Genomic DNA, 72,089 nt, shown 5'->3' on the forward strand with positions numbered 1-72,089 from the left:
AAGCTCCGTGGAAAAATAATACCCTGAGCGTTGATTTCGTCCAATTCCGAGAATATTTCCTTTGTAGGATTTATGAAACCAAAAACAGCAGAAAACAAGAACTGGCGCTTCGGCATCTTGTCAATAGGTTAGTGTCGTAAAATGCGTAATAATGATGTAAAGTGTATATAAAACATGTGAGTATTGTCATAAAACTAGCATGGAACATAAGAAATTATAGATACGTTTGAGACGTATCAGTGAACTATCCGGAACCTCCTACAACTCTTCCGATACGAGATCGGAATTTTTTAAAACTTTTTGAGAAACCCTAAAAGGACTTCCCCTTGATCTCTAGAACATTTCAAAACTCCTCATGATGTCATGTATCCCATTCAAGACTGACAATCTTTGAACTCACCATAAAAATATCTCATTTCTATCCTAGCGATGTTGAGCATTAAGTGTGTGACCCTACGGGTTCAGGAATATGTGGACATGATCAAGAGCACTTCTCCAATCAATAATCAATAGCGGGATTTAGATGGCCATGATGATTCCCACACATTTCACGAAGATCTTTATCGGTTGAACCACAATGTCAAGGATTCAAACAATCTCATATTCCATTCTCCTTGTCTCATAATAGTTTACTTGCTCAAGATTCGATTGTCGGTATCACCACACCTAATTTAGTGTCGTTCGTAGCAATTACTCTTTCCTCTTACCGTAATACAACATTCTCTTATGGTTAACTCATTATTCACGTGCTTCCAAGCAATATAGAATGTGTATTACCTGAGTTGGCTCTGATTATATCTATCCTTCAAATAGGTGAACAAATCTCACTCTTGATACATACTATCCAACAAGTAGGGCTGTCAAAAATATTCGGACTCGACAAACTGTTTGAGCTTGATTTGCTAAGAGCTCGATTCGAGTTCGACTCGAAATGTTAACAAGCTGAACTCAAGCTTCCGTCAAAGCTCGCGAGCTTGAAAGCTCGAGCTTGAAAAAGTTTGTCAAAGCTCGTTAAGTTGATACTCCTGTATATGAGTATATCATTTCATCCCAGTAGCTAGTCACGTGCTTATCCTCTTGGAAGGAAACGAATACAATGCTACAACCACACATGATATCAGCCTTACTAGCAAAAGTGCCCGTGCATTGCACCGGTTGAAGAAAATTAATATGTGCCTATTTGTTTTAAAGAAAAGTATCATTTGTACCGTACAAATACAAATGCTACATCTTTATTCAAATAATCGCACCATTACATGCCAACAAGTTCACAAGGTAACCCGGAATCACCCCAACCAGGTGTTACAACGATTATTCTCGCATCCAGCATGTCCTAAGGAGTGTCTTAATCTCCTCGACCAAAGGCCCATGGATCGACGATCCACCTCTGTACCATGAAGCTTGGCCACTACTCCCATGTAGTCCATTTCTAGCTCCAGCTTTGCCACACTCATCTCTTTTGCCAGGGTCACCGCTCATCGACAAGCTAGGAGCTCGGCCCTCTCCTTGTCACCAAGAGAGGGGAAAAATGACAGGCTCCGGCAATGAAGCCACCATGTTAGTTCCTCAAAACCACCACGCCACCTCCATAGGATCTGTTTAAAAGCATCGCTCCATCCACGTCCGCTTTCTGCCACCTGGTGCAGATGCCATAGCCGCCCATTGTTCAACCAGAAACATCACCCTGGTAGTGCCTGAGCTGCTACTCGACGAACCTATCACAGCTGACGGCCTGGTCACGCTCTTGGACATCATAGCCGACACCGTCCGGGCGCGAGAACAATGACCTCGAGGTGCTTAGCTGAGCTCTACATCAATCGATCACCTAACCATGATTATCATCGAGTAGTTGGGTAATCTTCTGAAGTTGTGAACCGAAAGCATGTATTATGAGCGTGTTTTGATCTTTCCGAAGGAATCGCATCTTGATGGTCACTGAAACTGTTTGCATGATGTTCATTGCTTGGCTATTCTGGATTATTCTTCAGTTATTGGTGCTTGATCGATTTGGTACTGAAGAGTAACCCTTTCTCTTTTCTGAATCCAATAGCAGATTGCATTATTTTCTGCATAAATGAATTTGAAAACGGTTACTTCTGAAATCGATCATCTACACTTGAGGCGTACGTATGTTAAAAACATTGATTAGTACCTGTTGATTTTAGCAATCGGGCAACTGGGCAAGTCCATGTTGATTTCAACAGTAGCTTGGCCAATTCAATGATGTGAACTTGAGCACTCATCGTGGGTTACAATCGCGTCCTCAAGCAGGCCGACATCATCGTCTTCGCCGTTTCACTGGTTGTCCTTTGCCATGGCGAGCCGCCGGCAGCGTGGTCTCCTCGAGCAGGACTGAGGTCATGCCCGTCGTGTGGACTTGTCGAGCAGCCCGTCGCCCTACTCCTTTTCGGATCCAATCCCTATACTCGTCCTCTCGGGCGGCCAAGCAAATCGAGGTTTGTAAACGACATGATATGATGGTTACTTATATATGGGAAAAACATTGATCGTGTCTGAGCCAAACTCTGCTTTTCTCCCAGAAAAAATTAGTACCAATTTCTGCTGGATTTCGCTGCATCATCCACAGGATCCCCGTTGAGAAGCTTGAAGAGGGGCTGGTGTCCGCCAGAGCGTACTATCTCCATGAGGCGCTCGCATCTGTCCTCACGCGCGCGGACCTGTCACACAAACTTACGCGGCCTCGACCAAACGCGGGGAGTACATGCACCTGGAGGAGGGGGCAGGCGAGTAGCACGCGCCGCATAGCGCCAGGTTCAGGCAGACAGAGAGCCTGAGCCGGTGAGAGGTGCGGGGGCAGAGCAGGTGGGATAGAGCCAAATCGGAAGACCTCGGGGAGGACGATGAGGATGGGCATGGGCGACGGACTTCCGTTTCTCTCGCCGGATGAGGGATGCAGGGGCAATCGCGGGAGGGATGGGGCGATGGAATGGAAGTGATAGAAATAACACGAACCGGTATAATGGTATTTGATGTATTATGCGATTTGGTGGGAGGGCAAAACGGTCCAATAAAAAGTTGGACGAAAATTTTGGCAGAAACCTTAGCTCCTTTATTATTAGGTAGGTATATCAGCCTTATTAGGTATCGTTGATTGAGAACACCTACATTTAACAGGCCCATGCATGTGTAGAAAATTACGGCCCATCTTTCCAGCCAGCACAACAGAGAGACACACACCACGGTATAGATTTAGTACCACCTCGCTGATGGAAGAAAATGAAGGCGGAGGACCAGCTATAAAAAGCAAGGCTCGGGCGCACTGTTAAGAGGTACAGAACACAAAGAAAACTTCCGAGCCTTCTCAGCTCGTCGAGCTTTTGCGAGCCGAGCTCAAGCCCAGCTTTGAGCTCGCGAGTCGAACTCGAGCCTATCTTTTGGCTCGTAATGTTAATCGAGCTCGAGCCGAGCCTAGGGGTGTTCGCTCGAGTTCGGCTCGTTTACGCCCCTACCAACAAGTACTTTTTTACATTTATGATCACCCATACAAAGTGACGGTTGATTCCCTCAAAGTATTCTTCCGCTACTAGGGAGTAGCATAATCTTATGGTTGGAGGATTGGTTTATTTGATATTGGAAATTATAGCAATTTAAACATCAATTCAGTATGATTGCTTTGCTTAGTTAGGTCTTATCCATCGTATCATTCATCTAATGACATGATTCCGTTGTTAAATTGACAAAACATGTCTCGTTAGGAGACCTTAACCATCATTAACCAACAGACTACTCTAGTAGAGTCTTTTTAGGGATACAATGTTGTTTATAAAGGACACATGTGTTAAAGTATCCACTTAATAAATTTCTAGCATGGAGAATAAACACTTAGGATAAATAATTAAATATGATAGTAACAATATAATTATTTCCTACAGGGCATATTTTCAACATCCACAATGTCGAACATAGGGTTGCGTAGCATATAAAAAAGAAAAATCTCTTGGTCTAGCGCATGTGGTCCTTAGATCGCATATGTTTGCTCTAGATTATGATAAGGGGTTGCCCGATCTTCTCAGTAAGCGACGGTGGATGTGATGAACACGTGATGAACACAGCGGAGATACACGATGACGAAGTGGATGATAACTTGTATGACGCTGACGAGTCTCTCGATCGATCCCTGTCGCCAATGCAATAGCTCTCAACCCTGCAAGATATTCGCAAATCCACACATTTGCGCACATAGCCGCCGACCACGAAGCGGTAAGTTGCAACCTTCTAATTCCCAATGGAACAACAGATCACGCAAGACTTTCAGTAGCAAACACCAGATCGATGTGAATTGGTGTATAGATTCAGTAGAGTTGCAAAGCAATCAACTATGAACTAGGGTTTATCTTAAACGTGGTCTGAACCTAATTTGGGGGCGTCCTGGGCACTTATATAGGGGTTCAGACGACCAGAAGTCGAGAAAATAAAACCGACCCAGATCGGGATCTGGTCGAGACTGACTCGGACACGGCCGGCCTAGGGGCTGGTCGACCGGGCCAGGGACCGGGCTGGCACCAGGCGGGGGTGCCAGGCTTACTAGATTGTGCCCGGTTGGCACAAGTGTGAGAGGCGGTTTGCGCCGGGCTCATCCGGCGGGGCGTCTGGTTGGACCGGGTGCGGGACCGGGCCGACTAGTGTGGCGGCCGGTTGCGCCGGCCATGGAACGGGCCTGGACTGCTTCTCCTCCTTCGCGCATGCCTCCTGCTCCTCCCTCGCGCGTCCACGGAATGTCTTCATGTCCAGCACCATGTCCAGCTGCTCCTCTCCTCCTCGTGTGATGCTTGCTCCCTCTTCGTACTTGATCATACATAAGTAACAAGACTTAGGCAGTATAAAATTCTCATCAATCAAAGTACCATTTAGGAACAAGTTCACATGTTGTTTTAGTAGCTTCGCACAAGCTCTTGTCATAGGTCCAATCCTAACTTCATTAGACTTGAGCTTCACAGCAGCATCGTCTTCATCTTGTAATGACGGAGGTGGTGGTTTGGTAGGGATGTCCTCATCATCTCCCCCCTTCAAAAGGCGTCGATCTCGACACTCCAAGGCCTTCTCCATTATATGGTGTCAAATCAGCCACATTGAAAGAATTACTGACACCAAACTCATCAGTTGGAAGATCTATAGAGTATGCATTGTCATTGATCTTGGCAAGCACTTTGTAAGGAGCAACACCACGAGGAAGCAACTTGGACCTCCGTAGCTTCGGGAACCTGTCCTTGCGATAATGAACCCAGACCATATCACCAGGCTTGAACAACATCTCCTTGCGCTTCTTGTTCACCCTGGCAGCATTATTCTTGCCTTTATTCTCAATCAGCTCTTGAGTCTTCAGAAGTATCTTCCGTACAAAATCCCCCCTCTTTGATGCCTCCATATTGACTCTCTCATGTATGGGTAGAGGCAACAAGTCAAGTGGAGTAATGGGTTTGAAACCATACACCACCTCAAACGGACACAGCTCTGTGGTAGAATGTACTGCTCTGTTGTAAGCAAACTCCACATGCGGCAAATAATCTTCCCACTCCTTCAAGTTCTTCTTAATCACGGATCTCAACAGTTGCGACAATGTTCTATTCACCACCTCAGTTTGACCATCAGTTTGGGGATGACAAGTAGTGCTGAAAAGTAGCTTTGTCCCCAACTTTCCCCAAAGTGTCTTCCAGAAGTAGCTCATAAACTTCACGTCATGATCAGAAACAATAGTCTTCGGGACTCCATGTAGACGTACAATCTCCCTGAAAAATAGGTTAGCAATATGCGACGCATCGTCGCTCTTGTGGCAGGCAATAAAGTGTGACATCTTAGAGAATCTATCCACTACCAAAAATATAGAATCATGGCCTCGTTTAATACGCAGAAAACCCAACACAAAATCCATACTAATATCTTCCCATGGTGTAGTCGGTGTCGATAAAGGAGTATACAAACCGTGAGGCTTCAGATTGGACTTGAACTTGTTGCAAGTAATGCATCTCTTCACATACTTGTCCACATCCCGCCTCATCTTTGGCCAATAAAAATGATCAGCGAGCATGAGTAGCCTCTTCTCACGCCAAAAGTGACCCATCAAACCTCCAGCATGTGATTCCTGCAATATGAGGAAACGCATAGACGATTCTGGAACACATAGTTTGTTAGCTCTAAACAAGAACCCATCATGTATGTGATTTTTGTCCCATACTTACCAATAGCACACAATCGATATGGTTTAGAAAAATCATGATCAGTGGCATACAAATCACATAGTACTTCTAATCAAGGAATTTTAACATCAAGTTGAGTTAATAGCATATTTTTCCTAGATAGAGCATCAACAACAATATTATCTTTTCCCTTCTTATGCTTAATAATGTATGGAAAAGACTCAATGAACTCAACCCACTTAGCAAGACGCCTATTCAAAGTAGATTGAGCTTTCAGATATTTCAAAGCTTCATGATCAGAATGTATGATAAATTCTTTTGGCCACAAATAATGTTGCCAAACCTCAAGAACTCTAATTAAAGCATACAATTCTTTATCATATATAGGATAGTTCAACTTGGCACCAGAAAATTTCTCAGAAAAATATGCAATTGGGCGACCCTCTTGCATCAACACACCACCAATTCCAATACCACTAGCATCACATTCAATCTCAAATTGCTTACTGAAATCAGGAAGTCCAAGCAACGGTGCAGAAGTTAACAATCTTTTCAATTCATCAAAAGCATGATCTTGGGCGACGCCCCACTTAAATGCAACACCCTTTTTAGTCAATTCATTCAAAAGTGCAGCAATAGTACTGAAATTGGGCACAAAACATCGATAAAACCCAGCTAGACAATGAAAACTTCTCACTTGACTCACATTCATGGGAGTAGGCCAATTTTGAATTGCTTCAATCTTAGATGAATCTACCTCTTCTCCATGCTTAGAGACAACATAACCCAGAAATATGACCTTATCTTTGCAAAATGTGCACTTCTAAAGATTACCATAGAGTTTATTATCACGCAACACTTGCAAAACATGTCGAATATGTATAGTATGATCAGATTCATTGCGGTTGTAGATTAATATGTCATCAAAGTACACAACCACAAACTTGCCAACAAGATCACGCAAAACATGGTTCACCAGTCTCATGAAAGTGCTAGGTGCATTAGTCAAACCAAAAGGCATTACTAACCACTCATATAAACCAAATTTTATTTTAAAGGATGTTTTCCATTCATCCCCCACTTTCATCCTAATTTGATGATAACCACTACGCAAATCAATTTTAGAGAAAATAGCAGCACCACTCAATTCATCTAGCATATCCTCTAAGCGGGGAATAGGATGACGATATAGAATAGTAATGTTGTTTACCACTCTACAATCTACACACATGTGCCAAGTACCATCTTTCTTAGGAACTAAAATAACAGGAACATCACAAGGACTAAGACTTATGCGGATATAACCTTTGTCGAGTAGCGCTTGTACTTGTTTCTGAATTTCCTTCGTCTCTTCGGGGTTCGTCCTATATGGCGCCCTGTTGGGCAGTGAGGCGTTGGGGATCAAGTCAATTTGATGCTCAATACCACGCAATGGTGGTAATCCTGCGGGCTCCTCCTCCGAAAAGACATCACTGAATTCCTGCAAGACATTAGAAACACCAAGAGAAATAGGGGTCATGTCGTTAGAAACCAAAATCTCACCCTTGTACATGAGCAGAAGAGGCCTAGCTGTAGGATCCTTACTAAATTCTCTCATAAATTCACTCTCTCACTTTTCGTTATATCACTCATGCCATTACAATTCTCTCGCCTATCTATGGGTGCATCCTCCAAGTGTACTTCAGTTTTCTGACGAGATTCATTGACAATTTGCTGTGGTGACATATGCTGCAAGTTAATTTTATTGCCCTTGAACTCCAAGTGATACGTATTGGCGCGGCCATTGTGTTGCACAGAACGGTCATAGAGCCATGGCCGACCCAATAGTATATGACACACTGTCATAGGAACCACATCAAAATAAATGGAATCCTTATACGGTCCAATCTCAAAATCAACACGCACCATGTGGTTTACCTTCATCTCACCATTGTCACTTAACCACTGAATATAGTATGGATGCGGGTGTGGTAGATACTTCAATTTCAGCTTGGCACACAACTTCTTGCTTGCTAGATTGCGACAACTCCCGCCATTAATAATGACGTTGCAAGCTTTATCAGGACCAACTAGTGACTTTGTTTGAAACAAATTGCAGCGTTGAGTAGATGCACTCGGCTGCACATTAAGAGCACGCTATGATACACCAATAGTGCGAGCTTCAGACGGATAAACATCTACACCATCACTGTCATAATCATCATCTTCTGGAGCATATGGATCAGCATCATCTCCAGTCTCATACTCATCATTGTCATTAATGATCATCACTTTACGGTTAGGACAATCTCTCTTGAAGTGACCCTTGCCTCCACATGTATGGCAATTCATATCGCGGTTGCGCACCATAGACATGCTAGAACCACTTGTACTTGCAGCAGGTTCGGGCTCCTTTGTGTTGGACACATTGGAGACCGGCTTGCTAGACGAAGTAGGAAACGTTGCGGGACGCGATGATTGCGCCGGTGCCGTAGAGGGTGGCGCCCTAGATGTAAAACACCCAGCTCCGGTAGCACGGCCTTTGATTTGCGCCTCTTCAGCCAATTATGCTTCGGCTTCTCTTGCATGATGTAGCAGCTAGTGTAACTGTGATGACGAACAATGCCTTTTACATTATACTTCAGACCAAGCCTCTTGTTAAAGTAGCTTGTTGATTAATAGATGATCATGGTTTTCTGATCATCAACATTGGATGTTATTAATAACAATATCATATCATATCATTAGGTGAATGATGTGATGGACATACACCCATAGTAAGTGTAGCATATGATCAAGTCATTAAATTCGTTTTGCTTCAAGCTTTAAGATATATAGTAACCTAATCCTTCGACCATGAGATCATGTTAATCACCTACACCGGATGGATCCTTTGATGACATCAAACACTACATCGTAAATGGATAGTTATAAAGGTGGCATTAAGTATTCGAAAAAGCATAGGCTGAAGCATGTGGATCAATAGTGGGATTTGTCCATCCAAATGATGGATAGATATAATCTGGGCCCTCCCGGTGGAATCTCATCCAATTAGCTTGCAAGCATGTGACTGGCTCACAAGGGATGTCATATCATGGTATGAGAAAAGAGTACTTATCGGTAACGAAGTTGAACTAGATATGGAGATACCGACGATCAAACTTCGGATAAGTAAAATATCGCGAGACAAAGGGAATCGGTATCGTATGTAAATGGTTCTTTCGATCACGAAGTCATTATTGAATATGTGGGAACTATTATGGATCCCCAGGTCCCGCTATTAGTTATTGCTCGGAGAAGCGTCTCGATCATGTCTGCATAGTTCACGAACCGTAGGGTGACACACTTAAGGTTCGATGACGTTTTAAGTAGATATGGAATATGGAATATGGAATGGAGTTCGAATATTGTTCGGAGTCTCGGATGGGATCCAGGACATCACGAGGAGTTCCGGAATGGTCTGGAGAATAATATTCATATATAGGAAGTCACATTCCAAGTTTGGGAACGGTCCGGTGCATTTATGAAAGGTTGTAGGGACTCGACCAGCCCTAGCCAACCCACCAAGTGGGAAGGTGGAGTCCATGGTGGACTCCACCTTGTTGGCCGGCCATAGAACAAGGAAAGGGAGAAATCCCTTTCCATCTAGGTTTCCAATTTTGATAAGTTTGGGAGTGGGACTCCAAAGTGGTTTTTGGGGGAACCCTAGGTTTTCCACCTATATATAGAGGAGGAGAGGGAGGGGCTGAACACACCAAGCCAGCCGCACCACCAAGGGACTCACAGGCCGGCGCCCCAAGTTCCCCCCTCTCCCAAACCTAGATACTCCCTCCTCCTTCTTTCTTCCGCAACGCTTACGGCGAAGCCCTACCGGAGATCTCCACCACCACCGTCATCACGCCGTCGTGCTGGCAGGATTCCGAGAAGGATCTACTACATCCGCTGCCCGCTAGAACGGGGAGAAGGACATTGTCATCAACACCGTACGTGTGACCGAGTACGGAGGTGCTGCCCGGTTGTGGCACCGTCAATATTCTCTTGGTGCTTTTGAAAGCGGCAAGTGATCGACTACATCCACCACGAGATTTATCTTGTTAGCGCTTAGCGATCTTCGAGGGTATGTTTATCTTCACCTCGTTGCTAACATCTACTAGATTAGATCTTGGCTTGTTATTCATTCTTGCGGTAGGAATTTTTTATTTTCTATGCTACGAATCCCTACAATATGGTGATCATGGATACGTGAAGATGCACCGAAGAAGAATCTCTCTCATAGTGGATTATTGGGGAGAAATCCACAAGACTTCATCAAGCAAGCACAATCAAGAAAGGTGTTCCATCTTGTTGCGGTCAAGACTGACATCATCGATCTTAAGTGGAATGCACAAGGTTAAGGTTTTCTCTTGAGATGGTTTCTCTCTTACCGTTCTCGTGATTTAGTTGGGAGACCGGTTTATAGGATAGTGGCCATACTATCGAGAGGGCTCTCGAGTGAGTAACTCGATCGTATCATTCAGAGAGAGCTCAAACCGTTGCATCCTTGCATCATCTTTATTGCTTGTTATTTGTATCTTATCCATGTGGTGTTTTAGAGCTTGTTCTTATTCTCATGACAAGCTCTTGTTCATCGAAAAGGGATTTCGCATGAAATACTTGTTGCGTTTTCGATATTGGAGTTTTTCCCGGTTCTTTGTATTGAGAGGTTTCACCTCTACATTCCTGGAAAAACCTATCTCACTTGTTTTTAATATTTTCACTCTTTTTGGGGTATCTCTTGTCATTATCTTTACAACAAAATTGGTTTCACCAAAATCCGAGTTTCCTAACTCAAGTTGTTGCATTTACATATTGGAGGTATTGTCTCTAATAGATAGGTTAAACCTTTCCCCATTTGTTTCTATCCTTCCTTGTTGTACTATAATGGTTTCCTACGTGATATTGTAGAGCTTGTTCCTAGCTTCAAAATGAGCCCAAGATCATTAAAATCACAGTTCGGGATCTCAAGTTATAGCCGTTTCAGTTTCAATCTTTCTCGAGGTAGGAGTCTCCGGTCCACAGCCAGAGATTCCGGTCTTGGGGGGGGGGGGGGGGGGGGGCTGGAGACTCCGGTAAAGACCCTGGTCTTGCAGTTTCAAAGCGTGCCTTGCATACAGTATGGGGGGCGAAGTCTCCGGCCCTCCAGGACGGAATCTCCAGCCCTCTAAGTCGGAATCTTCGGTCTTAGTGATGCAAAGCAGTCATATTTCATGGGGGAGACCTATAAAAGGCCCCCTTCTTTCCCTTGAGATGGTGCCTTGATTTCTAACCTCTCTCCTCCATTGTTGACCTCCAAAGCTTTCCCTAGTTCTTGATTGTTTCCATGATTCTTGCATATTCTTGAGAGAAAAGAAAGAGGAGATGTAGATCCACATTTTCACCAATGAAATCTCTCTCTTTGTGAGGGGAACCCTCTAGATCTAGATCTTGGAGAATTTGATGTTCTTCTACTTTGTTCTTCCTCCCTTATCCCCCAATAGCTTTTGTTGCTTTGTTGGATTTTGGGAGTGAAGTACTTGCCATTGCATTTGGTGCATCGGTGTGAGTCCTCCGCGGTGATACGTGGATGTGAAAAGTTCGTGAGTATATCCTTCGGGAGCTTGTTCCTCTTGGATCTTTGGACCTCGGACAACTTAGTGGTCTTTGTGGTGTTCTTGGGGACTCCAATTTAGTTGTGGAGATTCTTCAAGGGTAAGGCCTGTGTGAAGATTTATTGGGAGCCTCCAATGAAGTTGTGGAGATAGCCCCAAGCTTTGTGCGGGTTTGATGACCACCCTAAGGTTCCATAGTGGATCGAGGACATCCCTTTTGGTGGAAATCCTCGAGGAGAAAACGGTGAGGTCTTCGTGGCGTTTGGAGTGACTTGTCCTCCACACCGCTCCAATGGAGTGTAGCACTCGCAAGAGTGTGAACTTCGGGATACATCGTTGTCTCAGCGTCACTTCAGTTATTCCTATAGCTGACCTCTTTACTTATGCACTTTACTTTGTGATAGCATTCGTGCTTGAAGTTATATATCTTGCTATAACATAGTTGGTTGTATTGCTTAGTATAAGTTGTTGGTGCACATAGGTGAACCCTAGTTATATAGGTTTTGTGCTTGAAAAATTAAACGCTAGTTTTATTCCTCATTTTTAAGCCACATTCATAAAAGTTTTAAACCGCCTATTCACCCACCCCCTCTAGGCGGCATCCGTGCCCTTTCAACGGTGGCGAGGTCCTACTTCTGCTTGTCTAGAATTATCAGACAACAAGTGCACGATTACAATGAGCTGAGTTGTGCCTCTAGGGATCCCAGTATTTGGCTTATAATGGCTCCAGGTATAGGGTTGCCGGAGCAGAGTCCTAACCGGATACGACTAAGTCCTATGCTACTCTAAGTATTCCTTGTCGTGCACGCCACAGACCCGACCGACATTAACCATGGGCCGGATCCGACAACTTGTCTCCGGGTTGGACTCCTCCACCTTGATTCTCCGACAACTGGGCTGCCCGGTTGGGCCATAGGCCTCACAAACATCTTTGATCCTCTCGGGCTTACCAGAATTATGACCCCGACGTGGTATTCCTAGTTGGCATATCCACAACAAAGACCACAGGGGTCTAGGATTTTCATCTGGATCCCTAATGTGGAGAGGGTGGCTATAACGATTCCCTAAAGAGGGTCACAACACCCGCATGAGTCTCCGTCATTGGCGCTGGAGCGTTGGGATTTTGCCTAGAAAAACCCTTGCCACACATGGTCCCTCAGACTACAAGTCGTCGCCAAGCCAATCTTATGTCGTGTAATATAGGCATTGACCATGTTGAGGCGCCGCCAACACCAAGAGCTCCTGACGCCCACTCCTCGCCACCCTTGTGTCCCCAAGAGATGACCATCTGTTGGAGATATGCCCAAAGAGGCAATAATAAAATGGTTATTATATCATATCTTTGTGTTTATGATAATATTTACATACCATGCTATAATTGTATTAACCGAAACATTGATACATGTGTGTTATGTGAACAACAAGGAGTCCCTAGTAAGCCTCTTGTATAACTAGCTTGTTGATTAATAGATGATCATAGTTTCATGATCATGAACATTGGATGTTATTAATAACAAGGTTATGTCATTATGTGAATGATGTAATGGACACACCCAATTAAGCGTAGCATAAGATCACGTCATTAAGTTCATTTGCTATAAGCTTTCGATACATAGTTACCTAGTCCTTTCGACCATGAGATCATGTAAATCACTTATGCCGGAAGAGTACTTTGATTACATCAAACACCACTGCGTAAATGGGTGGTTATAAAGGTGGGATTAGGTATTCGGAAAGTATGAGTTGAGGCATATGGATCAACAGTGGGATTTGTCCATCCCGATGATGGATAGATATACTCTGGGCCCTCTCGGTGGAATGTCATCTAATTAGCTTGCAAGCATATGAATGGTTCATAAGAGACCACACACCACGGTACGAGTAAAGAGTACTTGTCAGGAGACGAGGTTGAACAAGGTATAGAGATACCGATGATCAAACCTCGGACAAGTAAAATATCACGTGACAAAGGGAATCGGTATCGTATGTAAATGGTTCATTCGATCACTAAGTCATCGTTGAATATGTGGGAGCCATTATGGATCTCCAGATCCCGCTATTGGTTATTGGTCGGAGAGAGGTCTCAACCATGTCTGCATAGTTTACGAACCGTAGGGTGACACACTTAAGGTTTGATGTCGTTTAAGTAGATATGGAATATGGAATGGAGTTCGAAGTTTTGTTCGGAGTCTCGGATGGGATCCAGGATATCACGAGGAGTTCTGGAATGGTCCGGAGAATAAGATTCATATATAGGAAGTCATTTTATAAGTTTGAAAATGATCCGGTGCATTTATGGAAGGTTCTAGAAGGTTCTAGAAAAATCCGGAAGAAATCACTATGGAAGGTGGAGTCCCGGAGGGACTCCACTAGCATGGCCGGTGCTAGCGTGTAGTTGACGTGGGCGTAGTAGCTTCCTTGTGACGGTAAAGCACTCGTCTGTTGGGAACCCCAAGAGGAAGGTATGATGTGTACAGCAGCAAGTTTTTCCTCAGTAAGAAACCAAGGTTTATCGAACCAGTAGGAGCCAAGAAGCACGTTGAAGGTTGATGGCGGTGAGATGTAGTGCAGCGCAACACCAGGGATTCCGGCGCCAACGTGGAACCTGCACAACACAACCAAAGTACTTTGCCCCAACGAAACAGTGAGGTTGTCAATCTCACCGGCTTGCTGTAACAAAGGATTAGATGTATAGTGTGGATGATGATTGTTTGCAGAAAACAGTAAAACAAGTATTGCAGTAGATTGTATTCGATGTAAAAGAATGGACCGGGGTCCACAGTTCACTAGAGGTGTCTCTCCCATAAGATAAATAGCATGTTGGGTGAACAAATTACAGTTGGGCAATTGACAAATAGAGAGGGCATGACAATGCACATACATGATATGATGAGTATTGTGAGATTCAATTGGGCATTACGACAAAGTACATAGACCGCTATCCAGCATGCATCTATGCCTAAAAAGTCCACCTTCAGGTTATCATCCGAACCCCTTCCAGTATTAAGTTGCAAACAACAGACAATTGCATTAAGTATGGTGCGTAATGTAATCAATAACTACATCCTCGGACATAGCATCAATGTTTTATCCCTAGTGGCAACAGCACATCCACAACCTTAGAACTTTCACATCGTCCCAGCATTTAATGGAGGCATGAACCCACTATCGAGCATAAATACTCCCTCTTGGAGTTACTAGCAAAAACTTGGCCAGAGCCTCTACTAACAACGGAGAGCATGCAAGATCATAAACAACACATAGGTAATAGATTGATAATCAACATAACATAGTATTCTCTATCCATCGGATCCCAACAAACACAACATATAGCATTACAGATAGATGATCTTGATCATGTTAGGCAGCTCACAAGATCCGACAATGAAGCACAATGAGGAGAAGACGACCATCTAGCTACTGCTATGGACCCATAGTCCAGGGGTGAACTACTCACTCATCAATCCGGAGGCGACCATGGCGGTGTAGAGTCCTCCGGGAGATGATTCCCCTCTCCGGCAGGGTGCCGGAGGCGATCTCCTGAATCCCCCGAGATGGGATTGGCGGCGGCGGCGTCTCTGGAAGGTTTTCCGTATCGTGGCTCTCGGTACTGGGGGTTTCGCGACGAAGGCTTCAAGTAGGCGGAAGGGCAGGTCAGGGGGCGTCGCGAGGGGCCAAGGAGACAGGTCGGCGCGGCCAAGGGTGGGGCCGCACCGCCTACCCTCCTGGCCACCTCGTGGCCCCACTTCGTTGACTCTTCGGTCTTCTGGAAGCTTCGTGGCAAAATAGGACCCTGGGCGTTGATTTCGTCCAATTCCGAGAATATTTCCTTACTAGGATTTCTGAAACCAAAACAGCAGAAAACAAAGAATCGGCTCTTCGGCATCTCGTTAATAGGTTAGTGCCGGAAAATGCATAATAATGACATATAATGTGTATAAAACATGTGAGTATCATCATAAAAGTAGCATGGAACATAAGAAATTATAGATACGTTTGAGACGTATCAAGCATCCCCAAGCTTAGTTCCTACTCGTCCCGAGTAGGTAAACGATAACAAAGATAATTTCTTAAGTGACAATGCTACCAACATAATCTTGATCAATACTATTGTAAGCACATGTAATGAATGCAGCGATTTGAAACAATGGTAAATGACATGAGTAAACAATTGAATCATAAAGCAAAGACTTTTCATGAATAGTACTTCAAGACAAGCATCAATAAGTCTTGCATAAGAGTTAACTCATAAAGCAATAATTCAAAGTAAAGGTATTGAAGCAACACAAAGGAAGATGAAGTTTCAGCGGTTGCTTTCAACTTGTAACATGTATATCTCATGGATATTGTCAATGTAAAGTAATATAACAAGTGCAATATGCAAGTATGTAGGAATCAATGCACAGTTCACACAAGTGTTTGCTTCTTGAGGTGGAGAGAGATAGGTGAATTGACTCAACAACAAAAAAAAGGTAAAAGAAAGGTCCTTCAAAGAGGAAAGCATCGATTGCTATATTTGTGCTAGAGCTTTGGTTTTGAAAACAAGAAACAATTTTGTCAACGGTAGTAATAAAGCATATGAGTTATGTAAATTATATCCTACAAGTTGCAAGCCTCATGCATAGTATACTAATAGTGCCCGCACCTTGTCCTAATTAGCTTGGATTACCGGGATTTTCATCGCAATACACATGTTTTAACCAAGTGTCACAAAGGGGTACCTCTATGCCGCCTGTACAAAGGTCTAAGGAGAAGGTTCGCATTGGATTTCTCGCTTTTGATTATTCTCAACTTAGACATCCATACCGGGACAACATAGACAACAGATAATGGATTCCTCTTTAATGCATAAGCATGTAGCAACAATTAATGTTCTCATATGAGATTGAGGATATATGTCCAAAACTGAAACTTCCACCATGATTCATGGCTTTAGTTAGCGGCCCAATGTTCTTCTCTAACAGTATGCATGCTCTAACCATTAAATAAGTGGTAAATCGCCCTTACTTCAGACAAGACGGACATGCATAGCAAGTCACATGATATATTCAACAAAAGAGTAGTTGATGGCGTCCCCAGAAACATGGTTATCGCACAACAAACAACTTAATAAGAGATAAAGTGCATAAGTACATATTCAATACCACGATAGTTTTTAAGCTATTTGTCCCATGAGCTATATATTGTAAAGGTAAAGAATGGAAATTTTAAAGGTAGCACTCAAGCAATTTACTTTGGAATGGCGTAGAAATACCATGTAGTAGGTAGGTATGGTGGACACAAATGGCATAGTGGTTGGCTCAAGGATTTTGGATGCATGAGAAGTATTCCCTCTCGATACAAGGCTTAGGCTAGCAAAGTTATTTGAAACAAACACAAGGATGAAGCAGTGGAGCAAAACTCACATAAAAGACATATTGTAAACATTATAAGACTCTACACCGTCTTCCTTGTTGTTCAAACTCAATACTAGAAATTATCTAGACCTTAGAGAAACCAATTATGCAAACCAAATTTTAGCATGCTCTATGTATTTCTTCATTAATAGGTGCAAAGTATATGATGCAAGAGCTTAAACATGAGCACAACAATTGCCAAGTATCACCTTATTCAAGATATTATACCAATTACCACATATATCATTTTCCAATTCCAACCATATAACAATTTAACGAAGAAGAAACTTTCGCCATGAATACTATGAGTAAAGCCTAAGGACATACTTGTCCATATGCAACAGCGGAGCGTGTCTCTCTCCCACACAATGAATGCTAGGATCCATTTTATTCAAACAAAACAAAAACAAAAACAACAGACGCTCCAAGCAAAGTACATAAGATGTGATGGAATAAAAATATAGTTTCAGGGGAGGAACCTGATAATGTTGTCGATGAAGAAGAGGATGCCTTGGGCATCCCCAAGCTTAGACGCTTGAGTCTTCTTGATATATGCAGGGGTGAACCACCGGGGCATCCCCAAGCTTAGAGCTTTCACTCTCCTTGATCATAGTGTATATCATCCTCCTCTCTTGATCCTTGAAAACTTCCTCCACACCAAACTCGAAACAAACTCATTAGAGGGTTAGTGCACAATCAAAATTAACATATTCAGAGGTGACACAATCATTCTTTATACTTCTGGACATTGCACAAAGCTACTGAAAGTCAATGGAATCGAAAAATCCATCAAGCATGACAAAACAGGCAATGCAAAATAAAAGGCAGAATCTGTCAAAACAAGACGTATTTTTAACAGGCACCAGACTTGCTCAGATGAGAAAACTTAAAACTAATGAAAGTTGCGTACATATCTGAGGATCACTCACGTAAATTTGCATAATTTTCTGAGTTACTTACAGAGAATTAGACCCATATTCGTGACAGCAAAGAAAACTGTTTCTGCGCAGTAATCCAAATCTAGTATCATCCTTCTATTAGAGACTTTACTTGGCACAACAATGCAATAAAACTAAGATAAGGAGAGGTTGCTACAGTAGTAAACAACTTCCAAGACTCAAATATAAAACAAAATTACTGTAGTAAAAACATGGGTTGTCTCCCATAAGCGCTTTTCTTTAACGCCTTTCAGCTAGGCGCAGAAAGTGTGTATCAAGTATTATCAAGAGACGAAGCATCGACATCATAATTTGTTCTAATAATAGAATCAAAAGGTAACTTCATTCTCTTTCTAGGGAAGTGTTCCATACCTTTCTTGAGAGGAAATTGATATTTAATATTACCTTCCTTCATATCCATGATAGCACCAACAGTTCGAAGAAAAGGTCTTCCCAATATAATGGGGCAAGATGCATTGCATTCAATATCCAAGACAACAAAATCAACGGGGACAAGGTTATTGTTAACGGTAATGCGAACATTATCAACTCTCCCCAAAGGTTTCTTTGTAGAGTTATCAGCAAGATTAACATCCAAATAACAATTTTTCAATGGTGGCAAGTCAAGCATATTATAGATCTTTCTAGGCATAACGGAAATACTTGCACCAAGATCACATAAAGCATTACAATCGAAGTCATTGACCTTCATCTTAATGATGGGCTCCCAACCATCCTCTAGCTTCCTAGGAATAGAAGTTTCGCGTTCTAGTTTCTCTTCTCTAGCTTTTATGAGAGCATTTGTAATATGTTTCGTGAAAGCCAAATTTATTGCACTAGCATTAGGACTCTTAGCAAGTTTTTGTAAGAACTTTATAACTTCAGAGATGTGGCAATCATCAAAATCCAAACCATTATGATCTAAAGCAATGGGATCATTGTCCCCAATGTTGGAAAAAATTTCAGCAGTTTTATCACGCGATTTCAGCTTTTAGTGATTTCTGTGTAGTTTTTCGCGCTTTGCATTAGAAGTGGAAACATTGCTAACACCAATTCTTTTACCATTATTAGTAGGAGGTGCAGCAACATGTGTAACATTAGCATTGCTAGTGGTAGTAATAGTCCAAACTTTAGCTATATTATTCTCTTTAGCTAGTTTTTCATTTTCTTCTCTTTCCCACCTAGCATGCAATTCAGCCATTAATCTTATATTCTCATTAATTCTAACTTGGATGGCATTTGCTGTAGTAACAATTTTATTTTCATTATCCCTATTAGGCATAACTTTCAATTTCAAAAGATCAACATCAGCAGCAAGACTATCAACTTTAGAAGCAAGTATATCAATTTTCCCAAGCTTTTCTTCAACAGATTTGTTAAAAGCAGTTTGTGTACTAATAAATTCTTTAAGCATAGCTTCAAGTACAGGGGGTGTATTCCTATTATTGTTGTAAGAATTCCCATAAGAATTATCATAACCGTTACCATTATTATAAGGATATGGCCTATAGTTGTTACTAGAATTGTTTCGATAAGCATTGTTGTTGAAATTATTATTTTTAATGTAGTTTACATCAACATGTTCTTCTTGTGCAACTAATGAAGCTAACGGAACATTATTAGGATCAATATTTGTCCTATCATCCACAAGCATAGACATAATAGCATCAATCTTATCACTCAAGGAAGAGGTTTCTTCGACATAATTTACCTTCTTACCTTGTGGAGCTCTTTCCGTGTGCCATTCAGAGTAATTAATCATCATATTATCAAGAAGCTTTGTTGCTTCACCAAGAGTGATGGACATAAAGGTACCTCCAGCAGCTGAATCCAATAGGTTCTGCGAAGAAAAATTCAGTCCTGCATAAAAGGTTTGGATGATCATCCAAGTAGTCAGTCCATGGGTTGGGCAATTTTTAACCAAAGATTTCATTCTTTCCCATGCTTGTGCAACATGCTCAGTATCCAATTGTTTAAAATTCATTATGCTACTCCTCAAAGATATAATTTTAGCAGGGGGATAATATCTACCAATAAAAGCATCCTTGCATTTAGTCCATGAATCAATACTATTCTTAGGCAGAGATAGCAACCAATCTTTAGCTCTTCCTCTTAGTGAGAAAGGGAACAATTTTAATTTTATTATGTCACCATCTACATCTTTATACTTTTGCATTTCACAAAGTTCAACAAAACTATTGAGATGGGCAGCAGCATCATCAGAACTAATACCAGAAAATTGCTCTCGCATAACAAGATTCAGTAAAGCAGGTTTAATTTCAAAGAATTCTGCTGTAGTAGCAGGTGGAGCAATAGGTGTGCATAAGAAATCATTATTATTTGTGGTTGTGAAGTCACACAACTTAGTATTTTCAGGAGTATTCATTTTAGCAATAGTAAATAAAGTAAACTAGATAAAGTAAATGCAAGTAACTAATTTTTTTTTGTGTTTTTGATATAGCAAACAAGATAGTAAATAAAATAAAACTAGCAACTAATTTTTTTGTGTTTTGTTTTAGTGCAGCAAACAAAGTAGTAAATAAAATAAAGCAAGACAAAAACAAAGTAAAGAGATTGGATTGTGAAGACTCCCCTTGCAGCGTGTCTTGATCTCCCCGGCAACGGCGCCGAGAAAAATATCTTTGCTAGCGTGTAGTTGACGTGGGCGTAGTAGCTTCCTTGTGACGGTAAAGCACTCGTCTGTTGGGAACCCCAAGAGGAAGGTATGATGTGTACAGCAGCAAGTTTTCCCTCAGTAAGAAACCAAGGTTTATCGAACCAGTAGGAGCCAAGAAGCACGTTGAAAGTTGATGGCGGTGAGATGTAGTGCGGCGCAACACCAGGGATTCCGGTGCCAACGTGGAACCTGCACAACACAACCAAAGTACTTTGCCCCAACGAAACAGTGAGGTTGTCAATCTGACCGGCTTGCTGTAACAAAGGATTAGATGTATAGTGTGGATGATGATTGTTTGCAGAAAACAGTAAAACAAGTATTGAAGTAGATTGTATTCGATGTAAAAGAATGGACCGGGGTCCACAGTTCACTAGAGGTGTCTCTACCATAAGATAAATAGCATGTTGGGTGAACAAATTACAGTTGGGCAATTGACAAATAGAGAGGGCATGACAATGCACATACATGATATGATGAGTATTGTGAGATTCAATTGGGCATTACGACAAAGTACATAGACCGCTATCCAGCATGCATCTATGCCTAAAAAGTCCACCTTCAGGTTATCATCCGAACCCCTTCCAGTATTAAGTTGCAAACAACAGACAATTGCATTAAGTATGGTGCGTAATGTAATCAATAACTACATGCTCGGACATAGCATCAATGTTTTATCCCTAGTGGCACAAAGACATCCACAACCTTAGAACTTTCTGTCACTTTGTCCTGCATTTAATGGAGGCATGAACCCACTATCGAGCATAAATACTCCCTCTTGGAGTTACTAGCAAAAACTTGGCCAGAGCCTCTACTAACAACGGAGAGCATGCAAGATCATAAACAACACATAGGTAATAGATTGATAATCAACATAACATAGTATTCTCTATCCATCGGATCCCAACAAACACAACATATAACATTACAGATAGATGATCTAGATCATGTTAGGCAGCTCACAAGATCCGACAATGAAGCACAATGAGGAGAAGACGACCATCTAGCTACTGCTATGGACCCATAGTCCAGGGGTGAACTACTCACTCATCAATCCGGAGGCGACCATGGCGGTGTAGAGTCCTCCGGGAGATGATTCCGCTCTCCGGCAGGGTGCCGGAGGCGATCTCCTGAATCCCCCGAGATGGGATTGGCGGCGGCGGCGTCTCTGGAAGGTTTTCCGTATCGTGGCTCTCGGTACTGGGGGTTTCGCGACGAAGGCTTCAAGTAGGCGGAAGGGCAGGTCAGGGGGCGTCGCGAGGGGCCCAGGAGACAGGTCGGCGCGGCCAAGGGTGGGGCCGCGCCGCCTACCCTCCTGGCCACCTCGTGGCCCCACTTCGTTGACTCTTCGGTCTTCTGGAAGCTTCGTGGCAAAATAGGACCCTGGGCGTTGATTTCGTCCAATTCCGAGAATATTTCCTTACTAGGATTTCTGAAACCAAAAACAACAGAAAACAGCAACTGGCTCTTCGGCATCTCGTTAATAGGTTAGTGCCGGAAAATGCATAATAATGACATATAATGTCTATAAAACATGTGAGTATCATCATAAAAGTAGCATGGAACATAAGAAATTATAGATACGTTTGAGACGTATCAGCCGACCAGCCCTAAGGGGGAGGAGTCCCAGGTGGACTCCACCCATGGTGGCCGGTGACAAGGTATCGACTTGTCAATGCCTATGGATTGTAGGCTAGGGTTTAGTTGGAAGTAGAGGGTAAGTAGATCTCGAAGGTTTCAGCCGAAAAGTACTCGACGAATATGAAAACTAGGGTTTGCAGACAATGATTCGATTCCTTCTTCGTCCCTCGACTCCCCCTTTATATAGGAGGTGGAGCCGAGGGATTCGTGCTATACAAGTTTACAGAGTCCGGGACGGTTTCTAACTCATCCCGCCAGATTACAAACAACACTTCCTATTACAACTCTATCTTTCCTTAGTAAATCTTGGGCTCCCGAATCTTCTTATTCTTCGGGTATTGGGCCTCCAGTAAACCCCGGGTACCATCTTCGGCAGGCCCATTTGGGATGCCTATGTCAGTAGCCCCCGAGATTTTGCTTGAATCGTAGAATCAGGGAAAATCTCCACTGTTTATTTTTATTCAGAAGCTTTAACTTTTTTATACTTCTTCACATAAAATTCTATATTGTACAGGGATAATGGTAGTTGGGGCTAGTTCATCTGACGGATCAGGTACTAGTTAACTGCTCTAGTGGCAATCCGCAAAAACCTACTTCAAAATCACGTCCCTGGACATGATCTCGGGATACTGGTGTAAACTTCGACAGGTGCCGCTTAAGGTCTTACCATTCTGTCGAGTCCCAGTCGAATTTATCGGGTACCTAACGCGTCCGTTAGGATTTTTCTTCGTATCTGTTGATACGGATAAAAGTAGCAGAGCGCAGTCTTTGGCGATGCCACGCCCAGCAGAACGGATCTGGGGTCTTACCTTCGCAAATTTGCGGCATTCAGAAATTGATCGCAACTTCGGCGTTCTGAGAATATATTGTCGAGTGCTTTTCCGGCTGTTGGAATGGCACATTTTATCGAATCAAATATGACTTATATTGCTCTCCCGATGGGAGTATATGTAGAGTTAATTATAACTCGAAATATACTCTCTTGCTTTTCTATTTTTCCTTTGTTAATTTCATCGGGCACGCGAACAGCGTTCCCGATGGGAGTAACTTCGAGGCTACAACCAAGAACTTGTGCTTGGTTGTAGGCTCAACATTTTAGTCCACCTTGTCGCTATATTGTCATTATTTCCCAATATGATCTTTTTCTTCTTCTCTCTTTTTTATCTCTCGGGTGCAACAAACACGCTCCCGATGGGAGTAGCCCCCGAGGCTACAGCCAAGAACTTGTGCTTGGTTGTAGGCTCCCGCAATTTCTATATTGCCATAGTCGAAATTTTACTTTTTATCGAAGTAGCCCCCGAGCATTTGGGGAAAAACTTGTTTTTGATCAAAGGCTCCCGAAGTATTGAATAATTCTTCCTGTCGCCAATCTTCTTTAACTTTTCTTGTCGACATGCTTCCCTTAACCAAATTTACTTCATCCTTCTCGAATAGTCGTGATTTTTCTGCCCTGTGGGTCCATTGCTTCCACCATGTTGACACGTCGTGCAAGTGGGGGACACACGTCCTCCGCTTTTTCTGGCGCACGTACAGTAACGCCTATCTCAGTAAAAATACCTTTTTACCCTTGTATCTAGAAGATCTATTCTCACCACACGATTTCTTCATCCAACGACACCTTTGCTTCACCCGATTCTTATATAAACCTTTCTTCAACCTCCGTTCATCCCCTCGCTTGCGCCGCTCACCTGTTCCTCTTCGCAAAACTTCTCCTGCGCCCAATCTTTCTCTGATCTTCCGCACTCACACACATTGCTCTGCCATTGCCGTTGATGCCACCGCGTGCGCGTCTGACTCGCCCATTGGTTTGAGGATGTGCGACTGACGCAAAGTTCAGCTTAATACCCACCTCTTCGCAATAATCTTTGAATTCATGGGATGTGAAGTTACTGCCGTTGTCTGTGACGATGCTGTGGGGCACTCCAAATCTGAAGACGAGGCCTTTTACGAATTTTACTGCGGATGCTCCGTCTGGTGAATTTATCGGCTTCGCTTCTATCCACTTTGTAAACTTATCGACAGCTACCAGCATATACTCCTTTCCTCCTGGCCAGGATTTGTGCAACTTGCCCACCATATCAAGTCCCCATTGAGCAAAGGGCCATGACAATGGTATTGGTGCTAGCTCTGCTGCTGGAGAGTGAGGTTTTGCGGCAAACCTTTGACACGCGTCGCAAGTTCTTACTATGTCCTTGGCGTCCTCAATTGCTGTCAACCAGTAGAATCCTGCCCGAAAAACTTTGGCTGCGATAGCTCGACTACTTGCGTGGTGGCCACATATTCCCTCGTGTACATCCTTCAGAATTATTCTTCCTTCTTCTGGTGTGACGCACCTTTGCAAGACGCCTGAAATACTTCGCTTATACAATTCTCCCTTGACCACCGTGAAAGCTTTGGAGCGTCGAATTACTCGCCTTGCCTCGACTGGATCGTCGGGTATTTCTTTCCTGAGGATGTATGATATGTACGGCTGCATCCATGGTACCTGTATCACCATGACCAGGTCCTGATCTTCTTCTTCTTCCTCTTGCTTTTCCTTGGTAGCCCCCAAGGGTTTCTTTTCCTTCTTTTTTGATTTTGTCGACTTAGTGGATCTTTCTGTTATCTCTTCCCAGAATACCCCTGGCGGGACTGCAAGGCATTGAGACCCGATATTTGCAAGAACGTCGGCTTCGTCGTTGCTCAATCTACTAATATGATTTACTTCGCATCCATCGAACAACTTCTCAAGCTCGTTGTACACCTCCTTGTATGCCATCATGCTATCATTGACTGCGTCACATTGGTTCATAACTTGTTGAGCCACCAACTGTGAGTCGCCAAAGATTTTCAGTCGGGTTGCACCACAGGCTTTCGCCATCTTCATCCCGTGTATGAGGGCCTCATATTCTGCTTCATTGTTAGATGCGTTGGGGAACGTCATCCGAAGGATGTACTTCAACTTGTCGCCTTCAGGTGATATGAGTACTACTCCTGCGCCAGCTCCTTCTAGTCTTTTGGACCCGTCGAAGTTCATTGTCCAAGTTCTCGACAAATCTGGAGGTCCTGTATTTTGCAACTCCATCCACTCTGCGATGAAGTCCGGCAGTATTTGCGATTTTATTGCTTTTCTTTTTTCATACGTGATGTCCCGAGGGGAAAGTTCTATTCCCCAAAGGGAGACACGACCCGTAGCTTCTGGGTTGTTCAGTATATTTGACAAGGGAGCTTCATTGACCACTATGATCGGATGTGCTGAAAAATAGTGGCGCAATTTTCGTGCTGTCGTGAATACTCCATATGCTATCTTTTGGTACTGCGGATATCTTTGTTTTGATGGCGATAAAACTTCGCTGACGAAGTATACTGGCCTCTGCACGCCGTGGAGTTTTCCTTCTTCTTCCCTTTCGACAACTAGCACCGTGCTCACCACTTGGGGTGTGGCTGCGATATATAGCAGGAGGGGTTCCCTTTCTTTTGGTGCCACCAGAATTGGCGGTGTCGAAATTGTGCGCTTCAAATCCTCGAAAGCTCGTCGGCTTCTTCGTTCCACCGGAATTTATCTCCTTGTTTTATCAAAGCGTAGAATGGCGTGCTTTTTCTCCCAGCCTAGCGACAAATCTGCTCAGGCTGCGACTCGCCCCGTTAGCTGTTGTATCTCCTTCAACTTTGTTGGCTTCCTCATTGTTACGATAGCTGTATTTTGTCGGGATTTGCTTCAATCCCTCTTGCCGAGACTAGAAACCCCAAAAGTTCTCTCATTGGGACGCCAAAGGAACACTTCGTCGGGTTCGCCTTTGAGGCGTAACTTATCAAGGTTGTCGAAGGTTTCCTTGAGATCCTCGATCAGCGTTGCCCCTTTTTTGATGTTATGATGACATCATCAATGTATACTTGCACGTTCTTCCCAATCTGTGTCGCCAAACACTTCGCATCATCCTTTGATATGTTGCTCCCGCATTTTTAGACCAAAGGGCATTGTTACGTAGCAAAACACGCCGTAAGGTGTAATAAACGCGGTCTTTACTTCATCTTCTTCTTTCAATCTGATCTGGTTATAACCAGAATATGCATCCAGGAAGGAAAGACGTTCACATCCAGCCGTGGAGTCGATAATTTGATCGATCCTCGGAGGGGAAAGTGATCCTTTGGACAATGTTTATTGACACACGTAAAGTCGACGCACATGCGAAGGACCTTAGTGTTTTTCTTCGGCACCGCACAGGATTTGCTACCCATGTGGCTTCGTGAATATCTCTTTGATAAAACCAGCTTCTTGTAGTCGATTAATTTCTCGACGGCATGGCTTTGCGGTTTGGTTCAAAAACGCCGCAAAGTTTGTTTGATTGGTCTCGCTAGTGGATCCAAGTTTAAGTGGTGCTCGGCAAGTTCCCTGGGTACTCCTGGCATGTCAGCTGGACACCATGCGAAGATTTTCCGGTGCTCACGGAGGAACTCGACGAGCGCTTTCCTATGCGATATCCATGTCGTTTGCGATAGATGTCGTCTTTTTGGGTCTGTTTGGGTGAATCGCACCTCTTTTGAATTTTTCTCGGTACTGAAAGTTGATTCTTTGTTTGGCCTTCCAACGCCTGGCAAGACGTCGTAATCAGTCATGCTTTTTGACGCCAAGTACTCAGCTTGCATCCCGAAGGTTTCGACAACCGGTGGAAATCCTTGTCGCACTTATCGGCTAAGGCAAAGCTTCCTTTAACCGTGATTGGTCCCTTTGGTCCAGGCAACCTCCACAACAAGTATGTATAGTGTGGCACTCGCCATAAATCTAGCATATGCTGGTCGTCCCAACAGAGCGTGATATTGCGACGGAAAATCCACGACTTCAAACTCGAGCCTCTCGATTCTATAATTTTCTCGGGTCCCAAACTGAACGTCGAGATTGATCTTTCCCAATGGATAACTTGGTTTCTCCGGTGTGATGCCGTGGAACCTTGTGTCTGTTGGTTTCAAGTTTGCTAAGGATATGTTCATCTTCCTCAATGTATCTCGCATACATAAGGTTTAAGCTGCTGCCGCCGTCTATGAACACTCGAGAGACATCAAATCCCACGATAATCGCCGGCGTAATAAGTGCTGACTGCCCTGGTCGAGGAACTTGCTGCGGATGATCTGCTATTGTGAAGCCGATATCTTGTCCTGACCAATTAAGGTATTCAACTGTTGGTGGAGGCATTTTCTCTGCCATAAACACCTGTCGTGAGATTACTTTCTGAGCTCTATTGGACGGCCTTCCCTTCTGAATCATCGACACTGCTCCATTGGAATTAGGATCAACATAAGGTGGTGGTGCAGGTGCTGCCGCTATTCTGAGCTGATGCCGATTGTCGTCTGTAATCGCGGGAGGCGGCGGCAAGTGAATCTCGCTTCTGGGTTCTCGAGGATTTCTCTGTGCTGCCCGCGCATTAGCGTTCTCTGCATACCGCAACATTGCTTGAAAATTTCGACAATCCTTCTGCAAGTGCCCTGACTGTCTTTTTCCGTTGCTGTCGAGGAAAAAATGCATCTGGCACGGTCCGTTCATCATCTCTTCAGGGGACACGAAAGGTCTTGGGAACCTAGGCCCGCTATTTTGCCTGTTGCGTGAATCATCCCTGTTATCACCTCGCTGTTCACTGCTTCTCTGGTAATCATCTCTGTTGCTTCCTCCTGTATTTGTCCGAAAACCTGCCGAAATTTGTCCTGGAGCGTCGTAGTTCTGGTACGTCCGAGGAAATCTTCGCCTCGGTTGATAGTTTCGACCGCGGTCCTCCTCTGGCGACCTGTGTCGTTTGTTGTGGACAGCGTCTTCTCCATCTGCCCATTTATTTGCTATCTCCATTAACGCGGATACTGTCTTTGGATTGGTCCTTCCCAAGTCTTCGACGAAATCTCCACGCCTGACTCCTGCGACAAACGCATCTATTGCTCTCTCGTCAGATATATTTTCTGCCGAGTTTTTAATGATATTCCACCTCTGGATGTACTTCCTCATTGGCTCATCTGGCTTTTGTCGACACGCTCTCAACTCCTCTAACGACGCGGGTTTTTTGCACGTGGATCTAAAGTTCTTGACGAACACATCCTCGAAACTTTCCCAGCTGTCGATAGATCCTGGAGCGAGTTTTTTTATCCAAGATCGTGCGGCTCCACTCAAATGCACCTGGATGCTTTGCATGGCTGTTGCCCTAGTTCCTCCTGTGAGCTTCACCGTCTCCAGATAGTCGACTAGCCAATCCTCTGGATCTTGAAGGCCGTCGAACTTCTTGAAATTATCGGGTAACTTGAATCCTGAGGGGACTCGAGTTTTCCGGACTCTCCTCGTAAAGCACGGCAAGCCACACATATCTTCGTCGGTCAGCTCCGGAGATTGCCGATGATCCCTTCTGCTCTGCCGCGCTCTGTCGACTCTTGCTTGTGCTGCTATGTCTCTTGCTCCACTTGGTCCTTCAGGTGCTGCCGCTGTTGCTGCTGCGGGTCGTGGACTATTTTGTCTTGCCGCTCCTTCGGGAGGCGTTGAGACAAACGCTGTCCCCATAGCTCCAACTCCTGCTACCGCCATATTGTATAGTGTTTCCCGTGGATCACCTGGAGGTGGTTTAGATGCAAGGATAAAAGCATGTGTCGCCATATACCCAGCCTCTGGTGTCTTAGGGATGATATTTCCTCTTGTATCTATCGACATAAAGGACATGTCGAGGTTTTGGACCAAGTGCTCTCTTTCTGCTTCGGGTATATGTTGCAGCCTTGATCTTGCTCTGTTCCGCGCCTCCCGGTGGCTATCACCCGTAGTTCTAGATTGTCGACTTAGATCTGCCCTTCTCCTGCTGGATGCAGAAGCTGCCTCCTTCCTCCTGTTCAATTCAGCTGTCTGTTTTTCCAATTCCACAGCAGCTCGTGCGAGCCTATATTGATATGCTTGCAATTCTTCCGGTGTGGCTGTGGTAGCCATTGGTTCTGTGCCGTTCATGGCTCTCGCGGCTCGTCCCACGCTGCTTGTGAAAGTTGAACTCTATCTCGCGGCTCGGCCCGACGTATTTGTTGCCCAGGCCTTGTCGCAGATTGGAGGGATCGACGTATGGATTTCCCGCATCGTCGAAAGCCTCAGATGTTTCCTCTTGATCTTCAATGGCGTAAATCTGATGATACTTTGTACTCAGATCTACGTTGGGTTTGGTGACATCATCATTGAGATTGATGAAGACCTTGCCCACTGTGAGAGATTTGTCGATGAAGTCGTAACTGTCGACATCGCTTGAGCCATCGCTTATATATGAGTCCGCGGATGACTCAAACGACATGTCGTTGAAGATCTTGGCGAGTTTCTCTCTTGTTCTGGTGCTGACGTAACGTGTCGCCGAGGTTTCTTCTTCTCCTGACTCGGTTGACGATGCATAGCTTGAAAAATCTGAATCGATCATCGACGATCCCGACGAAATCGGAATCTCGACACGATACGATCCTTCCTTCTCGACGCGAAAGTGAAACCTTCCGAACGTCATCTCCATGGGCTCCGCCAGATACGCATATGCATCCAAACGGGAGGGTGGGTGAGGAACAAAATCGACAAGACCAGCAGCGATCTATTTACCTCGATCCATTGTGTTGCTTGCGGTTGACGATGTCGAAGATCTTGAGCGTGCCATCGAGATCAGCTCCTTACGCCTCTAGTTCCCACAGACGGCGCCAATTGACAAGGTATCGACTTGTCAATGCCTATGGATTGTAGGCTAGGGTTTAGTTGGAAGTAGAGGGTAAGTAGATCTCGAAGGTTTCAGCCGAAAAGTACTCGACGAATATGAAAACTAGGGTTTGCAGACAATGATTCGATTCCTTCTTCGTCCCTCGACTCCCCCTTTATATAGGAGGTGGAGCCGAGGGATTCGTGCTATACAAGTTTACAGAGTCCGGGACGGTTTCTAACTCATCCCACCAGATTACAAACAACACTTCCTATTACAACTCTATCTTTCCTTAGTAAATCTTGGGCTCCCGAATCTTCTTATTCTTCGGGTATTGGGCCTCCAGTAAACCCCGGGTACCATCTTCGGTAGGCCCATTTGGGATGCCTATGTCAGCCGGCCACCCCCTCAAGGAAGGGGTGGGACTCCCACCTTGGGTAGGTTTCCCACCTTATGCCAAGTTTGTGTGTTGGGGTCTTATTCGAATACTTGGACTACAACTCTTGGGGGTTCCACCTATATAATGAGGAGCAAGGGGAGGGGGCCGGCCACTCTAGCCTCCAACCTTGGCCGCCCCCCTAGTGGCCGGCGCCCAAGCCTCCCTCTCACCAAGCCCTGCCGGAGTTCTCTACCACCACCGCCACCACGCCGTCGTGCTGCCGGGATTCCGAGGAGGATCTAGTACTTCCGCTGCCCGCTGGAACAGGGAGAAGGATGTCGTCTTCATCAACACCGTACGTGTGACCGAGTACGGAGGTTTTTCCCGTTTGTGGCACCATCAAGATCTTCTACGCGCTTTTGAAAGCGGCAAGTGATCATCTTCTGCAACAACGAGATCTAATCTCGTAGGCTTTGGAAATCTTCAAGGGTTAGTCTCGTGATCCCCTCGTTGCTACCGTCTTCTAGATTAGATCTTGGCTTGTGTTTTCGTTCTTGCGGTAGGAAATTTTTTGTTTTCTATGCTACGAATCCCATCAGTGGTATCAGAGCCGTGTCTATACATAGATTGGTTGCACGAGTAGAACACAATTGTTTTGTGGGCGTTGATGCTTTGTTGTCTTTAGTTCGTGTACTTTGCATCTTGCGGCATGGCGGGATGAAGCAGCTCGGGCTAACTTTACATGACCGCGTTCATGAGATTTGCTCCACGCTCGACATGCAACTTGTATTGCATAAGTGGCTTTGCGGGTGTCTGTCTCTCCCACCATAGTGAAGATTCAATTTACTCTTTCTATTGACAACACTAGTATCACCGTTGTGGTTCATGTTCGTAGGTAGATTGGATCTTACTCGAAAACCCTAAACCACGTAAAATATGCAAACCAAATTAGAGACGTCTAACTTGTTTTTGCAGGGTTTGGTGATGTGATATGGCCATGATGTGATGATGAATATGTATGAGATGATCATTATTGTATTGTGGCAACCGGCAGGAGCCTTATGGTTGTCTTTAAATTTCATGTTGAGTAGTATTTCAAAGTAGTTGTAATAGTTGCTACATGAGGTGAACAACTGATACGTCTCCGACGTATCGATAATTTCTTATGTTCCATGCCACATTATTGATGATATCTACATGTTTTATGCATACTTTATGTCATATTTATGCATTTTCTGGAACTAACCTATTGACGAGATGCCGAAGGGCCAGTTGTTGTTTTCTGCTGTTTTTGGTTTCAGAAATCCTAGTAAGGAAATATTCTCGGAATCGGACGAAATCAACGCCCAGCATCCTATTTTCACACGAAGCTTCCAGAACACCCGGGAGCCGCCAGAGGGGAGCCCTGGTGGGCCCACACTTGTGGCCGGCGCGGCCAGGGGGTAGGGCGCGCCGCCTTGGTGTGTGGCCCCACCAGGACTCCACCGACCTTGCCCTCCCGCCTATTTAAAGCCTCCGTCGCGAAAACCCTATGACGATCGACGAAACCCGCAAAAACCTTCCAGAGCCGCCGCCATCGCGAAGCCAAGATCTGGGGGACAGGAGTCTCTGTTCCGGCACGCCGCCGGGATGGGGAAGTGCCCCCGGAAGGCTTCTCCATCGACACCACCGCCATCTTCATCAACGCTGCTGTCTCCCATGAGGAGGGAGTATTTCTCCATCGAGGCTCGGGGCTGTACCGGTAGCTATGTGGTTCATCTCTCTCCTATGTACTTCAATACAATAATCTCATGAGCTGCCTTACATGATTGAGATTCATATGATGATGCTTGTAATCTAGATGTCGTTATGCTAGTCAAGTGAATTTTACTTATGTGATCTCCGGAGACTCCTTGTCCCACGTGTGTAAAGGTGACAGTGTGTGCACCGTGTGGGTCTCTTAGGCTATATTTCACAGAATACTTATTCACTGTTATGAATGGCATAGTGAAGTGCTTATTTATATCTCTTTATGATTGCAATGTGTTTTGTATCACAATTTATCTGCATGCTACTCTAGTGATGTTATTAAAGTAGTTTTATTCCTCCTGCACGGTGTAATGGTGACAGTGTGTGCATCCGTGTTAGTACTTGGCGTAGGCTATGATTATGATCTCTTGTAGATTATGAAGTTAACTATTACTATGATGGTATTAATGTGATCTATTCCTCCTCTCATAGTATGAAGGTGACAGTGTGCATGCTATGTTAGTACTTGGTATAGTTGTGTTGATCTATCATGCACTCTAAGGTTAATTAAACATGAATATCGAATGTTGTGGAGCTTGTTAACTCCGGCATTGAGGTGCTCTTGTAGCCCTACACAAATAGCGGTGTTCATCATCCAACAAGAGAGTGTAGAGTGGTTTTATTATGTGATCGATGTTGAGAGTGTCCACTAGTGAAAGTATAATCCCTAGGCCTTGTTCCTAAATACTGCTATCGCTGCTTGTTTACTGTTTCTTTCGCGTTACTACTGCTGCGTTACTACCGCTTGTTTATCGTCTGGGCAAAGCACTTTTCTGGTGCTGTTGCTACTGCTACTATTTATTCATACCACCTGTATTTCACTATCTCTTCGCCGAACTAGTGCACCTATTAGGTGTGTTGGGGACACAAGAGACTTCTTGCTTTGTGGTTGCAGGGTTGCATGAGAGGGATATCTTTGACCTCTTCCTCCCTGAGTTCGATAAACCTTGGGTGATCCACTTAAGGGAAAACTTGCTGTTGTTCTACAAACCTCTGCTCTTGGAGGCCCAACACTGTCTACAGGAAAAGGAGGGGGCGTAGACATCAAGCATATTTTCTGGCGCCGTTGCCGGGGACCAAAAAGCTACATGATACGTCTCCGACGTATCGATAATTTCTTATGTTCCATGCCACATTATTGATGATATCTACATGTTTTATGCATACTTTATGTCATATTTATGCATTTTCTGGAACTAACCTATTGACGAGATGCCGCAGTGCCAGTTCTTGTTTTCTGCTGTTTTTGGTTTCAGAAATCCTAGTAAGGAAATATTCTCGGAATTGAACGAAATCAACGCCCAGGTCCCTATTTTTCCCGGAACCTTCCAGAACACCCGAGAGCCGCCAGAGGGAAGCCCTGGGGCCCCACACGCCACCCTGGCGCGGCCAGAGGGGGGGCCGCGCCGCCCTATGGTGTGGTGGCCCCAGGCCCCCTCCGAGGCTGCCCTTCCGCCTATTTAAAGCCTCCGTCGCGAAAACCCTACCATGATCGACGAAACCCGCAAAAACCTTCCAGAGCCGCCGCCATCGCGAAGCCAAGATCTGGGGGACAGGAGTCTCTGTTCCGGCACGCTGCCGGGACGGGGAAGTGCCCCCGAAAGGCTTCTCCATCGACACCACCGCCATCTCCATCAACGCTGCTGTCTCCCATGAGGAGGGAGTAGTTCTCCATCGAGGCTCGGGGCTGTACCGGTAGCTATGTGGTTCATCTCTCTCCCTATGTACTTCAATACAATGATCTCATGAGCTGCCTTACATGATTGAGATCCGTATGATGATGATTGTAATCTAGATGTCGTTATGCTAGTCAAGTGAATTTTACTTATGTGATCTCCGGAGACTCCTTGTCCCACGTGTGTAAAGTTGACAGTGTGTGCACCGTGTGGGTCTCTTAGGCTATGTTTCATAGAATACTTATTCACTGTTATGAATGGCATAGTGAAGTGCTTATTTATATCCCTTTATGATTGCAATATGTTTTGTATCACTATTCATCTATGTGCTACTCTAGTGATGTTATTAAAGTACTCTATTCCTCCTTCATGATGTAATGGTGACAGTGTGTGCATCATGTAGTACTTGGCGTAGTTTATGATTATGATCTCTTGTAGATTATGAAGTTAACTATTACTATGATGGTATTAATGTGATCTATTCCTCCTCTCATAGTATGAAGGTGACAGTGTGCATGCTATGTTAGTACTTGGTATAGTTGTGTTGATCTATCATGCACTCTAAGGTTAATTAAACATGAATATCGAATGTTGTGGAGCTTGTTAACTCCGGCATTGAGGTGCTCTTGTAGCCCTACACAAATAGCGGTGTTCATCATCCAACAAGAGAGTGTAGAGTGGTTTTATTATGTGATCGATGTTGAGAGTGTCCACTAGTGAAAGTATAATCCCTAGGCCTTGTTCCTAAATACTGCTATCGCTGCTTGTTTACTGTTTTACTGCGTTACTACTGCTGCGTTACTACTGCTTGTTTACTGTCCTGGGCAAAGCACTTTTCTGGTGCCGTTGCTACTGCTACTATTTATTCATACCACATGTATTTCACTATCTCTTCGCCGAACTAGTGCACCTATTAGGTGTGTTGGGGACACAAGAGACTTCTTGCTTTGTGGTTGCAGGGTTGCATGAGAGGGATATCTTTGACCTCTTCCTCCCTGAGTTCGATAAACCTTGGGTGATCCACTTAAGGGAAAACTTGCTGCTGTTCTACAAACCTCTGCTCTTGGAGGCCCAACACTGTCTACAGGAAAAGGAGGGGGCGTAGACATCAAGCTATTTTCTGGCGCCGTTGCCGGGGAGGAAAGGTAAAAGGCACTCATACTCCGGTTCCAGGTAACAGTACTTTTCTGGCGCCGTTGTGCGTGTGCTCGAAGCTATTTCCTTTAGATCCTGCAATTGCATCTTTTTGTTTCTTGTTTACACTAGTTTGGCATAATGGACAACAATGAGCTTCTTATTCTATTTCCTGATTTAAAACATGGATGGTTTGATCCGAAAATTAAAAAACCCATGGAACATGTTAGCATGAATACTTTGAACACCATTGTTGCTGATATGGAAAATTCTAAGCTTGGGGAAGCTGGTTTTGATGAGCATGATCTTTTTAGTCCCCCAAGCATTGAGGAGAAAATTTACTTTGATGATACTTTGCCTCCTATTTATGATGATTATAATGATAGTAGTCTCTTGGTGCCGCCTGTTATGGAGGATAAATTTGATTATGATTACAATATGCCTCCTATATTTGATGATGAGAATAATAATGATAGCTACTTTGTTGAATTTGCTCCCACTACAACTAATAAAATTGATTATGCTTATGTGGAGAGTAATAATTTTATGCATGAGACTCATGATAAGAATGCTGTATGTGATAGTTATATTGTTGAATTTGCTCATGATGCTACTGGACATTATTATGAGAGAGGAAAATATGGTTGTGGAAGTTTTCATGTTACTAAAACACCTCTCTATGTGCTGAAATTTTTGAAGCTACACTTGTTTTATCTTCCTATGCTTGTTACTTTGCTCTTCATGAACTTGTTTATTTACAAGATTCCTATGCATAGGAAGCATGTTAGACTTAAATGTGTTTTGAATTTGCCTCTTGATGCTCTCTTTTTGCTTCAAATACTATTTCTTGCGAGTGCATCATTAAAATTGCTGAGCCCATCTTAATGGCTATAAAGAAAAGAACTTCTTGGGAGATAACCCATGTGTTTATTTTGCTACAGTACTTTATTTTATATTTGTATCTTGGAAGTTGTTTACTACTGTAGCAACCTCTCCTTATCTTAGTTTTGTGTTTTGTTGTGCCAAGTAAAGTCGTTGATGGTAAGGTTCATACTAGATTTGGATTACTGCGCAGAAACAGATTTCTTTGCTGTCACGAATCTGGGCAAAATTCTCTGTAGGTAACTCAGAAAATTATGCCAATTTACGTGAGTGATCCTCAGATATGTACGCAACTTTCATTCAATTTGAGCATTTTCATCTGAGCAAGTCTGGTGCCTCAATAAAATTCGTCTTTACGGACTGTTCTGTTTTGACAGATTCTGCCTTTTATTTCGCATTGCCTCTTTTGCTATGTGGGATGAATTTCTTTGTTCCATTGACTTCCAGTAGCTTTGAGCAATGTCCAGAAGTGTTAAGAATGATTGTGTCACCTCTGAACATGTGAGTTTTTGATTATGCACTAACCCTCTAATGAGTTTGTTTCGAGTTTGGTGTGAAGGAAGTTTTCAAGGGTCAAGAGAGGAGGATGATATACTATGATCAAGAAGAGTGAAAAGTCTAAGCTTGGGGATGCCCCGGTGGTTCATCCCTGCATATTTCAAGAAGACTCAAGCATCTAAGCTTGGGGATGCCCAAGGCATCCCCTTCTTCATCGACAAAATTATCAGGTTCCTCCCCTGAAACTATATTTTTATTCGGTCACATCTTATGTGCTTTACTTGGAGCGTCTGTTTGTTTTTATTTTTGTTTTTGTTTGAATAAATACATGCTTGTGTGGGAGAGAGACACGCTCCACTGGTTCGTATGAACACATGTGTTCTTAGCTTTTAATTTTCATGGCGAAGGTTGAAACTGCTTCGTTAAATTTTTATATGGTTGGAACGGGAAAATGCTACATGTAGTAATTGGTAAAATGTCTTGAATAATTTGATACTTGGCAATTGTTGTGCTCATGTTTAAGCTCTTGCATCATATACTTTGCACCTATTAATGAAGAAATACATAGAGCTTGCTAAAATTTGGTTTGCATAATTGGTCTCTCTAAGGTCTAGATAACTTCTAGTATTGAGTTTGAACAACAAGGAAGACGGTGTAGAGTCTTATAATGTTTACAATATGTCTTTTATGTGAGTTTTGCTGCACCGGTTCATCCTTGTGTTTGTTTCAAATAACCTTGCTAGCCTAAACCTTGTATCGAGAGGGAATATTTCTCATGCATCCAAAATCCTTGAGCCAACCACTATGCCATTTGTGTCCACCATACCTACCTACTACATGGTATTTTCTGCCATTCCATGTAAATACTTCATGTGCTACCTTTAAACAATTCAAAATGCTTCTCAATTTGTGTTAATGTTTTATAGCTCATGAGGAAGTATGTGGTGTTTTATCTTTCGATCTTGTCATTTACTTTTGACAGACTTTCACAATGGACTAGTGGCTTCATCCGCTTATCCAATAATTTTGCAAAAAGAGCTGGCAATGGGGTTCCCAGCCCCAATTAATTACAACTTGCATTAATAATTCTCTTCACATGTTTTGCTCTGATTCATCAGCAAGCAACTTAATTTTGCAAATAGACACTCCTTCATGGTATGTGAATGTTGGAAGGCACCCGAGGATTCGGTTAGCCATGGCTTGTGTAAGCAAAAGGTTGGGAGGAGTGTCACCCATAATAAAAACTAAAGTACATGTGTAAACAAAAGAGAAGAGGGATGATCTACCTTGCTGGTAGAGATAACGTCCTTCATGGGAGCCGCTCTTGAAAGTCTGGTTGATAAGGTAGTTAGATTACTCATTACCATTCGTTGACAACAACAAACATCTCTCAAAATTTTACTTTTATGCTCTCTATATGATTTTAAAACTTGAAAAGCTCTAGCACATGATTTATCCCTGCTTCCCTCTGCGAAGGGCCTTTCTTTTACTTTTATGTTGAGTCAGTTCACCTATTTCTCTCCACCTCAAGAAGCAAACACTTGTGTGAACTGTGCATTGATTCCTACATACTTGCATATTGCACTTGTTATATTACTCTATGTTGACAACTATCCATGAGATATACATGTTATAAGTTGAAAGCAACCGCTGAAACTTCATCTTCCTTTGTGTTGCTTCAATACCTCTACTATGAATTATTGCTTTATGAGTTAACTCTTATGCAAGACTTATTGATGCTTGTCTTGAAGTACTATTCATGAAAAGTCTTTGCTTTATGATTCAGTTGTTTACTCATGTCATTACCATTGTTTTGATCGCTGCATTCATTACATATGCTTACAATAGTATGATCAAGGTTATGATGGCATGTCACTTCAGAAATTATCTTTGTTATCGTTTACCTGCTCGGGACGAGCAGGAACTAAGCTTGGGGATGCTGATACGTCTCCGACGTATCGATAATTTCTTATGTTCCATGCCACATTATTGATGATATCTACATGTTTTATGCATACTTTATGTCATATTTATGCATTTTCTGGAACTAACCTATTGACGAGATGCCGCAGTGCCAGTTCCTGTTTTCTGCTGTTTTTGGTTTCAGAAATCCTAGTAAGGAAATATTCTCGGAATTGGACGAAATCAACGCCCAGGTCCCTATTTTTCCCGGAACCTTCCAGAACACCCGAGAGCCGCCAGAGGGAAGCCCTGGGGGCCCCACACGCCACCCTGGCGCGACCAGAGGGGGGGCCGCGCCTCCCTATGGTGTGGTGGCCCCAGGCCCCCTCCGAGGCTGCCCTTCCGCCTATTTAAAGCCTACGTCGTGAAAACCCTACCATGATCGACGAAACCCGCAAAAACCTTCCAGAGCCGCCGCCATCGCGAAGCCAAGATCTGGGGGACAGGAGTCTCTGTTCCGGCACGCTGCCGGGACGGGGAAGTGCCCCCGGAAGGCTTCTCCATCGACACCACCGCCATCTCCATCAACGCTGCTGTCTCCCATGAGGAGGGAGTAGTTCTCCATCGAGGCTCGGGGCTGTACCGGTAGCTATGTGGTTCATCTCTCTCCCTATGTACTTCAATACAATGATCTCATGAGCTGCCTTACATGATTGAGATCCATATGATGATGATTGTAATCTAGATGTCGTTATGCTAGTCAAGTGAATTTTACTTATGTGATCTCCGGAGACTCCTTGTCCCACGTGTGTAAAGGTGACAGTGTGTGCACCGTGTGGGTCTCTTAGGCTATATTTCACAGAATACTTATTCACTGTTATGAATGGCATAGTGAAGTGCTTATTTATATCCCTTTATGATTGCAATATGTTTTGTATCACTATTCATCTATGTGCTACTCTAGTGATGTTATTAAAGTACTCTATTCCTCCTTCATGATGTAATGGTGACAGTGTGTGCATCATGTAGTACTTGGCGTAGTTTATGATTATGATCTCTTGTAGATTATGAAGTTAACTATTACTATGATGGTATTAATGTGATCTATTCCTCCTCTCATAGTATGAAGGTGACAGTGTGCATGCTATGTTAGTACTTGGTATAGTTGTGTTGATCTATCATGCACTCTAAGGTTAATTAAACATGAATATCGAATGTTGTGGAGCTTGTTAACTCCGGCATTGAGGTGCTCTTGTAGCCCTACACAAATAGCGGTGTTCATCATCCAACAAGAGAGTGTAGAGTGGTTTTATTATGTGATCGATGTTGAGAGTGTCCACTAGTGAAAGTATAATCCCTAGGCCTTGTTCCTAAATACTGCTATCGCTGCTTGTTTCCGTTTCTTTGCGTTACTACTGCTGCGTTACTACTGCTTGTTTACTGTCCTGGGCAAAGCACTTTTCTGGTGCCGTTGCTACTGCTACTATTTATTCATACCACCTGTATTTCACTATCTCTTCGCCGAACTAGTGCACCTATTAGGTGTGTTGGGGACACAAGAGACTTCTTGCTTTGTGGTTGCAGGGTTGCATGAGAGGGATATCTTTGACCTCTTCCTCCCTGAGTTCGATAAACCTTGGGTGATCCACTTAAGGGAAAACTTGCTGCTGTTCTACAAACCTCTGCTCTTGGAGGCCCAACACTGTCTACAGGAAAAGGAGGGGGCGTAGACATCACTACACAACAGGGATTTCCTCCCTCGTCAACCACGCGCCAGACCTGGACAGCAAGCTATTTTCTGGCGCCGTTGCCGGGGAGGAAAGGTAAAAGGCACTCATACTCCGGTTCCAGGTAACAGTACTTTTCTGGCACCATTGTGTTTGTGCTCGAAGCTATTTCCTTTAGATCCTGCAATTGCATCTTTTTGTTTCTTGTTTACACTAGTAAGGCATAATGGACAACAATGAGCTTCTTATTCTATTTCCTGATTTAAGACATGGATGGTTTGATCCGAAAATTAAAAAACCCATGGAACATATTAGTATGAATACTTTGAACACCGTTGTTGCTAATGATATGGAAAATTCTAAGCTTGGGGAAGATGGTTTTGATGAGCATGATCTTTTTAGTCACCCGGGCATTGAGGAGGAAATTTTCTTTGATGATACTTTGCCTCCTATTTATGATGATTATAATGATATTGGTCTTTTGGTTCCACCTGTTATGGAGGATAAATTTGATTATGAATACAATATGCCTCCTATATTTGATAATGAGAATAATAATGATAGCTACTTTGTTGAATTTGCTCCCACTACAACTAATAAAATTAATTATGCTTATGTGGGTAGTAATAATTTTATGCATGAGACTCATGATAAGAATGCTTTATGTGATAGTTATATTGTTGAGTTTGCTCATGATGCTACTGGACGTTATTATGAGAGAGGAAAATATGGTTGTAGAAATTTTCATGTTACTAAAACACCTCTCTATGTGCTGAAATTTTTGAAGCTACACTTGTTTTATCTTTCTATGCTTGTTGCATTATGCTTCTTGAACTTGTTTATTTACAAGATTCCTTTTCATAGGAAGCATGTTAGACTTAAATGTGCTTTGAATTTGCCTCCGGATGCTCTCTTTTGCTTCAACTACTATTTCTTGCGAGTGTATCATTAAAATTGCTGAGCCCATCTTAATGGCTATAAAGAAAGAACTTCTTGGGAGATAACCCATGTGTTTATTTTACTACAGTAATTTTATTTTATATTTGTGTCTTGGAAGTTGTTTACTACTGTAGCAACCTCTCCTTATCTTAGTTTTGTGTTTTGTTGTGCCAAGTGAAGCGTCTAATCGAAGGTTGATACTAGATTTGGATTTCTGCGCAGAAACAGATTTCTATCTGTCACGAATCTGGGCTGTTTTCTCTGTAGGTAACTCAGAAATTTTTTCCAATTTACGTGCGTGTTCCTCAGATATGTACGCAACTTTCATTAGTTTTGAATTTTATGATATGAGCAACGGAAGTATTTATTAAAAATTCGTCTTTACGGACTGTTCTGTTTTGACAGATTCTACCTTTTATTTCGCATTGCTTCTTTCGCTGTGTTGGGTGGATTTCTTTGTTCCATTACCTTCCAGTAGATTTGAGCAATGTCCAGAAGTGTTAAGAATGATTGTGTCACCTCTGAACATGTGAGTTTTTGATTATGTACTAACCCCTCTAATGAAGTTTATGAGAAGTTTGGTGTGAAGGAAGTTTTCAAGGGTCAAGAGAGGAGGATGATATACTATGATCAAGAAGAGTGAAAAGTCTAAGCTTGGGGATGCCCCGGTGGTTCATCCCTGCATATTTCAAGAAGACTCAAGCATCTAAGCTTGGGGATGCCCAAGGCATCCCCTTCTTCATCGACAAATTATCAGGTTCCTCCCCTGAAACTATATTTTTATTCGGTCACATCTTATGTGCTTTACTTGGAGCGTCTGTATGTTTCTTGTTTTTGTTTTCATTTGAATAAATGCTTGTGTGGCAGAGAGACACGCTCCGCTGGTTCGTATGAACACATGTGTTTTTAGCTTTTAATTTTCATGGCGAAGGTTGAAACTGCTTCGTTAATTGTTATATGGTTGGAAACGAGAAATGATACATGTAGTAATTGGTAAAATGTCTTGGATAATGTGATACTTGACAATTGTTGTGCTCATGTTTAAGCTCTTGCATCATATACTTTGCACCTATTAATGAAGAAATACATAGAGCATGCTAAAATTCGGTTTGCATAATTGGTCTCTCTAAGGTCTAGATAATTTCTAGTATTGAGTTTGAACAACAAGGAAGACGGTGTAGAGTCTTATAATGTTTACAATATGTCTTTTATGTGAGTTTTGCTACACCGGTTCATCCTTGTGTTTATTTCAAATAACCTTTCTAGCCTAAGCCTTGTATCGAGAGGGAATACTTCTCATGCATCCAAAATCCTTGAGCCAAACACCATGCCATTTGTGTCCACCATACCTACCTACTACATGGTATTTCCTGCCATTCCAAGTAAATTGCTTCATGTGCTACCTTTAAACCTTCAAAATGCTTCTCAATTTGTGTTAATGTTTTATAGCTCATGAGGAAGTATGTGGTGTTTATCTTTCAACCTTGTCATTTACTCTTGACAGACTTTCATAATGGACTAGTGGCTTCATCCGCTTATCCAATAATTTTGCAAAAAGAGCTGGCAATGGGGTTCCCAGCCCCAATTAATTACAACTTGCATTAATAATTCTCTTCACATGTTTTGCTCTGATTCATCAGTAAGCAACTTAATTTTGCAAATAGACACTCCTCCATGGTATGAGATTGATGGTAGGCACCCGAGGATTCGGTTAGCCATGGCTTGTGTAAGCAAAGGTTGGGGGGAGTGTCACCCATAATGAAACTAAAATACATGTGTAAACAAAAGAGAAGAGGGATGATCTACCTTGCTGGTAGAGATAACGTCCTTCATGGGAGCCGCTCTTGAAAGTCTGGTTGATAAGGTAGTTAGAGTACCCATTACCATTCGTTGACAACAACAAACACCTCTCAAAATTTTACTTTTATGCTCTCTATATGATTTCAAAACTTGAAAAGCTCTAGCACATGATTTAATCCCTGCTTCCCTCTGCGAAGGGCCTTTCTTTTACTTTTATGTTGAGTCAGTTCACCTATTTCTCTCCACCTCAAGAAGCAAACACTTGTGTGAACTGTGCATTGATTCTTACATACTTGCATATTGCACTTGTTATATTGCTTTGCATTGACAACTATCCATGAGATATACATGTTACAAGTTGAAAGCAACCGCTGAAACTTAATCTTCCATTGTGTTGCTTCAATACCTTTACTTTGAATTATTGCTTTATGAGTTAACTCTTATGCAAGACTTATTGATGCTTGTCTTGAAGTACTATTCATGAAAAGTCTTTGCTTTATGATTCAATTGTTTACTCATGTCATTTACATTGTTTTGATCGCTGCATTCATTACATATGCTTACAATATTATGATCAAGGTTATGATGGCATGTCACTTCAGAAATTATCTTTGTTATCGTTTACCTGCTCGGGACGAGCAGGAACTAAGCTTGGGGATGCTAATACGTCTCCGACGTATCGATAATTTCTTATGTTCCATGCCACATTATTGATGATATCTACATGTTTTATGCATACTTTATGTCATATTTATGCATTTTCTGGAACTAACCTATTGACGAGATGCCGAAGGGCCAGTTGCTGTTTTCTGCTATTTTTGGTTTCAGAAATCGTAGTAAGGAAATTTTCTCGGAATCGGACGAAATCAACGCCCAGCATCCTATTTTCACACGAAGCTTCCAGAACACCCGGGAGCCGCCAGAGGGGAGCCCTGGTGGGCCCACACTTGTGGCCGGCGCGGCCAGTGGGTAGGGCGCGCCGCCTTGGTGTGTGGCCCCACCAGGACTCCACCGACCTTGCCCTCCCGCCTATTTAAAGCCTCCGTCGCGAAAACCCTATGACGATCGACGAAACCCGCAAAAACCTTCCAGAGCCGCCGCCATCGCGAAGCCAAGATCTGGGGGACAGGAGTCTCTGTTCCGGCACGCCGCCGGGACGGGGAAGTGCCCCCGGAAGGCTTCTCCATCGACACCACCGCCATCTTCATCAACGCTGCTGTCTCCCATGAGGAGGGAGTAGTTCTCCATCGAGGCTCGGGGCTGTACCAGTAGCTATGTGGTTCATCTCTCTCCTATGTACTTCAATACAATAATCTCATGAGCTGCCTTACATGATTGAGATTCATATGATGATGCTTGTAATCTAGATGTTGTTATGCTAGTCAAGTGAATTTTACTTATGTGATCTCCGGAGACTCCTTGTCCCACGTGTGTAAAGGTGACAGTGTGTGCACCGTGTGGGTCTCTTAGGCTATATTTCACAGAATACTTATTCACTGTTATGAATGGCATAGTGAAGTGCTTATTTATATCTCTTTATGATTGCAATGTGTTTTGTATCACAATTTATCTGCATGCTACTCTAGTGATGTTATTAAAGTAGTTTTATTCCTCCTGCACGGTGTAATGGTGACAGTGTGTGCATCCGTGTTAGTACTTGGCGTAGGCTATGATTATGATCTCTTGTAGATTATGAAGTTAACTATTACTATGATGGTATTAATGTGATCTATTCCTCCTCTCATAGTATGAAGGTGACAGTGTGCATGCTATGTTAGTACTTGGTATAGTTGTGTTGATCTATCATGCACTCTAAGGTTAATTAAACATGAATATCGAATGTTGTGGAGCTTGTTAACTCCGGCATTGAGGTGCTCTTGTAGCCCTACACAAATAGCGGTGTTCATCATCCAACAATAGAGTGTAGAGTGGTTTTATTATGTGATCGATGTTGAGAGTGTCCACTAGTGAAAGTATAATCCCTAGGCCTTGTTCCTAAATACTGCTATCGCTGCTTGTTTACTGTTTTACTGCGTTACTACTGCTGCGTTACTACTGCTTGTTTACTGTCCTGGGCAAAGCACTTTTCTGGTTCCGTTGCTACTGCTACTATTTATTCATACCACCTGTATTTCACTATCTCTTTGCCGAACTAGTGCACCTATTAGGTGTGTTGGGGACACAAGAGACTTCTTGCTTTATGGTTGCAGGGTTGCATGAGAGGGATATCTTTGACCTCTTCCTCCCTGAGTTCGATAAACCTTGGGTGATCCACTTAAGGGAAAACTTGCTGCTGCTCTACAAACCTCTGCTCTTGGAGGCCCAACACTGTCTACAGGAAAAGGAGGGGGCGTAGACATCAACAACCATGAAGACGGCGCCATGGACCTTGACGCTACGCCGACGATGATGGAGATCATGCCCGTTGATGATGGAGATCATGTCCGTGCTTTGGAGATGAAGATCGAAGGCGCAAAGACTAAAGGGCCATATCATATCACATATGAATTGCATGTGATGTTAATCCTTTATGCATTTTATTTTGCTTAGAACGCGACGGTAGCATTATAAGATGATCCCTCACATTAATATCAAGATAATAAAGTGTTCTCCCCTCGTATGCACCGTTGCTACAGTTCGTCGTTTCGAAGCATCTCGTGATGATCGGATGTGATAGACTCTACGTTCACATACAACGGGTGTAAGCCATGTTTGCACACGCGGAATACTTGGGTTTGCTTGACGAGCCTAGCATGTACAGACATGGCCTCGGGACAACGGAAACCGAAAGGTTGAACACGAGTCATATGGATGATATGATCAACATGTTGATGATCACCATTGAAGCTACATCATCTCACGTGATGATCGGTTTTGGTGTAGTGGATGTGGATCGTGTATCACTTAACAACTATGAGGGATGTTGTATTAAGTGGGAGTTTATTAGTAATTAGATTAAAACATGAACTAATTATCATAAACATATTCTGAGTAGTATTTTGAATTAATTTTGTAGTATTGGCACCCGTTTTCTACCATGCGCTAGTCTTGTAATTGAGATAGAAATACTGTTAAAATCTGACAAGTAACTTTACGGACTGGTACCGTATTGTTAAAGAATCAAGAAATGATTAAGTCCTATTGCAAACTTTAGTAAACCTCACATTGTTGATTCAAAGAGATATGGTTTCAATTAGTACCTAAAGTTATCTTGTCTCCATAAAAATTGAAGTTCAAATCTGTTTGAAAAGAAAGGAGCTGGAAATTTAGTTTTCGGAAATAATCAAGGTATGAGATATATGAGATATCTAAGACCTTATTGCAAGATGATAGAATATAATTTGGTGAGACTACATAAACTCATAAGTTTTATGGGAATGTACGAAGGTTGAAGACGCAAGGCGTCCCAATCCTCCAACTATTGGGGCACTAACGATATTCGCATATCCATGAAGTGATCGTCCTTAGTATGCACCGTTGCTAAGACTCGTCGTTTCGAAGCATCACGTGATGATCAGGTGTTATAGATTCTACGTGTGCATACAACGGGTGCAAGCCAGATTTGCACATGCGAATACTGAGGTTAAACTTTACGAGCCTAGCATGTACAGACATGGTCTCGGAAAGTCGTCATGATATGATGGATAAAATTATGAGTGAAATTGTTCATCATATTACAAAGTTACTAATAGTGAAATCTGAAACACTTGTCATATGATGATCAACTTCAAAGTAAGAACCTCAAGGTTATTGGTATTTGACCAACAAACCTAGAAGTTATTGAAGGTAAAGTGTTTTCTGAGAATGAGGAAAGCTAAAAGAGAAACTACAAAAGATATTTTGGCAGAAAGAAAGAAAAAGACTAGAAAGTCTAGCTCAGGTGTATATAAATGATATACATGTTATGAATGTATTCCTAGTTTGGTCACATAATAAAATTCTTGGGTATTTGTACCAGATTGGTTGGTATGAGATGTCATACAATACAACACAATACAAGAATACGATGGCCTAAGTGACTGATAAGGAATATGGTAATAATGCACGTCTGGAACATAATAAGGTGTTATTATGTTTGTCGTTGGCATTCTACCTAGCCCTTAGAATTTATAATAAAGAACTTAATAATTGTTATTTTGCTCTGGTCAAATGAAAACAATGATTTGTTCAAGTTATGACATTACTCCATGTGCGATGGATAAGTTATTATAAATCTTAATGGTGAAAACACACATACATAACACTGACGCTAAAATTCCATAAGGCAAATGATTTGAATTCCAGTTATTTGTGGAACCGCCATTTAGGTCATGTTAGAGAGGAACGCATGAAGGAACTCCATGCAAATGGATTTTTGGAGTCATTTGATTTTTGAATCGTTTGGCGCTTGCAAATCTTTTCTAAAAAAAGAATGACTAAAATACCGTTCATAGGCCAAGAGTTGAACGGGCAACTAATTTAGTGGAAACATACATGATGATGTATGTGGTTCACTGGGCATAGTTGTGTGCGGGAGATTCTTCTACTTCATGAAAACTTCCAACAATGAATTGAGTATATAAATGTGGATATATTCGATAAGGAAGAAGTTTGAAACATTTGAATGGATTCAAATAAAATTCAGCATGAAGTGGAAATCATCGTAATAGAAAAGTCAAATATCTATGATTGGATCATGGTGGAAATATTTGAATTACGAGTTTTAGCGAACATCTAAGAGAGTTATGAAGTTGTTCTACAACTCACGTTTCTTGGAGTATCATAGTGATGATGAAGTATCCGAAATACGTATCCAAACCTTGTTGGATTAATGATGAGATAAAATGAAGCCATTATATTTTTGTGGATTATGCTTTAGAGACTATCTCTTTTACATTAAATAGAGCATCATCATGATCCGTTGAAATGACACCATACAAGTTATGGCATGGGTATAAACCCTAATAGTTCTTTCTTTAAATTTTGGTCTAAGAGTTTACAACCAAAATCGGATGAATGTATTTGTTGGTTATCCCAAAGAATTAATTGGGAATTATTTCCACCATGGAAACAAAGACAAAAGTGTTTGTCGGTGTTTCTTACTTATTTCCAAGAAATTGTTTCTAGCGAAGTATTTGAGTGGGAGGACAATAGAACTTGATAAGGTTTATGAACCTGAGCATAATGATCAGAGTAGCGCAGCATCGGAATTGGTTCCGGAAGTGGCCACAACGATCATGGCTCCCATGAATACAAAGTGTTTTAGCCATGGAGATCGAAGTACATATTGAACCTTGTAGGTATGGTTTACTTTGTGATCAAATAAATGATTTGTGGACAAAGGATTGATTTTGAACAATGATAAACCAACTACAAACAAATAAGTTATGATGGGTGATGTCTACTCACGCTTCTTTTCCTGTAGACAGTGTTGGGCCTCCAAGAGCAGAGGTTTGTAGAACAGCAGCAAGTTTCCCTTAAGTGGATCACCCAAGGTTTATCGAACTCAGGGAGGAAGAGGTCAAAGATATCCCTCTCAAGCAACCCTGCAACCATAATACAAGAAGTCTCTTGTGTACCCAACACACCTAATACACTTGTCAGATATATAGGTGCACTAGTTCGGCGAAGAGATAGTGAAATACAAGTGGTATGAATGAATATGAGCAGTAGTAACGGCACCAGAAAAGTGCTTGCTGGCGTGCAGTTGATGTGGGAGATATTGCAGGAAGTAGAGATGCAGTAAAACAGTAAACAAGCGATGATTGCAGTATTTGGAAACAAGGCCTAGGGAATATACTTTCACTAGTGGACACTCTCAACATTGATCACATAATAAAACCACTCTACACTCTCTTGTTGGGTGATGAACACCACTAGCTGTGTAGGGCTACAAGAGCACCTCAATGCCGGAGTTAACAAGCTCCACAACATTCGATATTCATATTTAAATAACCTTAGAGTGCATGATAGATCAACACAATTATACCAAGTACTAACATAGTATGCACACTGTCACCTTCATACTATGAAAGGAGGAATAGATCACATTAATACCATCATAGTAATAGTTAACTTCATAATCTACAAGAGATCACAATCATAAACTACGCCAAGTACTACATGATGCACACACTGTCACCATTACATCATGAAGGAGGAATAGAGTACTTTAATAACATCACTAGAGTAGCACATAGATTAATAGTGATACAAAACTCATATGAATCTCAATCATGTAAGGCAGCTCATGAGATCATTGTATTGAAGTACATAGGAGAGAGATTAACCACATAGCTACCGGTACAGCCCTTAGCCTCGATGGAGAACTACTCCCTCCTCATGGGAGACAGCAGCGTTGATGAAGATGGCGGTGGTGTCGATGGAGATGCCTTCCGGGGGCACTTCCCCGTCCCGGTGGCGTGCCAGAACAGAGACTCCTGTCCCCCAGATCTTGGCTTCGCGATGGCGGCGGCTCTGGAAGGTTTCTCGTACCGTGGCTTATTCGTCTCGAAGATTTAGGTCAGGGACATTTAAATAGGCAAAAAGGTGGAGTCGGAAGGCTGACGGGGCTGCCACACAATAGGGGGGCGCGACCCCCCCTCTGGCCGCGCCAGCCTGGCGTCTGGTGGCCCTGTGGCCCCCCTCTGGTGCCTCTCGGGTGTTCTGGAAGCTTCGTGGAATTATAAGATGCTGGGCGTTGATTTCGTCCAATTCCGAGAATATTTCCTTACTAGGATTTCTGAAACCAAAAACAGCAGAAAACAGGAACTAGCACTGCGGCATCTTGTCAATAGGTTAGTTCCGGAAAATGCATCAAAACGATATAAAGTGTGAACAAAACATGTAGGTATTGTCATAAAACAAGCATGGAACATCAGAAATTATAGATACGTTGGAGACGTATCAGCATCCCCAAGCTTAGTTCCTACTCGTCCTCGAGTAGGTAAACGATAACAAAGATAATTTCTGAAGTGACATGCTACCAAGATAATCTTAATCATACTATTACAAAGTATATGAGATGAATGCAGCGATTCAAAGCAATGGTAAAGACAATGATTAAACAACTGAATCATATAGCAAAGACTTTTCATGAATAGTACTTTCAAGACAAGCATCAATAAGTCTTGCATAAGAGTTAACGCATAAAGCAATAAATTCTTAGTAAAGGCCTTGAAACAACACAAAGGAAGATTAAGTTTCAGCGGTTGCTTTCAACTTCAACATGTATATCTCATGGATATTGTCAACATAAAGTAATATGATGAATGCAATAGGTAAACATGTAAGAATCAATGCACAGTTAACACAAGTGTTTGCTTCTAAGATGGAAAGAAGTAGGTAAACTGACTCAACAATAAGTAAAAGAATGGCCCTTCGCAGAGGGAAGCAGGGATAAATCATGTGCTAGAGCTTTTCAAGTTTTGAAATCATAAAGAGAGCATAAAAGTAAAGTTTTGAGAGGTGTTTATTGTTGTCAACGAATGGTAGTGGGCACTCTAACTCCCTTGCCAAGCAGACTTTCAAAGAGCGGCTCCCATGAAGGACGTTATCTCTACCAGCAAGGTAGATCATCCCTCTTCTCTTTTGTATACACATGTACTTTAGTTTTTATTTATGGGTGACACTCCTCCCAACCTTTTCTTTCACAAGCCATGGCTAACCGAATCCTCGGGTGCCTTCCAACAATCTCATACCATGGAGGAGTGTCTATTTGCAAAATTAAGTTGCTTACTGATGAATCAGAGCAAAACACGTGAAGAGAATTATTAATGAAGTTAATTAAATGGGGGCTGGGAACCCCGCGCGCCAGCTCTTTTTGCAAAATTATTGGATAAGCGGATGAAGCCACTAGTCCATTGGTGAAAGTTGCCCAACAAGATTGAAAGATAAAACACCACATACTTCCTCATGAGCTATAAAACATTGACACAAATAAGAGGCAATAACTTTTGAATTGTTTAAAGGTAGCACATGAAGTATTTACTTGGAATGGCAGAAAATACCATGTAGTAGGTAGGTATGGTGGACACAAGTGGCATTGTTTTTGGCTCAAGGATTTGGATGCACGAGAAGTATTCCCTCTGAATACAAGGTTTAGGATAGCAAGGTTGTTTGAAGCAAACACAAGTATGAACCGGTACAACAAAACTTACATAAGAACATATTGCAAGCATTATAAGACTCTACACTGTCTTCCTTGTTGTTCAAACCCTTACTAGAAAATATCTAGACCTTAGAGAGACCAATCATGCAAACCAAATTTTAACAAGCTCTAAAGTATTTCTTCACTAATAGGTGCAAAGTACATGATGCAAGAGCTTAAACATGAGCACAAAAATTGCCAAGTATCAAATTATTCAAGATATTATACCAATTACCACATGTAGCATTTTCTGTTTCCAACCATATAACAATTAACGAAGCAGTTTCAACCTTTGCCATGAACATTGAAAGCTAAGAACACATGTGTTCATATAAACCAGCGGAGCGTGTCTCTCTCCCACACAAGCATGCATTTATTCAAACAAAACAAAAATAAAAACAAACAGACGCTCCAAGTAAAGTACATAAGATTTGACCGAATAAAAATATAGTTTCAAGAGAAGTGACCTGATAAGTTGTTGATGAAGAAGAGGATGCCTTGGGCATCCCCAAGCTTAGACGCTTGAGTCTTCTTGAAATATGCAGGGATGAACCACGGGGGCATCCCCAAGCTTAGACTTTTCACTCTTCTTAATCATATATCATCCTCCTCTCTTGACCCTTGAAAACTTCCTCCACACCAAACTCAAAACAAACTCATTAGAGGGTTAGTGCATAATAAAAAATTCACATGTTCAGAGGTGACACAATCATTTTTAACACTTCTGGACATTGCACAAAGGTTCTGGAAGTCAATGGAACAAAGAAATCCATCCAACATAGCAAAAGAGGCAATGCGAAATAAAAGGCAGAATCTGTCAAAACAGAACAGTCCGTAAAGACGAATTTTTCTGGGGCACCAGACTTTCTCAGATGAAAATGCTCAAATTTAATGAAAGTTGCGTACATATCTGAGGATCACGCACGTAAATTGGCATATTTTTCTGAGTTACCTACAGACAGGCGACTCAAATTCGTGACAGTAAGAAATCTGTTACTGCGCAGCAATCCAAATCTAGTATCAACTCTACTATCAAAGACTTTACTTGGCACAGCAATGCAATAAAACTAAGATAAGGAGATGTTGCTACAGTAGTAACAACTTCCAAGATACAAATATAAAACAAAGTACTGTAGTAAAATAAACACATGGGTTATCTCCCAAGAAGTTCTTTCTTTATAGCCATTAAGATGGGCTCAGCAGTTTTATTGATGCACTCGCAGGAAATAGTATTTGAAGCAAAAGAGAGCATCAAGAGGCAAATTCAAAACAAATTTAAGTCTAACATGATTCCTATGAAAAGGAATCTTGTAAATAAACAAGTCATTTAAGCATAATGCAACAAGCATAGGAAAACTAGACAAGCTCAACTTCAAGGTTTTTAGCATATAGAGAGGTGTTTTAGTAACATGAAATCTTCTACAACCATATTTTCCTCTCTCATAAAGATTTTCAGTAGCATCATGAGCAAACTCAACAATATAACTATCACATAAAGCATTCTTATCATGAGTCTCATGCATAAAATAATTACTACTCCCAACATAAGCATAGTCATTCTTATTAATTGTAGTGGGAGCAAATTCAACAAAGTAGCTATCATTATTATTCTCGTCAAGTGTAGGAGGCATAGTATAATCATAACAAAATTTACTCTCCATAGTAGGTGGCACCAAAAGACCACTATCGTTATAATCATCATAAATAGGAGGCAAAGTATCATCAAAGAAAATTTTCTCCTCAATGCTTGGGGGACTAAAAATATCATGCTCATCAAAACCAGCTTCCCCAAGCTTAGAATTTTCCATATCATTAGCAACAATGGTGTTCAAAGCATTCATACTAATATGTTCCATGGGTTTTTTAATTTCCGCATCAAACCATCCATGTCTTAAACCAGGAAATAGAATAAGAAGCTCATTGTTGTCCATTATGCCTAACTAGTGTAAAACAAGAAACAAAAAGATGCAATTGCAGGATCTAAAGGAAATAGCTTCGAGCACTCACAACGGTACCAGAAAAGTGTTTGGTTACCTGGGACCGGAGTGTGAGTACCTTTTACCTTTCCTCCCCGGCAACGGCGCCAGAAAAGTGCTTGATGTCTACTCACGCTTCTTTTCCTGTAGACAGTGTTGGGCCTCCAAGAGCAGAGGTTTGTAGAACAGCAGCAAGTTTCCCTTAAGTGGATCACCCAAGGTTTATCGAACTCAGGGAGGAAGAGGTCAAAGATATCCCTCTCAAGCAACCCTGCAACCATAATACAAGAAGTCTCTTGTGTCCCCAACACACCTAATACACTTGTCAGATGTATAGGTGCACTAGTTCGGCGAAGAGATAGTGAAATACAAGTGGTATGAATGAATATGAGCAGTAGTAACGGCACCAGAAAAGTGTTTGCTGGCGTGCAGTTGATGTGGGAGATATTGCAGGAAGTAGAGATGTAGTAAAATAGTAAACAAGCGATGATTGCAGTATTTGGAAACAAGGCCTAGGGAATATACTTTCACTAGTGGACACTCTCAACATTGATCACATAATAAAACCACTCTACACTCTCTTGTTGGATGATGAACACCACTAGCTGTGTAGGGCTACAAGAGCACCTCAATGCCGGAGTTAACAAGCTCCACAACATTCGATATTCATATTTAAATAGGGATTTCTATTTTCGTGCCCTGCTTCATTAGTTGTACTCAGTTTTCCCCAGCTCGTTAGTTTTTCCTCAGCTTTCCCCTCCCTCTAGTTTGAAACCCCTCGAAGACGCGGGTTGCCGTCAGGTCAGAGGCCTTACCGTTACCGTTAATCTGACGGGTGGGGCTGCACAGAGGTGGGGCTGCATAGAGGGCAGTTCCTCTCTGACCGTCTCGTGCTGACGGGTAGCCATCCATCTACCGCTGACGCGTGGGCCGTTTTATTTCCTGGTTGTATACGCGGTGCTGCCAATGACAAATGGGGCCGCTCTATGGGGTTGCCGCAGCCAATGACCAGTGGGTCGTCTATTTATTTATAGAAAATTATATTGCCGCTCTGTGGGGCCTCCGCAGCCAATGACCGCTGTGGCAGGTGACTATTTTCGCAGCTTAATCTAAAGTGACTCTTATGCTAAACATTGTGCATCCCGACGTTGACCTAGCAGTGGCGGCGAGCATAGCCGTTCTGACCATGCCGATATCGGCATCGGCATCGGCATCGTTTGGAGGATGTGGTGCTCGAATAATAGTGGAAATGCGATATTATTTTTTACATGCATAATATATAGAAAATAGTTAGATCTCTAAATCGATGCATATGAAGCTACATATATATTCTTGGTCATAATCCCCTTATCTAAAGGGGATGGATGCATGGCTTCACGTCGTCGTCGCTTTCATCGTCAGTATCTTCGTCGTCCGAGTAGTAGTACTTCCTGCACATTGTTCCGTCGAACACCTTCACTGTGAGCACATCATCGCCTTCATATTTGAAGTGTACGAAGCAGCCGAAATCCACACCGTGCGCGATGGCGAAAATGTCCCAGCCCTTGTCGAGGTACATCCGGCCTTGACCATCAAATAGGACCTCCACGGTCCAGAGACGAGGACCATAGTCAGCTGCTCGCAGATACACCTTAGCTGGCTCCTGGCCGTCAAGATAGTCCGCAAACTTTTTTGGGAGAGCCTGCAAAGAGATCGAGCGCCGATCGTTTGAAATTAAAGGTTTTTTAGAACATGCCCATAATTAATCACATGCATCATATATGTGGGAACGCGTACGTACCTTCTTGACCAAAGGGTCTTCATAGACGACGATGAAGAACTCCTCTATGATCAATGGCAGTGTTGACGGTGGTGGTGGCAATGATGATGATCCACTTCCCCTTCCCCTTCCCCTTCCCCTTCCGGTCCGCGTCCGAGACGTGGAAGCCATGGCAATGGATCAAGTGTATGTGAACGAAGAAGAGAGAGGCAGAACCTATTGACACAAGGGATGGCCGTGTGGGTGTTTATAAGGAGAGATGACCGTTGTAGGGGTTTACACAATAAAATAAGGAGGAGGTGAACGTTGGTGGGGGTTTACACAATAAATTAAGGAGGAGATGACTGTTGTGGGGGTTTACACAATAAATTAAGGAGGAGACGACCGTTGTGGGGGTATATATCTCAACAAAAAAGTAATGCGGACTATCTTGACAGAAATGGAACTTCATGATATAGTTTATCATTTTACCGTGAAAAGTAATGCCTAAAAGAAATGGTAATTCGTGATAGTTTATCATTTACCGTAATGGCTACAACAAATCGTTGATGGTTTATCATTTTTTGCGTGAAAAGTAATGGCTACAAGAAATGGGTGATGGTGTATCATTTTTTGCGTGAAAAGTAATGGCTACAACAAAATCGGTGATGGTTTATCGTTTTTTGCGTGAAAAGTAATGGCTACAAGAAATGGGTGATGGTGTATCATTTTTTGCGTGAAAAGTAATGGCTACAACAAAATCGGTGATGGTTTATCATTTTTTGCGTGAAAAAAAATGGCTACAAGAAATGGGTGATGGTGTATCAATTTTTGCGTGAAAAGTAATGGCTACAACAAAATCGGTGATGGTTTATCGTTTTTTGCGTGAAAAGTAATGGCTACAAGAAATGGGTGATGGTGTATCATTTTTTGCGTGAAAAGTAATGGCTACAACACAATCGGTGATGGTTTATCTTTTTTTGCGTGAAAAGTAATGGGTACAAGAAATGGGTGATGGTGTATCATTTTTTGCGTGAAAAGTAATGGCTACAACAAAATCGGTGATGATTTATCGTTTTTTGCGTGAAAAGTAATGGGTACAAGAAATGGGTGATGGTGTATCATTTTTTTGCGTGAAAAGTAATGGCTACAACAAATCAGTGATGGTTTATCATTTTTTGCGTGAAAAGTAATGCCTAAAAAGAGTTTATAATTTAGCTCGTGAAAAATAATGCAGAAAACCAAACTTTGCGTGAAGCTAACCGACGACAGAGAGAGAGAGGGTGGTGGCCCCGACCAGAGAGAGAGATAGGGGTTATCCTGCCCGTTAGATCATACGATCAACGGTCAGCGGGCACGATCCGCGTGACATGGGCTAGAACAATCAGGGCAATGTTGGGCGTCTGTGAGAGTTTGTGAAGGGAGAGGGCAAAACTGAGTAGTATCAAGAAACCAAGGGCAAGTGAGTAGTAAACAGACTAAGGGATTCAAATATGAGATTTAAAAAATGAAAAATGCGTGTTTTGTACAATGAAACCCATCTTGGCCTACCTCAAACTATTTGCAATACAAATATACATGAGTGTGAAAATTATGGCCTCATTCAGACAAAGTATGTTTTGGGGAAAGCTGTTTTGGGTAGGGCTTATTGTGGAAAACCATGCACCTTCATAGCTACTAGGTGATTTGAGAAGTGGTAATTTGTGGTAAAACTTGATTTATCTATGATTTATCTATGATTTGAGAAGTGGCAACTTGTGGTAAAGACTCCATGAGTAAGTGCCACTCTTTTTCGGAATTTTTTTTTTGCACATTAAATAACTCATTTAACTAGTTAATCCCATTTGTTGACTCTCTGTTGACCAGCCACTTGAGGGTAAAACTGAGTATATTGCACTAGCCAGTATTAGCACCCAAGGGGAAAACTGAGCACACAAAAAATGCTAGTATATGACTCGAGGGTATACCTGAGTATATCTAAATCTCCAGGGTTAGACCCGAGGACGCGTGTTGTGGTGCAGAAGTGGAAGACGTGCCATTGTTGACGCGTGTCGCGGTGCAGACGTGCAAATAGTGGATGCGTAGGACGCGGGTCGCATTTAGGACGCGTAAGCCCCTCCCTCTCCCTCTGCACACAGTCGTCTCATTCTCGCTCACGCACGAAACCACCCCTCTCACGTCCCATCAACTTCTCCAAATCGAAAAAACCCCAACCGCCCTATGCACGCTACCCTGCCGGCGATGGAGAAGAAGAATGCGCCGGCGGCCGTCGCCTCTGAGCCCGTCGCCTCCGCGTCCGTCGCCTCTGAGCCCATCGCCGCCGAGCCCGTCGCCGTCGAGCGCGTCACCGCCGAGGGCGGCGCATCCAAGCGCAGCGCCTCCGTGAACTGGGCCTCTCTCTCGGCTGATGGACCACTTCACAAGATCGGCGAATGCTTACTGGCGAACGAGGAGTACGCCAACACCTACTCTGCTATGAGGCAAGTCTGTAGAAATTGGCGCTCAGGTTTGCCTGAGCCCGACGTGCACCTGGACGGATGGATCATGCTAGACCACGCCCTTCCACGCGTCGCTGAGTTCACCTTCCTCCAACTCGGCACACCACGCTACGTCACCATAGATCTATCGAAAGTTCATACAAGGTTCAAATTCCTCCATATCTACCTTTTTATTTTCAATCTTAAACATCTTAGTGCTGAATGTTATCTTCATCAATATATTTTAGATACTACTTCGTCGGCTTTTGCCGTGGCGTCATCGTGCTTGCCCAGAAGAACCCGGCGCACAAGATACGGCTTCTGAACCCACTCACAAAGAAATCGAACACTATGTTTGAGGCGCAGATGCCATCTGTTTTTCTAAAATCAGTCGCTGTTATCAAATCACCGACTATGGTCTTCGTTGCCGCACATTACCCGCCGGAAATTGGGTTGGGTCGATGAGAGCACTCCAACTAAGGATATAAATGAAGATTGGGGAGAAGGAAGATTTTCGATCAAGAACCATTGTCTGCGTTGCATTACCCCGTTCAATGGTGAACTGTATGCAGTAGCTGGGGACAATTTTGAGAACGGAAGAATAGTGTGCACCAATGTACAGTTGCAGCAGCGCGCGAGCACTGTCAAGATGGAGACACTAATTTCATTTCCAGAACTTGGACATCAGAAGTTCTACCTTGTGAAGTCGGATGGTGATCTGCTGCTTGTGTTGTTGGTCAGCGAGGCTTTGGCGGGCAAACCATTGGTGTACCGTGTGGACACTCAGAGCCGCTCTCTCCATCCGGTCAGTAACATTGGCAGTAATGCCTTCTTCGTGAATTATATTCGGTGTATCTCCGTCGACACCAGAGTGTACCCGACACTTCGACCTGGCAGCATCTACTACACAGATTTGGGTTATATCAGAGAGTACTCTCATGATACAAAGGCCTGGGATGAGTGGCCACTACGTGTGGATAGAATAGGACACTACGGTATGAGAAATGAACACATGCCATACCGTTTGGAGGATGTATTGGCCTCACACTGCAGACGGAAGGAGTTCAATGAATATTTCCTTGGGGTAATGCAAGAATGGAGAAAGGAAGAAATATATGAGGAGGAATGAAGAACAAATTCATTCATCCTGGGGTATCCTAATCTTCTTGTTGTCCATACATTGCGTGCGTCCTGTATATTTTTCAGCTTAGTTTGTCATGAACATTAACAACGTTATTGGCTGCTTTTGGCTGCTGTATGCAGTTTATGTATTATACTTAGTTTTCTGATTATGTTTTTGTGAATTTATCATATACTAGCTGATACGTCCCCGACGTATCCATAATTTCTGATGTTCCATGCTTGTTTTATGATAATACTTACATGTTTTGCTTGCACTTTATGATGTTTTTATGCGTTTTCCGGAACTAACCTATTAACGAGATGCCACAGTGCCAGTTCCAGTTTTCTGCTGTTTTTGGTTCCAGAAAGGCTGTTCAGGCAATATTCTCGGAATTGGACGAAATCAACGCCAAACCTCCTATTTTTCCCGGAAGGGTCCAGAACACCGAAGAAGAGTCGGAGAGGGGCCAGGGGGCCACCACACCACAAGGCGGCGCGGGCCAGACCCTGGCCGCGTCGGCCTAGGGTGTGGCACCCCCAGGTGCCCCCCTGTGCCGCCTCTTCGCCTATAAAATCCCTTTCGACCTAAAAACACCGTACCAATTGACGAAACTCCAGAAAGACTCCAGGGGCGCCGCCGCCATCGCGAAACTCCAATTCGGGGGACAGAACTCTGTTCCGGCACCCTGCCGGAACGGGGAAGTGCCCCCGGAAGCCATCTCCATCGACGCCACCGCCTCCATCATGCTCCGTGAGTAGTTCCCCCATGGACTACGGGTTCTAGCAGTAGCTATGTCGGTATACTCTCCCCCATGTACTTCAATACAATGGTCTCATGAGCTGCCTTACATGATTGAGATTCATCTGATGTAATCGGTGTTGTGTTTGTTGGGATCCGATGGATGATACATTATGATTAGTCTATCTATAAAGTTTGTGAAGTTATTGTTGCTGCAATCTTGTTATGCTTAATGCTTGTCACTAGGGCCCGAGTGGCATGATCTTAGATTTAAGCTCTATAATTGTTGCTTAGATTGTATCTACAAGTTGTATGCACATGTCACTGTCCGGAACCAAAGGCCCCGAAGTGACAGAAATCGGGACAACCGGAGGGGATGGCGGTGATGTGAGGGACACATGTTTTCACCGAGTGTTAATGCTTTGCTCCGGTACTCTATTAAAAGGAGTACCTTAATATCCAGTAGTTTCCCTTGAGGCCCGGCTGCCACCGGCTGGTAGGACAAAAGATGTTGTGCAAGTTTCTCATTGCGAGCACGTACGACTATAATCGGAAAACATGCCTACATAATTAATAATCTGGATGTTCTGTCTTAATGCTTTGATTCCTATCAATTGCCCAACTGTAATTTGTTCACCCAACACTTGTCACTTATTGGAGAGTTACCACTAGTGTAGATCGCTGGGAACCCCGGTCCATCTCTCATCATTATATACTCATTCTATATGTCATTGGAAGTAGTATCAACTATCTTCTGGTGCCATTGCTCTCATATTGCTATTACTGCTGTGTATTCTTGTTATCGCTCTCATATTACTGCTACTTTCACATCACCCCTGTTGCTAGTGCTTTTCCAGGTGCAGCTGAATTGACAACTCAGTTGTTAAGGCTTATAAGTATTCTTTACCTCCCCTTGTGTCGAATCAATAAATTTGGGTTTTACTTCCCTCGAAGACTATCGCGATCCCCTATACTTGTGGGTTATCAAGACTATTTTCTGGCGCCGTTGCCGGGGAGGCATAGCTCTACTCATAAGTTCACCTGGGGAGTACACTCTACCTCTCTCTCTGTTTTTAATTTGTTTTATTTTGCTTTGCTTAGTTTACTTTCGCCTAGTTTATTTGTGCTTAGTTTATTTCTCTCTAGTATTAGTTTGCGTAGTTTACTTTTGCTTAGTTTATTTTTGTCTTGTTTTATTTGTCTCATATACCCAAAAATCCATAAAAATTTGAAAAACCGAAAAATTAAAAAACTGCTGTTATGGGAGAACCAACAACCTATTTGGAGCTCATAGAATGTTATAATAATTATAGAGAATCAAGAACTGGTAAAATAATGAGTGCTATGATAGAAAAATTGAATACAATTGCTAGAATCTTGCTTAGACGCCATGATATAAACTGTTGCTCTCAACAGGATACTAAACATCTTAAATTTCAATGTGTCTTTAGTGAGGAATTTTTTATTAAGAACTATATCCGGAATTGCTATATTCATTATGGGTTCGAAGAGGTAGAACAATTTGTCTTATTTATGGGAGCTTCTGAGATAGAATCCTTCATGGTTGAGAATTATGAAACTTGTGCTATTTGTAAGGACCTTAAAGATTATGTCTCTACTATCCTTAATTCTTGCATAGAATGCTACAGTAGGAATCCTTATATCCTTGATTATAAAGAGAGACACATTAATGCACAAGAATGCACTCACAATTTGCAGGAATCGGTGGAAGAAGAAATTGATGAACCTGAAAGCTCATTGGATGAAAAAGAGGAGGAAATTGATGAACCTAAAAGCTCATTGGATGAAAAAGAAGAGGAGAGCGACGAACAAAAGGGGGAAGAATGGATTAGCTACCCATGCCAACCTTCTAATGAGAGTAACTCTTCATCTCTTACACTATTTGATTGTCCTCCATGCTTACCGAAAGAGGTTGAATGTTATGTTCCTGTGGATTCTCTTGAAATACTACCTATGAGTAAAACTTGTGAAAATAATTATGCTACTGTTATATATGATAATCCATGCTACTTTGATAAATCTTATGATAATGCTTTGTTTGTGCCTGATGTCGAAATGCATGGTACTAAAGAATTTTGCTTAGCAAATGTTTATGATAAAGCTCTAGATGATGGTCCTATGTTACTTGATAATATTAATTGTACTACTAATGAAAATGGGATTGGAGAATTCTTGACTTTATCTATGAGTCCCATATCTCTTGAGATTGATCAATCATCTTGTTATATTATTGATAAAAGTGAGTTTGAAAGTTTTAATTCCACTATTCTTGAGTTTGATAAAAATTATATGTTTGTGGATCATGAAAAGTATGCTTCATGTGATAGTTATATTGTTGAGTTTGTTCATGAAGCTACTGAAAATTATTATGAGAGAGGAAAATATGGTTGTAGAAATTTGCATGGTACTAAAACACCTTTCTATGTGCTTAAAATTTTGAAGTTACACTTGTTCTATCTTCCTATGCTTGTTACTTTGCTTTTCATGAACTTGTTTATTTACAAGATTCCTTTGCATAGGAAGCATGTTAGGCTTAAATTTGTTTTGAATTTGCCTCTTGATGCTCTCTTTTGCTTCAAATACTATTTCTTGCGAGTGCATCATTAAAACTGCTGAGCCCATCTTAATGGCTATAAAGAAAGCAACTTCTTGGGAGATAACCCATGTGTTATTTTGCTACAGTACTTTATTTTATATTTGTGTCTTAGAAGTTGTTTACTACTGTAGCAACCTCTCCTTATCTTAGTTTTGTGTTTTGTTGTGCCAAGTGAAGCCTCTAATCGAAGGTTGATACTAGATTTGGATTTCTGCGCAGAAACAGATTTCTATCTGTCACGAATCTGGGCTGTTTTCTCTGTAGGAAAATCAGAAAAATATGCCAATTTACATGCGTGTTCCTCAGATATGTACGCAACTTTCATTAGTTTTGAGTTTTCTGATTTGAGCAACGGAAGTAGTTTATTAAAATTCGTCTTTACTGGCTGTTCTGTTTTGGCAGATTCTATCTCTGTTTTTTTTGCATTGTCTCTTGTGGACTTTAAGCGAGCTTTTCTAGACGTAGAGAGCTGTAGCTAATGTTTTATTGAGTTCTTGCAATGTGCCACTACAGGACCAAGGTGGATTCAAATTTTTTGAGTACTAACCCCTCTAATGAAGTTTATGAGAAGTTTGTTGTGAAGGAAGTTTTCAAGGGTCAAGAGAGGAGGATGATATATGATCAAGAAGAGTGAAAAGTCTAAGCTTGGGGATGCCCCCGTGGTTCATCCCTGCATATTTTAAGAAGATTCAAGCGTCTAAGCTTGGGGATGCCCAAGGCATCCCCTTCTTCATCAACTTATCAGGTTCCTCCCCTGAAACTATATTTTTATTCGGTCACATCATATGTGCTTTACTTGGAGCGTCTGTATGTTTTATTTTTGTTTGTGTTTGAATAAATTCGGATCCTAGCAATCCTTGTTTGGGAGAGACACACGCTCCGCTTTTTCATATGAACACTTGTTCTTCGTTTTACTTTTAATGTTCAATGATAAAAGTTGGAAGCTACAATACTTATTGTATGGTTGGAAACAGAAAATGCCTCATATGTCTTGGATAATTTGATACTTGGCAATTGTTTTGAGCTCTCAAGTAGATCATAAGTTTTTGCATGTAGTTTAAACCTATTAGTGGAGAACTACCGTAAAGCTTGTTGAAATTGGTTTGCATAATTGATCTCTCTTAAGGTCTAGATATTTTCTGGTAAAGTGTTTGAGCAACAAGGAAGACAGTGTAGAGTATTATAATGCTTGCGATATGTTCTTATGTAAGTTTTGCTGTACCGGTTCATACTTGTGTTTGCTTCAAACAACCTTGCTAGCCTAAACCTTGTATCGAGAGGGAATACTTCTCATGCATCCAAAATCCTTGAGCCAACCACTATGCCATTTGTGTCCACCATACCTACCTACTATGTGGTATTTCCTGCCATTCCAAAGTAAATTGCTTGAGTGCTACCTTTAAACAATTCAAAATGCTTCTCAATTTTTGTTAATGTTTTATAGCTCATGAGGAAGTATGTGGTGTTTAGCTTTCAACCTTGTCATTTACTTTTGACGGACTCTCACATGGACTAGTGGCACATCCGCTTATCCAATAATTTTGCAAAAAGAGCTGGCAATGGGATTCCCAGTCCCAAATTAATTAAACTAAATAGACACTCCTCCATGGTATGTGATTGTTGGACGGCACCCGAAGGATTCGGTTAGCCATGGCTTGTGTAAGCAAAGGTTGGGAGGAGTGTCATCATAATAAAACTAAAATAAAAAGGCACTCCTTCATGGTATGAGATTGTTGGCAGGCACCCGAGGATTCGGTTAGCCATGGTTTGTGTAAGAAAGGTTGGAAGGAGTGCCACATAAATATGCAAATAATTCATGGGAGCCGCTCTTGAAAGTCCGGTTGGCGAGGTAGTTAGAGTACCCACTACCATTCGTTGACAACAACAAACACCTCTCAAAACTTTACTTTTATGCTCTCTCTATGTTTTCAAAATCAAAGCTCTAGCACAAATATAGCAATCGATGCTTTCCTCTTTGAAGGACCATTCTTTTACTTTTATGTTGAGTCAGTTACCTACTTCCTTCCACCTTAGAAGCAAACACTTGTGTCAACTGTGCATTGATTCTTACATACTTGCATATTTGCATTCATCATATTACTTTATGTTGACAATTATCCATGAGATATGCATGTTGAAAGTTGAAAGCAACTGCTGAAACTTATATCTTCCTTTGTGTTGCTTCGATGCCTTTACTTTGAATTTATTGCTTTATGAGTTAACTCTTGTGCAAGACTTTTGATGCTTGTCTTGAAAGTACTATTCATGAAAAGTTTTGCTATATGTTATCTACTTGTTAGCAACTATAGATCATTGCCTTGAGTCACTTCATTCATTTCATATGCTTTGTAATAGTATGATCAAGGTTATGTAAGTAGCATGTCACTACAGAAATTATTCTTTTTATCGTTTACCTGCTCGGGACGAGCAGGAATTAAGCTTGGGGATGCTGATACGTCCCCGACGTATCCATAATTTCTGATGTTCCATGCTTGTTTTATGACAATACTTACATGTTTTGCTTGCACTTTATGATGTTTTTATGCGTTTTCCAGAACTAACCTATTAACGAGATGCCACAGTGCCAGTTCCTGTTTTCTGCTGTTTTTGGTTCCAGAAAGGCTGTTCGGGCAATATTCTCGGAATTGGACGAAATCAACGCCAAACCTCCTATTTTTCCCGGAAGGCTCCAGAACACCGAAGAAGAGTCGGAGAGGGGCCAGGGGGGCACCACACCACAAGGCGGCGCGGGCCAGACCCTGGCCGCGCCGGCCTAGGGTGTGGCGCCCCCAGGTGCCCCCCTGCGCCGCCTCTTCGCCTATAAAATCCCTTTCGACCTAAAAACACCGTACCAATTGACGAAACTTCAGAAAGACTCCAGGGGCGCCGCCGCCATCGCGAAACTCCAATTCGGGGACAGAACTCTTTTCCGGCACCCTGCCGGAACGAGGAAGTGCCCCCGGAAGCCATCTCCATCGACGCCACCGCCTCCATCATGCTCCGTGAGTAGTTCCCCCATGGACTACGGGTTCTAGCAGTAGCTATGTCGGTATACTCTCCCCCATGTACTTCAATACAATGGTCTCATGAGCTGCCTTACATGATTGAGATTCATCTGATGTAATCGGTGTTGTGTTTGTTGGGATCCGATGGATGATACATTATGATTAGTCTATCTATAAAGTTTGTGAAGTTATTGTTGCTGCAATCTTGTTATGCTTAATGCTTGTCACTAGGGCCCGAGTGGCATGATCTTAGATTTAAGCTCTATAATTGTTGCTTAGATTGTATCTACAAGTTGTATGCACATGTCACTGTCCGGAACCAAAGGCCCCGAAGTGACAGAAATCGGGACAACCGGAGGGGATGGCGGTGATGTGAGGGACACATGTTTTCACCGAGTGTTAATGCTTTGCTCCGGTACTCTATTAAAAGGAGTACCTTAATATCCAGTAGTTTCCCTTGAGGCCCGGCTGCCACCGGCTGGTAGGACAAAAGATGTTGTGCAAGTTTCTCATTGCGAGCACGTACGACTATAATCGGAAAACATGCCTACATAATTAATAATCTGGATGTTCTGTCTTAATGCTTTGATTCCTATCAATTGCCCAACTGTAATTTGTTCACCCAACACTTGTCACTTATTGGAGAGTTACCACTAGTGTAGATCGCTGGGAACCCCGGTCCATCTCTCATCATTATATACTCGTTCTATATGTCATTGGAAGTAGTATCAACTATCTTCTGGTGCCATTGCTCTCATATTGCTATTCTTGCTCTGTGTTCTGTTACTACTGCTCTCATATTACTGCTACTTTCACATCACCCCTGTTGCTAGTGCTTTTCCAGGTGCAGCTGAATTGACAACTCAGTTGTTAAGGCTTATAAGTATTCTTTACCTCCCCTTGTGTCGAATCAATAAATTTGGGTTTTACTTCCCTCGAAGACTATCGCGATCCCCTATACTTGTGGGTTATCACTAGCTTCTAGATTTGCTGCCATATTGGGCAAAAAACGAGGGCCAAAAGGCATAAATAACCCCAGAGATTTGCTACTAGATTTGCTGCCATATTGAAGAAAGACAGAAATAGAAGCTTCTTTAGATTTGATACTAATTTGGTGAAAAAGACAGAGAGAGAAAGAGGGGAAAATGTGCTCTTAAAAATGCCAATTTGGGCCGAGAGAGACAAAACCCAGCTCCTGCTCACGTGCAACCAAACGCTTCTCGTCCTGTCCCACGCGTTCCCTTTCTACCAGCCCCACGCGACGCGGCCCCACACGATGCGGCCCCACACGACGCGGCCCCACAGACGACGCGGCGCAACACGTCAGCACAGAACGTCCAAATAGACGGATTCCTTCCGTCTGAGCTCCTTCTGCGGGTTTCAGACATAGGCTTGGGGAAAACTGAGGAAAAACTAAGGGGCTGGGAAAACTGAGTACAACTAACGACCCGAGGGCACGAAAATAGAAATCCCATTTAAATAACCTTAGAGTGCATGATAGATCAACACAATTATACCAAGTACTAACATAGTATGCACACTGTCACCTTCATACTATGAAAGGAGGAATAGATCACATTAATACCATCATAGTAATAGTTAACTTCATAATCTACAAGAGATCACAATCATAAACTACGCCAAGTACTACATGATGCACACACTGTCACCATTACATCATGAAGGAGGAATAGAGTACTTTAATAACATCACTAGAGTAGCACATAGATTAATAGTGATACAAAACTCATATGAATCTCAATCATGTAAGGCAGCTCATGAGATCATTGTATTGAAGTACATAGGAGAGAGATTAACCACATAGCTACCGGTACAGCCCTTAGCCTCGATGGAGAACTACTCCCTCCTCATGGGAGACAGCAGCGTTGATGAAGATGGCGGTGGTGTCGATGGAGATGCCTTCCGGGGGCACTTCCCCATCCCGGCGGCGTGCCGGAACAGAGACTCCTGTCCCCCAGATCTTGGCTTCGCGATGGCGGCGGCTCTGGAAGGTTTCTCGTACCGTGGATTATTCATCTCGAAGATTTAGGTCAGGGACCTTCAAATAGGCGAAGAGGCGGAGTCGGAAGGCTGACGGGGCCGCCACACAATAGGGGGGCGCGGCCCCCCCTCTGGCCGCGCCAGCCTGGCGTCTGGTGGCCCTGTGGCCCCCCTCTGGTGCCTCTCGGGTGTTCTGGAAGCTTCGTGGAATTATAAGATGCTCGGCGTTGATTTCTTCCAATTCCGAGAATATTTCCTTACTAGGATTTCTGAAACCAAAAACAGCAGAAAACAGGAACTGGCACTGCGGCATCTTGTCAATAGGTTAGTTCCGGAAAATGCATCAAAACGATATAAAGTGTGAACAAAACATGTAGGTATTGTCATAAAACAAGCATGGAACATCAGAAATTATAGATACGTTGGAGACGTATCAATGGGTGATACGTCTCAAACGTATCTATAATTTCATATGTTCCATGCTACTTTTATGATGATACTCACATGTTTTATACACACTTTATGTCATTATTATGCATTTTCCGGCACTAACCTATTGACGAGATGCCGAAGAGTCAGTTGCTGTTTTCTGCTGTTTTTGGTTTCAGAAATCCTACAAAGGAAATATTCTCGGAATTGGACGAAATCACCGCCCAGGGTCTTATTTTTCCACGAAGCTTCCAGAAGACCGAGGGAGATACGAAGTGGGGCCACGAGGTGGCGACACACCAAGGCGGCGCGGCCAAGGAGGGGCATGCGCCGCCCTGGTGTGTGGGCCCCTCGTGACGCCCCCGACTCTGCCCTTCCGCCTACTTAAAGCCTTCGTCGCGAAAACCCCAGTACCGAGAGCCACGATACGGAAAACCTTCCAGAGACGCCGCCGCCGCCAATCCCATCTCGGGGGATTCAGGAGATCGCCTCCGGCACCCTGCCGGAGAGGGGAATCATCTCCCGGAGGACTCTTCATCGCCATGATCGCCTCCGGATTGATGTGTGAGTAGTTCACCCCTGGACTATGGGTCCATAGCAGTAGCTAGATGGTTGTCTTCTCTCTTGTGCTATCATGTTAGATCTTGTGAGCTGCCTATCATGATCAAGATTATCTATTTGTAATGCTACATGTTGTGTTTGTTGGGATCCGATGAATATGGAATACTATGTTATGTTGATTATCAATCTATCATATATGTGTTGTTTATGATCTTGCATGCTCTCCGTTGCTAGTAGAGGCTCTGGCCAAGTTGATACTTGTAACTCCAAGAGGGAGTATTTATGCTCGATAGTGGGTTCATGCCTCCATTTAATCTGGGACAGTGACAGAAAGTTCTAAGGTTGTGGATGTGCTCTTGCCACTAGGGATAAAACATCAATGCCTTGTCTAAGGATATTTGTCTTGATTACATTACGCACCATACTTAATGTAATTGCCTGTTGTTTGCAACTTAATACTAGAAGGGGTGCGGATGCTAACCCGAAGGTGGACTTTTTAGGCATAGATGCATGCTGCATAGCGGTCTATGTACTTTGTCGTAATGCCCGATTGAATCTCACTTTACTCATCATGATATGTATGTGCATTGTTATGCCCTCTTTATTTGTCAATTGCCCAACTGTAATTTGTTCACCCAACATTCTATTTCTTATTGGAGAGACACCACTAGTGAACTGTGGACCTCGGTCCAATTCTTTACATCGAATACAATCTACTGCAAACATTGTTCTCTACTGTTCTTCGCATACAAACATCATTTTCCATACCATACGATTAATCCTTTGTTTAAAGCAAGCCGGTGAGATTGACAACCTCACTGTTAAGTTGGGGCAAAGTATTTTGATTGTGTTTTGCAGGTACCACGTTGGCGCCGGAATCCCTGGTGTTGCGCTGCACTATACTCCGCCACCAACAACCTTCACGTGGTCCTTGACTCCTACTGGTTCGATAACCTTGGTTTCTTGCTGAGGAAAAACTTGCTGCTGTACGCATCACACCTTCCTCTTGGGGTTCCCAACGGGCGTGTGCTTGACGCGTCATCAAGACTGTTTTCTCGCGCCGTTGCCGGGGAGATCAAGACACGCTGCAAGGGGAGTCTTTCACTTCCAATCTCTTTACTTTGTTTTTGTCTTGCTTTACTTTATTTTATTTACTGCTTTGTTCGCTTTCTTATATCAAAATAAAAAAATATAGTTACTTGCTTTACTCTATTTATTATCTTGTTTGCGTTCTCTATATCAAAAACACAAAAAATTAGGTACTTGCATTTACTTTATTTAGTGTGCTTTATTTACTATTGCTAGAATGAGTAATCCTAAAGTTGAAGTTCGTTCGTTTAAGCAACAAGGGGGAGAATGTTTAAAAGATGCTTGGTATAGAATTAGTGATGCTCATAATAGGTGCACTAAGAAACACTCCACTATTATCCTACTTAGGAATTTTTATGTTGGTATCTCTAGCTGGAATAGGTATGTTCTTGATACTCTTGCGGGAGGTAATTTCCTAGGCACTCCTGCTTTAGAAGCTAGTTGCATTATTGAGAGTCTAGTTGGAATACCACCTGTTAATGAAGTTAAAATTGAAATCTCTCTTGAAGATGTCATGAAAAAGTTGGAGACCATAGAGCAAAATCTTCCAAGTATTAATACTAAATTGGAAATATTACTTAATAGCACTGATAAACTTGATAAATCTCTAGGTGGAATTAATGAGAGAATTGCCATCTTAGAAACTTGTGCTACTCATGATAATCAAACCCATAGGATTAGTGAACTTGAAGAAGCTATGGGAACCTTGGGTTCAACTTTTTCTTCTCTTAAGTTTAAGGATAAAGCTTATGTGGGTAAGGAGCAAAAGTTCATGTATGTCTCTAAGGTGCCTAAGCCAAAAAACTATTATAGGCCTAAAATTGACAAAGCCCTTAGCACCGCTATAGATAATGGAACATCTAAGATACCTATTGCGACAAGTTGTGAAAATTATGATGTTAATGCTTCACCTCTTGATAATATTTGATTCACACTTTCTGCGCCTAGCTGAAAGGCGTTAAAGAAAAGCGCTTATGGGAGACAACCCATTATTTTACTACAATACTTTTGTTTTATATTTGAGTCTTGGAAGTTGTTACTACTGTAGCAACCTCTCCTTATCTTTATTTTATCGTATTGTTGTGCCAAGTAAAGTCTTTGATAGTAAGGTTGATACTAGATTTGGATTGCTGCACAGAAACAGAAATCTTACTGTCACGAAATTGAGTCGCCCCGTCTGTAGGTAACTCAGAAAAATATGCCAATTTACGTGCGTGATCCTCAGATACGTACACAACTTTTATTAAATTTGAGCATCTTCATCTGAGCAAGTTTAGTGCCCTAGAAAAATTCGTCTTTACATACTATTCTGTTTTGACAGATTCTGCTTTTTATTTCGCATTGCCTGTTTTGCTATGTTTGATGGATTTCTTTGTTCCATTAACTTTCAGTAGCTTTATGCAATGTCCAGAAGTGTTAAGAATGATTGTGTCACCTCTGAACATGATAATTTTTTATTATGCACTAACCCTCTAATGAGTTTGTTTTGAGTTTGGTGTGGAGGAAGTTTTCAAGGATCAAGAGAGGAGGATGATACAATATGATCAAGGAGAGTGAAAAATCTAAGCTTGGGGATGCCCCCGTGGTTCATCCCTGCATATTTCAAGAAGACTCAACATCTAAGCTTGGGGATGCCTTGGGCATCCCCTTCTTCATCGACAACCTATCAGGTCACCTCTAGTGAAACTATATTTTTATTCTATCACATCTTATGTGTTTTACTTGGAGCGTCCGTATGTTTTTTTTTTTGAATAAAATTGGATCCTAGTATTCATTATATGGGAGAGAGACACGCTCCGCTGTTGCATATGAACACATATGTTCTTAGCTTTATTCTTAATATTCATGGCGAACGTTGAAACTGCTTCGTTACTTGTTATATGGTTGGAAACAGAAAATACTACATGTGATAATTGGTATAATGTCTTGAATAATTTGATACTTGACAATTGTTGTGCTCAAATAGATCATGTCTAAGCTCTTGCATCATGTACTTTGCACCTATTAATGAAGAAATACTGTAGAGCTTGTTAAAATTTGGTTTGCATGATTGGTCTCTCTAAAGTCTAGATATTTTCTGGTGAGGGTTTGAACAACAAGGAAGACAGTGTAGAGTCTTATAATGCTTGCAATATGTTCTTATGTAAGTTTTGCGGTACCGGTTCATACTTGAGTTTGCTTCAAACAACCTTGTTAGCCTAAGCCTTGTATTGAGAGGGAATACTTCTCGTGCATCCAAATCCTTGAGCCAAAAACTATGCCACTTGTGTCCACCATACCTACCTACTACATGGTATTTTTCTGCCATTCCAAAGTCAATTGCTTGAGTGCTACCTTTAAAATTCCATTCTTTGTCTTTGCAATATATAGCTCATGGGAAAAATAGCTTAAAAACTATTGTGGGATTGAATATGTAGCTTATGTATCTTATTTCTTAATAAGTTGCTTGTTGAGCGATAACCATGTTCCTGGGGACGCCATCAACTATTACACCTTTGTTGAATATCATGTGAGTTGCTATGCATGTTCATCTTGTCTGAAGTAAGGGTGATTTATCATGATCAAATGGTTTGAGTATGCATATTGTTAGAGAAGAACATTGGGCCGCTAAAGCCATGATCCATGGTGGAAGTTTCAGTTTGGACAACAATCCTCAATCTCATATGAGAATTTTATCTGTTGTTGAATGCTTATGCATTAAAGAGGAGTCCATTATCTGTTGTCTATGTTGTCCCGGTATGGATGTCTAAGTTGAGAAGAATCAAAAGCGAGAAATCCAATGCGAACTTTCTCCTTAGACCTTTGTACAGGCGACATAGAGGTACCCCTTTGTGACACTTGGTTGAAACATATGTTATGCAATGATAATCCATGTAAATCCAAGCTAATTAGGACAAGGTGCGGGCACTATTGGTATACTATGCATGAGGCTTGCAACTTATAAGATGTCTTATGCATAACACATATGAATTATTACTACCGTTGACAAAATTGTTTCTATGTTTTCAAAATAAAAGCTCTAGCACAAATATAGCAATCCATGCTTCCCTCTGTGAAGGGCCCCATTCTTTTACTTTTATGTTGAGTCAGTTTACCTACTTCTTTCTATCTTAGAAGCAAACACTTTGTCAACCGTGTGCATTGATTCCTACATACTTGCTTATTTGCATTCATCATATTACTTTGTGTTGACAATTATCCACGAGATATACATGTTGAAGTTGAAAGCAACTGCTGAAACTTATATCTTCCTTTGTGTTGCTTCGAAACTTTCTACTAAGAATCTATTGCTTTATGAGTTAATGATACGTCTCCAACGTATCTATAATTTCCGATGTTCCATGCTTGTTTTATGACAATACCAACATGTTTTGTTCACACTTTATATCATTTTCATGCATTTTCCGGAACTAACCT

This window comes from Lolium perenne, chromosome 2 (genome assembly GCF_019359855.2).
Source record: "Lolium perenne isolate Kyuss_39 chromosome 2, Kyuss_2.0, whole genome shotgun sequence".
Lineage (NCBI taxonomy): Eukaryota > Viridiplantae > Streptophyta > Magnoliopsida > Poales > Poaceae > Lolium > Lolium perenne.